Raw genomic sequence first — 72,089 nt, 5'->3', positions numbered from 1 at the left:
CTAACCAATATGACAGCTTAAACATGAGTTGACAAGCACAGTAACCATAGGCATGCTAAAGCGGATGGGAAGAGGGAAGACCACGAGCCCTCAATCCTGCATAAAGAACTAAAGGCAACTAAGGATGCTGAGAAGGGGGAAATAGTCTTCCCCAAGGAAGAGCACACCAATTGGTTATACCTGAAATGCTAAATGGTCAGCTCTGAAAACACACATATAAGTAACAACATGCAGACTGAGCAGGTTATATTTAGAAATATATATGTGTGTGTGTATATATATACATATATACATATATATATACACACACATCTATGTAGATATGTAACAATAATTAATGAAAAAAGAGGCCATGAATTTGAAAGAGCAAGGAAGGGTATACGGGAGCTTTTGGAGAGGGGAAAAGGGAAGGGAGAAATGATGTAATTATGACCTCAAAAATAATGGAAAAATATTTTAATTCAATAAATAATTTTTTAAATGAAGTCTTAAACCCCCTAAGAAAATATCAAACAGATTTAAAAGTTCTCAAATGACTGAAAAATTTTATAACTTCTGCTGCTTACGACTTGGACAGCCAGGTTCGCAAACTCTTCTTTCTTTTTTTCTTTAATGAAAACAAAAAACATTGACTTATTCGTTTGTATGTGAGTAGGGGAGGGGCAAGGCTTGAATGTGGGGGTCAGAAGACAACTGAGTCTGCTCTCTCCTTCCAACACGTGGGTCCGGAGGATTCAACTCAGATCATCAGACTTGGCAGCAAGCCCCTCCTGTGCCGCCTTGACAGGTTGTCTTAGCTCAACAACTAACCTCCTAGGTTTAAAGTAAAAAAACTCCTTATGGTAGCTAAGGGCTCCAAAAAGCTGGACCTTATCACTCCACTTAATAGTTACTCCAGGCTCCATAAGGAGCCCAACCTTTCCAAGTAGAGTGCAGCACACCTCTGTTGCCTGCTTCTTCAGCCTCTGGTACTCTCCATGCCCCCGTTTCCAGGCCTCTTGGGTCTTTCTGGTCTCTGTCATTCATAGCGGGACACAACTGGAAGCGTTTTGGTGCGTGGTAATTGATGTTTGTCCAAACATTGTGAAGTAATAAGCCACAGGAGACACGGAAGCTTTAACAAGGCGAAGCCAAGGGAACGAACAGCCTTCTGAGTGCATTCTTCCAAGCCCACACCCAGGCAAAGCTGACTTACAGCTTTTCTTCCTCACAATGATACTATAAATAAAGCGCAGACATTTCTGCCTTCCTGTAATCCTTTCCATTGTGTGGTTTCGTGTGCAGTCTCACGCGATTGGTGTGGTCTACACTGCAAGCTCCCTGTGAGGCGGGAACTGGCTACAGGGCCACCTGTTGGCCTCACATAAACCGAGGGACCTAGAGGACCTCACATGTCCACAGTAAGTGAATATCTGAAGTATAAGAAACTATAAATCTCGAGAAAGAAAAAAGTTTGGAAAGTTGAAGTTAAAGTGTGCCACGTGTACCCTGAAAGAAACAAATCTAAGCCATCGTTCAACAGAACACTTCTCCTTTTTTCTTTTGCTACCACTTCCCAGAAATAAAAAGACAGAGCTACCTATAAGATGGTGTCATGCGCCTCAAAGAATACAACCAGTGTTAGCTATCCGAAGATGAGTGAGAAAACACCCATCAGTAGTGCAAAGCATGCAGCTGGTGTGCTGTGTTTTCAGCTAGCGTGACAGGTGTGTTTGAACCAAGACAGGACATGACTGACTGCCTCCCATGGCAATTCCTCACCTATATAAACAACCCTAGACCCAGACAGCGCTACATATTCACTTAGTTTCTTGGAATTTACATAAATATACATGTGTTGTAAGAAAGACAGATTAAGCATCACCTCCGGGCCATGCTCCATTCAACCGCCCTTCCTCATTACCGTTCAGACCTTTATAAGTCAGCCTGAGTACACAGAGCTGTAGGGTGTGTGGGAGTGAGCTCCATGCGCAAGTCTACCTGGCAGGCAGCCACCTCGTCGTTCATCTGCTCATAACACAAGCTAATGATCATGCTTGACTTCAAACAGATAATGAGAAGTCAACATGCTCACGACACGGTAGGAGGCGATGGTGTGGGAAGTGTTTAATCTGTCCTTCTACCTCTGCCCTGGACTTTTCAAGGGTTAGAAACTGCTCACATCCTAAGGCTGGCACTGTGGCTCAGTGGGCAGAGGGCTTACCTCAAATGCACAATCCTGGCTTTTGTCCCCATCGCCACACAAGACCAGCTGTGGTAGAGGTGTGGCATACCTGTGATGCCAGTTTTTGAGCAGCAAAGGCAGGAGGATCTGGAGTTCAGGGTCATCCTTGTCTGCACAGGAGTTGGAAGTGGCCTGGGTTGCGTTGGACTTTGTAAATAAATAAATAAACCCTTAGAAACGGAAGAACTTGCTCTGTGCCCAAAGGACTATACTGGCAGCAATACACCCATCATTGTCTATGGACCCTAAAAATGAATAACTGCCTGCTTAATATAGGATAGATGCAGTAAGAGACTGTATGTGTGTGTTCATATATGTGTGTTCATGTGTGTGTATGTTCATGTGTTCATGTGTATGTATGTTCATGTGTGTGTATGTTCATGTGTGTATGTGTGTTCATGTGTGTGTTCATGTGTATATATGTGTGTGTTCATATGTGTGTTCACATATGTGTGTTCATGTGTGTATGTTCATGTGTGTATGTGTGTTCATGTGTATATATGTGTATGTGTTGTGTGTGTTCATATGTGTGTTCACATATGTGTGTTCATGTGTGTGTATGTTCATGTGTGTATGTTCATGTGTGTATGTGTGTTCATGTGTATATATGTGTGTGTGTTGTGTGTGTGTTCATGTGTGTGTATGTTCATGTGTTCATGTGTGTGTGTGTTCATGTGTATATATGTGTGTGTGTGTGCTGTGTGTGTGTGTGTGTGTGTGCTTCCCTCAGGTGAGCCCACAAAAGCTGAAGTGGAAAACGTTTGCAATGTAAAAAATGGATTAAACGGTCGATGTCTGTGTTGTTCTGTGGATTCTGTAGTCTTTGTCGCTCATAAAGGGAGATTTTGATTTGTCACCGACTGTCAAAGGATCTGGCTAGTCTTGGGTCAGTTGTTTACCCAGCAACTGAGATGCTCCTTTGCCAATTTTTTTTTCTTATCAAGAGGTTACAAAATAAGAAATTTGGAGAAAAATAAATGGCAGGAAGCTTTACTCAAGAATTTGAGAGTTTAAATAAATAAATAAATAAACAACATTTAGTCAGGTATGTTGATGCAGTTGTTGGTTTTGTCTTTTTTAAACTTTTACTGATTCTTTGCAAATTCCACATCATGAATCTTGATCTCACCGTTCCCCCCTTCCATCTACCCTCTGCCCTTGCAACCTCCCTCCAAAACACAATTAAAAGAAAAACCAAAAACCAAACAAAGCAAACAACCAAAACAACAAAACAAAACAGAAAGGAGAAGACTCTCCTGGTGGAAGCTGTGGTGTGACCCGGTGACTCACACAGTTCACCCTTTAGTCCACTCATCGTCACGAGTCATTGGTCTGGTTCGAGGCCTCTGGGTTCTCCTATGCCATCGGTAATGGGCTCTCACTGGGGTTCCTCTTGGATATCCTGTTGTTGTCCTGGGTCGTGGGGATCCTGCAGTTTGGGATCTTCAGGACATGCCCCTTCACGTGCTCCAGCAGATAGATCATAGATAAGGTGGATGTTGGGGTGGGCCAACGCATAGCTCTGGTTCTAGACCTGGTGAGTAGCTGGGCTGGTCAATCCGCCAGCTTTCCCACATCGTCATCACCCTGGCAAGCTCTCCAGAACTGCCTCAGCCAGCCCACTCAATGCAGCCTGCGACCAGGAGCAGAGGCCAGTTCTCCTGCACTCAGGTCCTCAGATCCAGGTCACCCACACTCCCACCACCAGGGCCACCTCCACTGTCTGGGCCAGGCAACATGCAATGCCCTCTCTCTCTTTCTATTGCTGTAGGGGCATACGAGGAGGGGGCAGGATCAGCTCTCCTGCTCTCATGCCCTGAGGGCTGCCTTACTTGTTCCCCAACCAACAGGGTCATCTCTAGTGTGCCACTTAGGTAAGGTGCACACGCATAGTGAAGGGTGGGGCCATCTTTCCTGATTGGGGGGCCAGTTCTCTCGATGCAGTATCCAGCCAGGGATAGAGCCAGCTATCCCAGTGAGGGGTAGGGCCAGCTCAGCATGGCCCTCAGTTTTCAACACACTTGGTTCCCATGACCCCCACCCCCACCCCATTGTAACATGGGCCATGGACATCAACACAGATCCCAGCCTCAGCAGGAACACAGACCCAGACATGGCCCTCAGCAACAACTGGGGCCCAGGCGTCACCACGGCCCTGGTAGCAGCAAAGCCCTCAGACACCAACATGGTCTTAGGTGGCTGACCAAGGTCAAAGAGATCTTCTTGTTTATGCTCTCTTTTATAAGCTTACGTTTTCATTTCATATAAAGTGTGATCCATTGTGGTTTGAATTTCTGATGTGGTAGACAGTAATGGTCAAGGTCGTTGTTATGTGGTGACGGAGCTGTCCCAGCTCACACTGTTCCCTGCAGTCGTGACTTTCACTTCTTCAGTCATCAATCGATCATTGATCACCCAGTCCTGGTCCTGTCCTTCTGTAATTTTTGGCCTGTATATTGGTTTTACATTAATTTCCTTGGGCAGTTTTGTGAAAGAAACTCCTACTATGTCTGTAGATGACTCTTCTTGTCTTGACACTTGCTCTAAGCTCAGTATAGACGAGTGTAAAAATCATTTTCCAAAGGTATATATTTTGTATTTTCTGAGCAACAGCTCCTACTACCCTAAAATGAAAAGCCCTTGGGTTATTTTAGTAAACAATTGCATTGTGTATTTTTTCTGCCTTTTCACACATTTACTCAGAAACTTCCTTTTGCTTCTAGAACAAACCTGAGATAAAATTAAACATCTGGAAATGAGGATATAAAGAAACAACTGTATGTCTCTGTGGATGCCCAGTTCTGCCTCATTCTGTATGGACAGGTGCCTTCAACAAGGGGAGCAACAAGAAGGAGGAAAACAAGTCCTGAGGAGGGCAAGAGGGGGAAAAGTTCACACTCTGTGTGGGAAGACAAAATGGACAGCAAAGAAAAACAGCCCCCCTCTCACCATGGGCATGGTCTCTCGCTGCGATTTTTATCTCGGCAAATTCCAGGTTAAGATCTTCTCTGGCCACAGGTGTATCAGACTAGAAATCAATAATGTGATAAAAACTGGAAAATTCAAAAAGTCAAGAGTTTTGAAGAACCAATGGACAAACGATCAAGTCAAATGGATGTTAGCGAACGTAATGAGAGAAACAGAGCACCAAGAATTATGGCAGGATGAGGAACAAGAGGGCAGTTTGCAAGAGCAAAGAGAAAATTCAGAAGGAACTGAAGGTTGGTGTGTGAAGTGAAGGAAGCCAAAACCAGAAATGCAAATGTTACATATTTTTTCTCATAAGGAAGCTAGATGTAAATGTGTATTTTTCTGTGTGTAGGGTATGAAAGTAGCCATGTATGAGAAGAAAGCGAACTAAAGGGATGGGAAGGGTTTATATATGAGTATATATGACATGAAATTGTTTCAGTAATATATACAAGAATATATATAATGTGAAACTGAAGAGTGACGATTGCGGGGCATGAGGAGGCGAGAAAGGGAGGCTGGGAAGGAAGTGGGGCATGAGCAAGAACAAGTGTAATGATGAGTATGTATGGGAAGATCAGGACAACGGCCATGACTCTGTATGGCTAAAAATTAACTTAGAAAGAGAATGGTTCATGTCAACAACTGAACTTTACGTTATAAGAGACTTCGAAAAGCAGAACAAGCTCAACCTAGTGTTAGCAGAAGGAAAGAAATACTAATAATTAGAACAGAAATAAACTAAAGGACAGGAAAAACAACAAAATTAAGAGTTAGCTTAAGTAAGATAAACAAAATTAACAAGACGTTAGCAAAAAGAAAGAAAGAAAGGAAGGAAGAAAGAAAGAAAAAGAAACAGAAAAAAACTAAGGCTAAAGGAGAGAGACACAAATGATTAAGACCAGAAATGAAAGAGGGGACATGACAACCAACACCACGGCCATTAAAAACAGATTACTGCAAACAACTGCATCCAAGAAACAGGACAACCTGGCAGCAGCAGCTAACACAGCCTGCTTACCGATATCTCAGAGTGTTGAAGTCTCAGCTGACCCAGATCAAATAAGAAGATTGAGTCAGAAATAAAAACCTCTTTTTAAAAAATGAAGAAAAGCTCAAAACAAAGGAAAACTCAGAACCAAATAGTATCCCTGGCAAAACCGACTTACTGAAGAATTAAAAACTGCCCTTGGACTTTTCAAAATTCAAGAATACTTTCAAATGAATTTTATACTGTGGTGCCCAAATCAGACAGAGACACCAAGAGAAAAGAAAACCATGGGCCAATTTCCCTCAGAAACGTAGATGCAAGAATCATAAAAAAATACAAAACAAATTTAACACTACTCAAAGGACCACACAGAATAACCAGTGGGATTTATTCCTGGAATTCAAGGATGGTTCAATGAACAAATAATAATAGTCATTAATTAGTGTGGTACTCTAATTAGCAGAATGATATGAAAAAAATCATGTGGTGTCTCACTGGCTGTATAAAAAGTATCTGATAAAAGTCAAGACACTTTCAAGATAAATAGCTCTCCAAAAAAACAGGAAAAGAGAAAAACTGAGCAAGGACTGTACCTGAAAAGCCCACAGAAAATCTCAACCCCAACAATGCAAAGCTAAAATCTTTTCCTCTGGAACCATGACCAAAGCAAGAATGAAACAAACCCTTGTCATTTTCCTTCACCAAAATGGAGAAATCCACGCCAAAGCAAAGAAGCAAGAAAAGAAACTCAAAACATCTGAGAAAGAGAAAGAGACTAGTTCTGTTTTCCAGTTACATGGCATTATAAATTGAAATTTTAAGGACTCCACTCAAACAAATCAAACACATTGTATACAAAAAGCAAGTTCATCACAGTTGAAAACAGAATCAATAAATCAGTAGCAGTCATCTGCATTTCTATACACTAGTACCAAACTCTCTAGAACGGATTTAGAAAACAAAAGCATGAAAACAATGAAGACTTGGGATTTAGTGGATCTATTGAGGTGAAAGACTTACAAATTGAAAACTAGAAAACATTGATGAAAAATAATTTAAAAGCCATAAGCAGAAAGATATACTATGTTCTGTTCTAGGCTAACTACAGAATTGGGCTAATCCTTATCAAAGTTCTTAATTTTACAGATAGGGAAAAATATCGTTTTAATTTGTGCATGTATGACTGTGTCATTGTGTATGTACAGGTTTATGAAGATGACCTCAAAAGCCAGAAGAACATATCAGATCCCATGGAGCTGAAATTACAAGTAGTTGTTATAGGCATGGGTTTTTATCCTGCCAGCCAGCTCCAAAAAAACCACACAGACACTTATTATTAATTATAAATGCTCAGCTGATAGCTTAGGCTTATTACTAACTAGCTCTTACATGTTAAATTAACCCATATTTCTTATCTACACTCTACCACATGGCAGTACCTTTTTTCAACATGGCATGTTCATCTCCTGCTTCATCTGCCTCTGGCCAGTGACTGTGCTCTTCTTCTTCCCAGCGTTCTTTTAGTCTGGTTCTCCCTCCTAACCTCTTCCTGTCTAGCTATTGGCCAGTTGGCTCTTCATTAAATCAATAAGAGTAATACATATTTGCAGTGTACAAAAGGATTGTTCCATAGCAAGTTGTGAGCCTCCCAATGTGGGTGCTGGAAATTAAACTTGGGTCCTCTGCAAGAACAACACTTGCTCTTAACCACTATGCCATCACTCCAGTCTCAGAAAAACAATTTTAAAGCTTAGATGGAGTCACAAAGAATCCTGTAAAGTCCTAAAATCTTAGAAAAGAAAAAATAAGGCAGATCAGCACTCTTGTATTTCTGCCTATCAAAATACATTGCTATCCTAGAGCCATTAAAGTATCCTAGAGTACAACAGGAGTAAACACACATATAAACAGTCAATTGAGGACAACAGGAATATCAAAAATATGTAATAAGTAAAGAAGATACAGAAAATAGCAATAGGAAAACCAGAAATTCACATGCAAAAGGACAGAGTTGCAACCACCTCACACTACACACAAAAATAAAACTAAGTGCTAAACTGTAAAACTCTGGCTTGTCCCAGCAGTGGTTTCACAGGTGACACCAAAAGCATCAGCAACAGCAGCAGAAGTAACAAGTGGGACCCCATCAGATCCAAAAGCTCCTTCCTAGCAAAGGAAGGAACAAACAGAGGCAGCCTGCAGTCCAGGAAACAGTCACAACTTATACATGATACATGATCACTCTCCCAATAGAAACAGTTCTCCTACCATTCAACACCAAATATCTCAGTAGCCCAATTTGCAGATGGTTCATGGATCTGAACAGATCTCTACAAAGAATCCAGTGGATCTATCTAAAGATGTTCAACATCAGAAAAAATATAGAACAAAGCCACAGTGACCTGCTACTGCTGACTTCCAAATTACTTGACTGATAGGGGACATGTCAAGGTGTAGAAATGTAAAAGTGATTGCCATTTAATGTTCTGATTAGAATTGTGATGTTTTCTTTCAATGAATAAAAAATGGAACAGAAAGTAAACCTTGGTAGAATCACATTCTCAGGCCCTTTCATAATCGTGTAATTGTGGGACACAGTGAGATGGCTTGGCAGTTAAGGCACCTGTGATGCAAGCCTGGCGACCTGAATTCAATCCCTGGGACTGAAGTGAAGGTAGAGAGAGAGAATTCTGCCACACTCTCCCCACTATGAAACTAAGAAAATAACCCTTTCTCCTCTACATTGTTTGTGTCAAGCATTTGGCCACAGAACGATCCAACTAAGTAACATGGCAGGTACTTATCACAGATAGGAGGCTCTCGGTAACGTATCTATAAGGCCCACCTGTGCTAAATATTCTGGCATTTGTTACTTATAATGGACATTTGTCTTCTAGAGAGTTTGAACATGGTGGAAAATACAATGTCAAGCTTGAAAGGCCTAAGCCAGATCAACTGGCATAGATTTAAAGACAAGACAGAAGAAAGTACAATGTTGTGAGCGAGATCAAGTCTAGAGGCTATGCAGAATGAAGAAAATGTGGACAAGAACCCGGGCCCCTGGGTGATAGGGCCTCAGTTGCTGACATTTTCCTATTAAGGGCTCTAAGCAGATGTCTCACTCTTGGCCGCTGGATTTTGAGAAAAAAAGAAAACAAAACTATTTTTACTTTTCTTTCCACCTCATAAGGACAAACACATGCTTGACCCATAGTAGACATATTGTATGAAATCTCAAGAGAAATTTGTGCCCGGAAATTAGAGTTTCTTCATGGGAAACTAAATAAGTTGGTAGACATACAGAGGTGCTGTATACATTATATGAATAAGCTCCATCAAGGGGCTATCTTGAGCATCGTTTTATAAACAAAGGTTCAAATGGAAGAAGAATGCAACACGTGTGCCTATCAGCACCAGGCACATAGTTTGTCAGTAATAAATGATACCTGTGACTGCTGGATCTTACTGGAGGTCATGGACTGGGTTCACCAAGCATGTAAACTAAGTTTTGTGATGATCTTGGTGTAATTGAACATTTTAGGTTCAAACAGTAAAGAGTTTCCCAGTTTCCCAAGTCTCATGGCAATAGATTTCCTGGTCTTTGATCCACAGGAGCCAGGCACTGTTAAAATCAGGATTAAGTATAACAAGTTCTAGTCGGATCGGTGAGATGGCTCTGTGGGTAAATGTGCCAGCACCAAGCGTGACAGCCTTAATTCAATTCTCAGGCCCCACATGGTAGAAGAAGAAAAGCCTACAGGCTGTCTTCTCACTTGTGCACACACACACACACAAAGGAGATTCACTTCTTGACAACAGACACTGTCATGATCAATCACAGTATCTAACCAGTCCACAATTTACTCTGAAACCAATGGCGATGTGATGACCTACTGAGACAGCTCCCAGGCGAAGCTGCAGTGAAAAGTCTCAACAAGGATGGTTCACACACTCATGGTTGAAGACAACAGGGCTGAGACTCAGCTGCAGCCACATCACCGTAGGGCATGGTCTTCTCTCACTGCAGCTCCACTCCATGACCAGCACACTGCAGATGGAAAGTTCCCAGTAGCCAGTGGCTAGGTGAGCCTGGTACCAAGCCTCTACTCCACTTGAAGATATTAAACACCTTCCATGATCAGTGGCATTCTCAGACAGCTCCCACACAGCTGTAGCCAGCTGTGCTCAGCGGCAACCAGCCACAGATTAAGGACCAGATGAACCTTGTCCACTGAAAATGTGCAGACAGCAGGGCCTGCCCTTCACTGCTGAGAAAGCCATGTACCAAAAGACTCAAGGGGGAGAGCATACCTCAGGCGCAGGCCCACACAGCCCTGCTCACATTCTGTGGAACAAGTAGTCCCCAGAAACAGTGACCTTCTTGTGCCTTTGTCTCTCAGGGTTTTTCTTCCAGGTGAGGGGAAGTTTAGGAGACAGGAAGTACCTTCCCCTTTCAGCCCAGGCATCTTGTTCTTTGTCCTTTGCCCTTTTCTCCTGTGTCACAGGCTGTGAAACAAGCAGGGTCTAGAGTTCTGACTCTGGAAAGTGATGTAGCAGCTGTAGCTGCTAAGGGCACAGAATGGAGCTTGCGTGGAAAGAGATGGGGACACTTTTCAAACCTCAGACGACTGTCCAGCATCTGAGGGCTAACACTGTCTCCCCTGATCGTCCACATAGAAGAAAAGCTGGTGACAATCTTAAGTCACACAACATGTCCTGAACCAAACAGAAAGCAACTGTGCGTCTTTGAGGTAAAGGCAGGAACAAATGTTCAGATCCTACCCACCTCACAACTGTGTTTCACGGCAGGGCTGTCCCGTGGCCTTCTGTGCGTCTCTGTCACTCTTTCTCCCTTCTGCCCTGTGTCTTCCCCCACTCTTTGAGAGGAACATGCAGATCATGTTTAAAGCATGTGGAGGAAGAAAATGAGTAAAGATAATTGAAGGCCAGGGAAGCTCCCTAACATAACGAATATTTAGATTGAAGAGTATCTGGGAAAAGCATCATCTCCATGGGCTACTGAAGACATGGCCTTCTCTCTAACCCACTAACAGGATCATAGGGAAAAATTACCTCAGCATGCTACTATGAAAGCTTGGGCATGCCTCTGTTTTGACTCATTTTTTCCCAGTGTGCCTAAGTCCACTGAAGTTTTCCAAAGAGCTACATGAGTGCTTGCCGCCGCCGGCACAGCCACCTGCTAAGCATTTCAAGAGACGGCTCCGTGCCCTGTTGGCGAGCCTAAGTTTTCGTTGCTGAGATCCAATGTTCAGAGCATGGCAAAACAGTTTAGTTCATGATACGTCTAAAGATTATTTTCCCATTGGCAAATTTGGCCTCTATCCAGGGGCAGGATCAGGAAGCTTCTGGAAGAAGCAATCTTCAGGTTTGCCAAGTCTCCCCTGCTGGGCTAAAGACACCTATTAAAACTCAGGAGGCCATGAAGCAGGGACTGTGGTCCCAACTGTTTCGAGGTTTGAAATGAATCTGGCCTCCACGCCACAAGTTCCAGTGCCAGAGGGCGTTGTTTTGTGACTGTGAATTTCTCACTGTGAGGCACATGGGCCCTGGTGAGATCACACAGCGTGACTGTGGCACTTCAGTGAAGCCAGCCAAGTTCAAATCCACTTGGCTCTCTTTTCCTCTTCTCCCAACATCCTTAGTTCGCACCCATAACCACGGTACTAAGAGGTGTTTGTGCAACTCGGAAGTGAAAGAATAGGTTCCATTGAAGACGTGCTGGTACTGGATTCAAAATTATAGACTTACAAGGTCTCAGGGAGACAGCAGTGAGAGTCATCTGTGGTTGAAACCCAATAGCCGTCCCTGCCTGTCCTGTGATTTTCTGCAGGAATGGCACCAGGCCATCTGAAATACTCTTCCTTCCTAGCGTTTCTGGAGCCAGCTGTAGCCAGCTGTCTAACCTCTGGATATGAACTACAGTGATATTTACAATCTAGGACACACGTCCTTAAGGGGACAATGGTCAGCTCAGCTCCTTCTTTCTCCCACTACCTGGAAACTGCTGTGCTAGAGCAGCCCAGCCTTCGTGGCCGCCAGGTGGTCCTATGAACAGTGTCTGTGTGTGACAGAGCACCAAGCCAGGGGATTCTAGGTCCTGGTGGCTTTGTGAAGCAGCCTTCATACCAGCATTTTATTTCTTCTCTCTAGACACACTGCAAAACAAAAATATCTCATCCTGAGCTTTACAGCTATTCTCACCCAGCTCTTGCCCAGATGCATCATCCAATCCGAGCTTCACTGAGCTTTTACTGAAACTGTTTCCAGATGCAATTTGGTTCTGTTTGTTTATTTGTTTTCTCAACTATCTCCATGGCTATTAACTGTAAAAATAGTCTGCATCTGTCATTGATTTGAAAATGTCCTGCATATTTATTTTCCAGGCAGAGGAGAACGAAGTGCTTTTTCCTCTTTCCTGCTTTGTTATTGACTTTCCTGCCATGTGTCTCTGTTCTCTCATCCAGAGTGGAGCCCTGGGAGACCTCACCCATCTGCAGGATTAATGTTCATGCAAACAGCCACAGCATGGTGTGTGTGCAAAACACAGCACTCCTGCGGCTGCAGTGATATTTGAAAGCTTTTTAAAAAAAAAAAAATATATATATATATCCATTTAAGTACAAAGCCTTTGATTAGTTAGGGGCACCAACATCTTCCAGAATCTGACTCAACCCTCTAGACTCACTGGAAACTTAGTGAGGACAAAAGTCAACAGTCTATGCAAGAGTGTTCATCGGCGTGAGGAGATAGCATCGTGGAAGATCATCCATGATCAAAGGATGTTTTCTATTTGCACATGTGCACACACACATGCTTGTGCACACACACACACTCATGTGTGCCTTACCATATAAGCTTTATAAGGTCAGAAATGGTGTCTGTTGTGTATATTTCTTAATAACTATTGGCAGAAGTCATCAGTGTGGTGATGACTTCCTGGGCTGCATTTATTCATCTGTTTATCTCTTCTGTCCTCCTTCTAAATCACAAGAGAGGGAAGTGAAAGGCCCTAGGAGCATATTAAGTTGAGAAAGATCCCTAACAGAACACAAAACCACCCATACTTCCCACCCAAGAGACTCCGTCACACGTGAACTTGGCTTCTGTCCCCTCTAGAACCGCATACTCAACCCAGCAATATGAGATCATCCCACCAAGAAAACAAAGGGCTTTTTCCTCTTCCTCACTTTGTTATTTACTCTACTGCTTTGTCTGTCTCAGTTCTGTCATCTAGTCTGGAAGCCCCAGAGATCTCGCCCCTCAGCAGGATCCTCCTTCTGACTGCCAAAGCACTCCATGCTTCCTTAAATGACGGAACAGTTAGAAAGAGTTTGGTTTCGAAGCTGAAGACTCTCAATTGAGGAAGTAAACCAACCCCTTTAATTCTTCTCTCTCTTTCTCTCTCTCTGGATTCACATGCTGTCTGAAACCTGGCAACCTTTCGTTCAGGCACAAGCAAGTGGAGGTGTCCTGACGAGAGCTGTCAAGTGGAGGCCACAAGGCAAGCTCTGGGTGTGGCCAGCTGAAGGCCAGCTCTCCAGAGCAGCCTTCAAATCTGAAAATGAAGCCTTTGGACTAGGTCATTTCTAGGATCTCTTAGCCAACTAACATTTTCTTCGTCTATTATGAGTCTTTGTCAAAATAATTGAAAAGACACATAATTCTTTTTCTTAATGGGAATTTAGGGAAGATGGCATGTTTGTGTTGATGCCTCTGACTTGTGACTCACTAGTTGAATGACTTGTGTCAAGTCTAAGTAAGTTAAAGTTCATGTGAGTAGTCAGCAGTATGCTGAGAAAGCCATTTAGCAAGTGGGACAGAACCATCTCTAAAGGATTGGGGTTGTTTCTCAGTTGCATGATTCTATGATTCTCCAAAAATAGATTAGTAAATGTAATACATAACCCAATTTTTGTTTGTGGGGAAAAACTGTTCTTGAGATAAGGTCTCCTGAATCCCAGACTGGCCTCCAACTTCTTATGGAGCGGAGGATAACTTTGAACTTCTGACCCTCCAGCTTCTACCTCCCAGATGCTGGAATCACAGGTGTGTGCTGTCACTTTCATTGTCTGCAATGCTGGGGATGGAACCCAGGCCATATACTGAGATCCTAGCAGTCTGTTCTGCTTATGCAAAGTGAAGGAGAGACAGATCTAAGGACTATAAAGGACCTGTGGTTATCAGAAGGGTCAACAGTGAGCAGGAGCCATCCCTTGAAACTGTGACAAGCAGAGTCTACGTGACTTTTCTGTCATCTAGACTAGGAACATTTCTGTGTTGCATGTGGTTCCTCGGCATAAAAAGCTTATTCCTTTGAAATATCAACCATCTAACTTGTCCCTATTGAGAATGGCTGAATCGGTACAGACTATTCTTTAGCAATCCATGTTACAAATCAACCCCGAAACCCTGGGTGCCTATTGTCCATGAAATACATGAAGGATGAGTGATCAGAGTGAGTGGGGGGGGGGGGCTGGAATCAGTCTGAAATTCTTGAACAAATAAGGAGAACCGCTTGGAGCAGGAACTAAATTGGATTGAAACTTATGTTTGGTTTCTTCAGCCAAAATCTTAATCATGCGTACCAAAACAAAATCCTGATACGGAGCAAGCCAGAAGAGCTTGTGCTGCAAGCCTGAAGCATACTTCAGTCCACAGCAGATCTTCTCCAGATCAGAAATAAATCTCCAGCAACATATGCGATGACTGGCCTTGGGTTGCCGCAGCGGTGCTGAAGGTAACCTTGCTATTTACAGAGAATCTTGGTTACATAAATTTAATTCTCTAGTCAAAAGATCCGTTCATTTAAATGCAGTTTGCCTAAGTGCACGTCTGCTGCATCTCAAAAGATGTGTGTGCTAGATTATTAGGAATCAACCAACAGGGCAATCTTTCCATGAACTCAATGTGAAGCCAGTCACTTAAAAAGACATAAAGGACCTACTTTCTGTTCTCCTAGGTGACAAAGAATTAATCGGGCAACTGATCGGAACCCCAAGTCAAAAGCTTAATAAGAAGCAATTTGATGTCCTTGGCTGTTAAATCTAATTCTGAAGTTACATTTAGCACATGGTTCTGGAATAATTTTATGTTCATCCTTGAAGACACTTTTTGTCCTTTCCTAGGGTTTTTTCTTCTAGAAAGTGATGCCCATTTCCAATTTAAAGCTGGCCCTGGACTTGTAGGCAGCCTTCCTCTCCTCTCACGCTAGCTCCTGCCTTCCCTCCTTAGCTCCTTCCCTCCCTTTCCTCCTCTTCATCCCTCCTCCACTAATGTGAGAGCCAGCCTCTCATGGCTAACCACACACGCCGGCCTTTCAGAGTTTAGAAGAAATGCAGCTACTAACTTGATAAAATGTCACACATGCTTTTCAAAACATATATGCATAAACCTGCTGTCAAATGATGAGAGTTTTGGAGGCTGGGAAGATGGTTCAGCAGGTAAGAGGGCATATTACTCGTACAGAGGACCAGAGCCCAGTTCCCAGCAACTGTGTTGAGCTGTTCACAATTGCTTGTAACTCCGGCTCCAAGAGTTCCAACACCCTCTTCTGGACTCATGGGCACTGCAGTCATATGCACATGCCCACAGACACACATCTAACACGCTACTTAAGAGTTAGAATTAAAATAATTCTTTTAAGAGGCCAGGGTTTTAAGAAAACTATTTTTTACATTCTGGTTAAGCAGAAAAATAGTGACATGTAGTTTCCTTTTCTTTTCTTAGAAACAACGTAAAGGAACTCTTAGGCTCTGAAAAACAATTACCTTTTAAATATATACATTTTGTTATTTGTCTCCAAGACAAAAGATGAAATACAAGCACCTCAATGTTGTGGCCTGACCAAACTCTCTAGACATGCTTTTATACTGATCCTAGATCCCCCGCACCATGATCCACTTGAAGAATTACTACCTGTGTTTCAAAGCCAAGCTCACATTTTGCTTCTTTCTTAGGACTGTCAACCCATTTCCCAGGGGAGGAAGCATCATGGCACCCACAATGCCACTGTGCACACAGCTCAGCCGTCTGGAACTCTCAACCACCACTGCCTTCCACACTTCATTCACATGGCCATGTTAAATGATGCCATATTTTGATGTGAGCCTTGCCTAGAACCACACCTTAGATTTGACCTTGGACCCCTAGGTTTGTCAGAGAACACTAGGAATTGTTTTTAACAGAAGTTTCTGTTGGTCTCCATCCTTTGTGAAAAATACAGACTTCACAGTAAAGAGTTTTCCATAGTGAGCCTCCACCACCACACATACAGACTGTGATGAGGGACATTGAAAAGGCTAACAGAGAGGGAAAGACAGGAACCTGAGCTCATGGTAAGTTCCTGCTGCCAAATGTCCCCAAGGCTTGTCTTCTCCTGTCTGTTTGTCCTGAAACTGAGTGGGTTCTGTAAGCAGTAAGTTCTTTTCTTTTAAACTCATTCAAGTTGGGTCTGACACATAAACCCCCGATGTGATCTAACTAATACAGTTGCCAAGGTTCTGCCTTTTCTTTTTTCTTTGTTCTTTTTTTCCTTTTTCATGAGCCTGGACCCCCATCACAAATTGTTCTCTTCTGGAATGCAGGGGATGTGTGGTACCACCTGTTACGGTTTACATGTGAGATGGCCTCCACAAGCTCTGGCTTTGGAATACTTGGTCCCAGCTGGTGATGCGATTGCCTAAGGTTGAGGTCATACAACCTGTAGGAGGCCAAGCTTGACTGGAGGAAGTGGGTCACTGAGGGTGGGCCTTGAAGCTTTACAGCCTGGTCCATTTCCTATTGGCTCTCCATTTCTTGGGTATGGGTGCAAAGCGATGAGCTGCCTCATGCCCCTGCCGCTCCCCTGCTGCATTTGGTTACTTTCCACATTGCTATAGCAACATACATGTCAAACGCAACTCACTGAAGGAGACCTTATTTTGGCTCAGAGTTTGAGGGCAGAGTCCATCATTTTGGAGAAGTCACAGCAGAAGGAACACAAGGTAGTCCATCACCTTGTGTCCACAATCAAGAATCAGTGAGTGATGAATGCTAGTGCTCAGCTCACTTTTTTGTTTTTTTCAGTCCAGGAATGGTGCTAGACACAGTGAATTTTCCCACCTCAATTAACCTAATCTAGAAACTCTCTTATAGATGAATCCAGGGACTTATCTCCTGTCTGACTGACAATACAAATCACCATATCTACCATAAAGGACTGTATCGCCTCAAACTGTGAGCCAAAATGAGCCTTCCTGGAGTTGCGTCTCCCTGGGTATGTGAGCACAGATAACAAGAGAAGTAGCTAATCTATCATCTCCATTTAACATGTCCTACTGCTGTGAAGTGATACCATGACCAAGGCAACTCTTATAAAAGAAGTCACTTAACTGGTAGCTTGCTTACAGTTTCAGAGGGTTAGTCCATGATCATTTTGACAAGAAGCAGATGGCCATGGCACTGGAGCAGTAGCTGAGTTTTATATCCTGATCCAAAGGCAGCAGGCAGAAAGAGAGGGAACAGTCTGTGATGGTGTAGGCTTTTGAAACCTCAAAGCCCACCCCCAGTGACACATCTCTCCCAACAAGACCATACCTCCTAATCCTTCCCAAACATTTCTACTAACTAGGGACCAAGCATTCCAACATATGAGCCTATGGGGGCCACTCTCATCCAAACCTCCAAAGCATGAATCTTGACATCAACTGTCCATTACATGAACAAGAAAATGAGTCAGTACCTGAGCTGAGTAAATATACCACAAAACAATGAACCCAAACATGAAGCCAATTATTCTACCAGTGGTGATCAGTATTTTTAACCTAACCAAACTTATACATACTATTGCCATTTATTTAGGTCATAACTAAATAACTGAAAAAGGGAGATGAAGTAGAAAACATACCCAGATACACATAATTAGCCATAGAAATAGTTATTTATCTTGCTTGTGACTGGTCCAATAACAATTTGTTATTATTATACTAAGTAAAATAAAAATCAACACCCTCCTAAGTTTGCCACAGTTTCAAATTTGGAAACCATCATGAAACAAAAATTACACTAACTAAAAGCTTTTATTTTATTTTATTTACTTTTACTTTTGGTTTATAAAATTAGGATGTGTGCCTGCTAATATCTGTTTCCTCAGTATGGTGGTTTCTCAGAAAACTGGGAATCAATCTACCTCAAGACTCAGCTATACCAATCCTGAGCATATACCCAAAGGATGCTCAATCATACCACAAGGACACTTGCTCAACTATGTTCATAGTGGCGTTATTCATAACCAGAACCTGGAAACAGCCTAGATGTCCCTCAACCAAAGAATGGATAAAGAAAATGTGGTTCGTTTACACAATGGAGTACTACTCAGCAGTAAAAAACGACATCATGAAATTTGCAGGCAAATGGATGGAAATAGAAAAAAATTATCCTGAGTGAGGTAACCCAGACCTAGAAAGACAAACATGGTATGTAGTTACTCATAAGTGGATATTAGATGTAAAGTAAAGGATAACCATGCTACAATCCACAGACCCAGAGAGGCTAGGTAACAAGGAGAACGCTAAGAGGGACTCATGGATTTCCCTGGGTAGGGGAAATAGATGAGATCTCCGGGGTAAACTGAGGGTGGGGAGGTGGGGTAGGGGGTGGGAACATGAGGGATAGGGTTGGTAGAGTTGGGGATGGCACCAAGTGGGAGAGTAATAAAAGAGATACTTATTGTTTGTTTGTTTGTTTGTTTGTTTGTTTTGGTTTTTCAAGACAGGGTTTCTCTGTGCTGCCCTGGCTGTCCTAGAACTCATTCTGTAAACCAGGCTGGCCTCAAACTCACAGAGATCCACCTGTCTCTGCCTCCCAAGTGCTGAGATTAAAGGCATGTGCCACCACCGCCTGGCTGAAAGAGATATCTTGATAGAGGGGGCCATTTGGGGGTTAAGAGAAAACCTGGTGCCAGGGAAAGTCCCAGGAATCCACAAGGATGACCCCAGCTAAGACTCCTAGCAATAGTGGAGAGAGTGTCTGAGCTGGCCTTCTGTAATTAGATTGGTGAATACCCTAACTGTCATCAGAGAGCCTTCATCCAGTAACTGATGGAAGCTGATGCAGAGATCCACAGTCAAGCACTGGATGAAACTTCAGGAGTCTAGTCAAAGAGAGGGAAGAGGGATTGTACGAGCAAGGGGTGTCAAGATCATGACAAGGCAACCCACAGAGATGCTGACTTGAGCTCGTGGGAGCTCATGGACTCTGGACCGGCAGCTCAGGAGCCTGCATGGGACCAACCTATGCCCTCTACATGTGGATGACAATTGTGTAGCTTGGTCTGTTAGTGGGACCCCTAGCAGTGGGATCAGGACCTGTTTCTGTCCCATGAGCTGGCTTTTTAGAACCTATTCCCCATGCTGGAATGCCTCGCCTAGGCTTGATGCAAGGGGAGGAGCTTGGTCTTGCCTCAATGTGATAGGACATGCTTTGTTGACTCTATGGGAGGCCTGCCCCTTTCTGAATGGAGGAGGAGTGGATGGGGGGATAGACAGAAGGTGGGAAGAGGGAATGGGAAGAGAGGAGGGAGGGGAAACTGTGGTTGGTATGTAAAATAAATGAAAAATTTTAAGAAAAAAAAAAGGCCATGTGAATTTGGACTTTGAAAAAAAATAAAATGTTTCCATCTATTCACATGAATATTCAAAGACACAATATTTCTAATATTACAAAATCTTTAAAATATGATGAAGGTGTCCTTGTATAGATATTTCATAAAACCACTGTGTGAAACGTTTCTTACACAGGATAGATTTTTTTAAAGAGATAGAAGTGTGCTTGAATCAGGATAGCATAGTTAATTTATAGTCTTTTCCCAATTAAAAAAAAAAACAGAAGCAAAAAAAACATCCTAGGTGCATACATGCTGCTGCTGGTCTAAGGGGCTGAATTTTGCACAGTGTATAGCTCATCTATCCAATTCCTTTTATTCCCCCCTCAACTCAGTTCAATTTGGAAGAAAAATGAGATCTTGGGCCTTACAACTTCCCAGGACATATAGTACTCAGAGTCCAAATCTGGTTTCTGCTTTTGTCAAAAGGATCATACATTCCAGATTTCTAAAATCAACCCATACCAGATGGATTTTTCCAGTTTTCTTGGGTTTAAACTTGAAGGCCAGAGGAAATACCGTGAGCAGCCCCAGGGCTGGGACGTGGGAAGGTTCTCTGGGGCTTTACAAACAACCACTTTGTGTCCAATCAGCTCGATTCATCTGGCAAGAGGCTTGCTATGCAGCTGCAGAGGTGCACAGCCAGCCCCTCGCTACCGTAGCTGTTGGCCAACTATCCCCCGCCCAGCCGCACTCATCACAATCAACAGTGTTTATGCCTCGAGGTATTCTTTCAATGTTGTTGATGCTTCAGTCCTGAGACCTCTGGAAAGAGATTGATGCCAACTTCAGGAACCTGGTGAACATTCAATCCAATGTCAGGAAGTCTTGATTTCTATATTAAGTTCCTCGTGTGCATCTCATGTCTTTTTCCACATTGTCTCTTGCAAGAATGAAAAAGTGCAGTCGCCCTATTCCTTGAGAAGCTGGACTCATTATACTTGGAGATAACTGTCCACTTAATGGCTTCAAGATCTTGTTTTATGATCATGGCTGCTTGTGTGATCCTTGGTAGGGTTACTCCCAGTGTTTGTCAACTGTTTTGTCCAAAGCTGGGTATAATAACAAGTGTGCGCACACACTTCAAGGAATCTCTATAACAGCGCGCTACCAGAGTTTAGCTGTGATGAGAGTCCTATAGTGCAGTGGTTCTCAAATTGTAGGTCATAACCCCTTTGGAGGTCAAAGGACCCTTTCACAGGGGTCGTCTAAGACTGTTGGAAAACACAGGTATTTACATTACAATTCATAACAGTAGTGAAATTATAGTTATGAAGTAATACCAAAATAATTTTATGGTTGGGGATCACCACAACACGAGGAACTGTATTAAAGGGTGGCAGCAGCCTTAGGAAGTTGAGGAGCACTACTATAGTGCTTTCGCTGGCACTAAGGCTACAGTCCTTTCAGAAAGGAGTGTGGGTGTGCCCTGCCCTCATTTGCTGCTGAATCTTCCTTTTTACCACACAGAAGTGTGAAAATACACCAGGCCAACACACTTCCATTTTCTTCTATTCAAATTTACAACCCTGAACCCAGGGTTATAAAGAAATAGTGTAGCTAGAAGTTTCCCTGTGTCCTGTCTGGTCCACCAGACATTCAGTCCCAAATAAACACACAGAGGCTTATATTAATTACAAACTGTATGGCCTATAGCTTAGGCTCATTACTTACTAGCTCTAACAACTTAACCCATTCCTATTAATCTATGTTTGCCACCTGGCTTCATGGTATTGCTTGTTCTCTCACATCTTGCTTCTCCTGGTGGCTGCTCGCAGGGTCTGCCCGACTTCACCCTTCTTCAGTTTGAATGTCCCACCTAACCTTATTCTGCCTTGCCATTGGCCAAACAGCTTTATTTATCAACCAATGAGAGCAACACATATTCACAGTATACAGAAAGACATCCCACAGCAAAACAGATGGGTTTGGGTTGTTATTGTTGTTGTTGCTATTATTATTGTTGTTTTGTTTTCTGGTTTTTCATTTTTGGGGTGTGTGTGTGTGTGTGTGTGTGTGTGTGTGTGTGTGAGATTGTTCTGTTTGGGTCACTGAAGTAACAACACTTTTAAGACATACACATTTAAAAGAAGAATTAAAATAATTTTTACATTGTTCTGTGACTTTTTAAACCATGAAACCTTGAGCAAGTAACTCCTAACTCCCTGAAACTTGGGGTTTTAGACTCATTAACACTTAATAACTATTTCTCTGTTTACAAAATCCTGAAATTATCATGTCTTGGCATACAAGTTGGCCAGCCATAAGATCTTAAATGAAACTTGTGTTTTAAATGATTGTTGTGTATTTGAGGTTATTCAAACCACTGTAATCAGGTACTCTTTACTATAGCAACCTTCTGACCTAGGCCTCCACATTAGGCAGCATGACATAAGTGTTTATCTTTAGAGACCCCATAGTACCCTAAAGCTTATGATTTTTTTCTTAAGAAATGAATTCTAAGTACTGAAGTGGTCAAAACACAGTGTTCTCAGTAGTATAATTACTCGATTTCCTCCCAAAAAATTAAAATCAAGAATCCCCTAATGTAGACTATAACTTAGAAGCTTCTAAGATTAGTTTCCTGGCTCCAGGAATGTTTGGGTTTTAATTTATCATCACCACAATGTGCTTTTTAAATAGATCGTGTTTCTGTATTGACTCTTGAGCAGATAACACAGGTTAATTGGTTTTATTTGTTAACTTAGAGGCAAATCATAACATCTCAGAAAGCTTGGAATGTAAAATGGTTAGTTTAGGGCTTTTTTTTTTTCTTTCATGTATACCAGCTTGGGGTGGAGACTCCTTCCTGTAACTGAACTTGACTTCTTTTAACTTTTGCCTTCTTCTGGAGTTCATGTCTCACACCCTTTCGTGCTGAACTTGCACTCTGCGCAGTGAACTAACATTCCACAATTATCCTGGGAGCCTGAGCTAGTTTCCAACTGGTGAATCATCCAGTCTAGAGGAGGCTCGGACTGTGAGAAATGGTTAGAGCTATCACTCAAGTAAACAGACTTGGGAAAGTTAAGAAATGAAGACAAAGAGGAAATAAGAAGTAAACAGACAGAAATACCTGAGGAGGGTGGAGGCAGGGGTGAGCACATACCTGGGGAGGGTGGAGGCAGGGGTGAGCACATACCTGAGGAGGGTGGAGGCAGGGGTGAGCACAAACCTGAGGAGGATTGAGGCAGGGGTGAGCACATACCTGGGGAGGGTGGAGGCAGGGGTGAGCACATACCTGGGGAGGGTGGAGGCAGAGGTGAGCTCATACCTGAGGAGGGTGGAGGCAGGGGTGAGCACATACCTGAGGAGGGTAGAGGCAGGGGTGAGCACATACCTGAGGAGGGTAGAGGCAGGGGTGAGCACATACCTGAGGAGGGTGGAGGCAGGGGTGAGCACATACCTGAGGAGGTTGGAGGCAGGGGTGAGCACACACAGTGGTTTTTACAAACTTCACAGACAAAAAAAAAATTAATATGCAAATTACACTGATTACGTCTTCTGCTTACAGTTTTCACTTTTTGTAAAAGATGTTTGAAATTCAGGATCAAATTCCAGCACAAGTGAGACTCTTCCCAGAGTTAAGACACATTTCCTGGGTGGGGACAGGCTCGGTGCTTGATCAAAGCTCTCACTGCTCTTGCAGAGGACCCACGTTCGGTTCCTAGCACCCATGTGGGGCTGCTCACAACACCTGTAACTCCAGCTCCAGGAGATCTGATTGCCTCTTCTGCCTCCACAGGTACCTGCACATGCAGAAACACACATAGATAGTAAAATAAATATCAGGACGATCCTATTTTAAAAGCAAATGTGATATTATTTTCTTAGTTTAACAGTATGATGTGAAGGAATAAAGTTGATTTGGGGCTTCATAATTTTTTTTACTGACATTTTAACATAAAAATAGTTTTGTCTTTTAAGAATGATCCATTTTCCCCTTTATTCTTTAAGCTGGGCAAACTTTTCATTAAGTGAGAAGCGAGTGTCTGAAATGTTAAAGTCCATGTAGAGAAAGTATACGCACTCACGAACACCTCTCACATCCCAGTGTGGGATGTGAGAGGTGAGACAGCTGGCTGGCAAAGCACCCGCCATGCAGGCTTGAGGACCAGATTTGAGGTCCCCAGAATCCAAGTTCATCTATGTGGATATCCACTTTGGCCGCCTTTCTACCCACTCTCTCGAGTTGTTTCTTTCTTACTGTCTGTGGGATTTCCTGATACCTCATGAATATGAGTCCTTCATCAGACAGTTGGCTCAAACTGCTTTCTCAATCCACAAGCACGTCTTTTGATAAGCAGAGGACTTGCTTTTGTTTTCTTGATTGTATGGCTGTTATCTTACAGGACTGATTCTTGTTTTTAACAAGTTTGCCTCCTGAAGTAGGAACAATGGCCAGCTGTAATTTTCCTACTCAGTTCCAGTGGGAAATTTGTCTGCTCTTATACTGATATCATATTCTCTCAGTTACTTGCAGTATCTTCATAAATCTTGATGTTAGAAATATAAACAGTTCATGTTTATTTTACATGGAGGCCACCCTTTCTATTCCTTGCCTTTCGTATTTTTATGTGAATCTTATAATCTTACCAATTTTAACCTCCTAAAAAAAAGATTAGAATTTCACTATAACATTGACTTCATAAATTAATCCAGCAGAAGTTGGAATATCAAGTATTGAATCTTCTAGCCCATAAACATGCTGTTTATTTTGGGTCTATTTCAACTGTTCTCAGAGATATTTAAAAGAAACCAGATAGCAACATTGTATTGCATGGCAACATCACTCTTCTGCATTTCTTGTGATAACAGTAAGTTGTAGTTGAGTGCTCAGGCCATCTTCATGCTTACTGATTCATTAGGTGGACTCAAGAAAAAAAAGCACATGGTCATTGTCATGGCCACAGTTTGATACTGAAGATGAATCCAAGAGAAACTGAAGCACCCGAAACCAAGTCCAGGAGCCAGAGAATCTCTATGAGAGGATTCTCCAGGACATGCCAAACACTCAGCAGTAAACTTGAGGACACACTCGAAGTGTGTGCAGCAGGGAAACTCACTAGAGAATCAGAAACCACTGTATATCAGTCTCAATACATAGTGTACACATGGATTAGAGTAGTGTATGCATGGATTGCAATAATGCATGCATGGATTACAATAGTGCATGCACAGATTAGAACAGTTCATGCATGGATTACAGTAGTGCATGCATGGATCACAATAGTGCACAGATTAGAATAGTTCATGCATGGATCACAAAGGTGCATACATAGATTATATTAGTACATGTATGGATTATAGTAGTGCATGCATGGATTGCAATAGTGTATGTGTATGCATTAGAATGGTTCACATATATATTAAAACAGTATATTCATTCAGTCTTGAACTTTCTGAGTACCTGATGGTTTTCTTTCAGTAGAAATTTTGATGTCTTTCCTTCAGATGGATAAAAATAGAGCACAATAATTTCATCCAACTGTCATTTCCTGTGGGCTTTGGATGTAGGGTATAGTATGAAAAGGGTCGAATATTTCTTTCCTCTTCTAAACTCACTGAAAAAGACGGAGAGCTATAGCACTCTACATGTCCTAATGGCCACACACAGCTGAGCATTCCTAAGCAGAGATGTGGGCACAGTCCTGAATTTGGTTTACAACTGCTGGTCAATTGTCTCATCCCAACACAGATTGAGAATGCCTGTTCCTGACAGAAAAAATAATCCTCTCTCTCTCTCTCTCTCTCTCTCTCTCTCTCTCTCTCTCTCTCTCTCTGTGTGTGTGTGTGTGTGTGTGTGTGTGTGTGTGTGTGTGTCCACATGCACTTACCAATTAGACTAGCTGTCCAATGAGCCACAGGGACATGTCTGTTCCCAGCTCCCAGTGCTGGTTCTATAAGGTTGTGACTCCATCTCCCCAGCCTGACTGGTATTTTTTTGCCTATGCTCTCTTATCAACTCTTTACTGTCATTTTATTCTTCCTTGGTAACTTTTTATTCAAAAAAAAAAGAGGCTAACTTTATTGGCATAAATTATTCAGATCTCTTGTACATTGTACAAGTGACATAAACCCACATAGTTAGAGTAAAAAGCAAGTCGTTGATACAGTAAAAAGAGGGTGCTTTCCATAGCTGACTTAGGAATGTCGGAAGCCATCACAATCCCTCCCTTACCTTTCTCCATAATTGTCTTTCTTCACTCTCATACCCAACGAAATGCTCTCTCAGGCTGTCTGGTGCACACAGTGAACATCTGACCACAAAATCTCCTGTGCTCCAGTATTTTAGAAACTAGCAGCCATTGGAGGGATATTCACCTCCTTAATCTCCCAAATAAGAAAAAAAAAATCCATCAGTAATCTGTATTATTGTCCAGTGAAAAGCTGGTCCCACAGAAGATGGCTATCAGATTAAAAGGTGGGGGTGGTGGGATGGGAAACCTCAGCTGGGGCTGGGGTCATCTGTGAATCTCACAGCCCAGGTTTTATATGGGGCACCCTGACCACAGCCAGCCCTCACTACTTCACACACACACACACACACACACACACACACACACACACACACACACATACACTAACCACCAATGGAAAAGAGGCTCTTCCTGTGATCTGTCCAGGCATGGTGGCACACTCCTGTAATGGAGGCACTCGGGAGGCCTAGACAAGGGACTCGCTAGCAGTTCCAGGTCGGCCTGGCTACAGAGTGACTCTGTCTCAAAACCGAGACCTGAAAATGGCTGGGGGGGACTTTCAAAGCGTAAAGAAACACGCCCTTTGAGGTATGAACTAAGACCAACGGAACTTCCAATGTTGCCTGGGCAGAGCACTCCTGCCAAATTCCACCTCGGGTTTCAGCTATCACTAGTTCCTATGCCGCAACTGGTGGTGTTAGTAAAAGAGAATCCTAGGCAGCCAGGTGCAGTCGCACTCGGGAGGCAGAGGCAGCCAGATCTCTGTGAGTTATAGGAAAGCCAGTGCTATGAAATGAGACCTTGTCTCAAAAAAGAAAAAAAGGAGCCCTACAGGAGAACCATCCTGTGATTCTGCCCCCCTGCCAAGTCTACCCCAGAATCTATCCAGTCTCAGAAACCTATTCTCTTCACATGTGTATTAGTTGTCAGAGTTTGGGTGCCGTGACCTGTCTGAGGCTGCTGCCCTCCCTCAGGTTTGCTGGAACCTGCTCACCTGGGTTAGGCTGCAGCCTTCAGCCTCCCTGTGAGAGCAGCCTTGGCTCCATGTACGGAAGAAACTCCTTAAAATGACTGCTCACACACTTGAAAGGTAGAGGCAGGAGGACCAGGAGTCCAAAGTCGTCATCCTCTGCCTTGTTCTGGGATAGCCTGGTCTATACGAGAAAAAAAAAGAAAACTAAAATCACACAGCACAGAAGGGAGGCTGCTCCTTCCTTCAAAGATGATGACTAGGGAGGGCAAAAAAGTTGCCCGCCCAGCAGACACAGAGCCTTGGAAGAGGCAGAGATCTGGCTGGCAGTAGCCTGTTCTATTTGGTTTTCTCCCACTCTCCCTGCCTGAGACCTGTGAAGTCCTTGCTTTGTGTCTACCTAGATGTAGCGTGAATCTTAAAGGGTCTTATTAATAAAATCAAACCCGAAGCCAGGTATTGGGGTGAATGATGGAAGATCAGAGAAGCAGAACAAACCACAGCCACCTCACCTCACCTCGACAGTTCCTCAGCTGATCCTGTTTCCTCAGACTGGAAGCCTCTGAGTCCTCATCCAAATGGATCTCAGCTGAACTGCTGCTAAAAGCCTGAAAGCTTAACCAGGCTCTAGTTCCTGGTTTTCACACCTTATATACCTTTCTGCTTCCTGCCATCACTTTCTGGGATTAAAGGCATGTGTCACCATGCCTGGCTGTTTCCAGTGTGGCCTTGAACTCACAGAAATCCAAACGATCTCTGCCTTCATAATGCTAGGATTAAAGGTGTGTGTGCCACCATTTTCTGGCCTCTATATCTAGTGGCTGTTCTGTTCTCTGAGCCCAGACAAGTTTATTAAGGTGCACAATATATTGGGGAACACAATATCACCACACCTAGAGGTTAATCCCATGTGAGAGAAGCTTGGGGGAAGCTTATGGCTCTGCTGGAGGTCTGGAAGGAAGCCCTTCCCCAGGGGGCCCTCTGGTTGGTTCTCCAGGTGAGATGTTTAAAGCCTGATGCTCATTGCCCAATTCCCTTCTCAACACACCCAAAGTCATTTTGATGAAAATTCCAGTGTCCAAGCCAAGGGGATAGGATGGCCCTTAATCCTTCGGCAGGACAGTCATTTGATCCCTGGAAGTGTTGGGGTGGCTATCAGATGTCAGTAGGCCAGAGGAGGAAGTGGAAAGCTAGCCGTTGTTTCTAAGTTGGCCCAAGACTCTGTGAACAACCTCTCCCTGTCAACTGCTGGCTGTCCAAGCTGCTCATTGGCATCAAGTCCCCTAATTCATTGTTGCTTCATTGCTACACATTTTATTGATAAAGCCGAAAGGTTCTGTGGTCCATGCCTTGCCTTTGCCCTGTTGGAGATCTTTGTGACTTAGGGAAGGCTCAGCTTTACCTTCTGTTCGCTCTCCTGCCTTTTGCTTGGCTTGTCAGTGAAATGTTGAGAAGCTGTGTTATGAGATGAAATGGAAAACGAATGAAACAACTTGGTGATTTTAGTTTTCTTAATTGTTTTTATTTTCTATCTGACTTCCAACTGTTGAAAGGGCTGCTCACCAAATGACTGCGTGTTCAGGGAATCTCTGTCCCCTAGGTCAGAAATGTTCACATTCCAAGCCACTCAAAGCCTAATCATTGGTCTTACTTATTCCCAGCTTGTAGCCAGGGTAACCCCAGCTTCCTGTCACACTGAATTCTGGAAGCCACTGGTGCCGGCCTGGTCAGTCTGCTGCCCAGAAGCCTGCTTTGGCTCTGACTCTGAGATTAGGGGTACATTCTCTTCATAACTGTCTGAATGGAGGTGGCTTCTCCATGCTCAGTATGTGACAGATTCCTCTCCTTTCAGGTGCTACAAGTGAGTGTACCCAGGGCAGTCAGCCTATAGCTTCAAACACTCATGTGCTACTTATCGTTGATATGTTAGATGGCCTGTCTGGATCTTTGATTCTTGTATGGCAGTTTGAAGTTCCTGTTCCATAAATCCAAACACCTTTTGGGGGATACTAATGTGGTTTGGATCATAAATGTCCACCAATGGCCTACATGCTAAAGGCCTGTGGAGCTTATAGAAGGCGGGTCCCAGTAGAGGGAAGCTAGGTCATTGTAGGTAGGTCACTGAGTGGGATTTTAGGATCCCAGTCCCAGCTTCCTTCCTCACCTCTGGTGCTCTCTCCTTCCTTGGCCACCACGAGATAAGCATTCCCCCCTCTCCCCATATTTCCACCATTGTTACCTTTCAACACAGTCCCAAAGAATCAGAGCCAAGTAACTATGGTTAAAACCACCCACCAAATGTATCTTTCCTTCTCTTTGTTGATTTACCTCAGGTATTTTGACAGAGCTACAGAAAGCTGACTACTGTGCCCCATCTTCAGGCTTCAGAAGTGTAATCTATGACTTATCACCTACTCTTTGTGAGAGGAAGAAATCACTCAAAGTCTCAAGATCTCTGAGACTCCACTGGATGGACAAACACACCCAACAGAAATCTGTTGCCTTCTCAAAGTCTAGGCAGACCCAAATGCCGAATGTCGAAAGCATGTTATTCTCTCTCATGCCCACAGAAGGGAAGACTTCCATGTCCAATGGCTGCCATTTCCAGTTCTTCAGTGAAGACGAAGGAAAACTCAGCTCACCTGTCTTCGGTCCTGCTCAAGTCTCCAGGGACACCACTGCTGAGAACACGGGATGTCTGCATGGCCATTTACTGAGGTCTGCGCTCCACCAGCAAGCCGGTGCTGTCGCCCTCCCTTGCTGCAGCCACACTCTGCTCGGAGGGCTGCCCTGTCTCTAGGGGTCCTCTGCTCCATCACAGGCAGGGCAGGGAGACAAGAGAGTCTCCGACAGAAAGGCTGTCACCTCCAGCCAGCTAAGGGAAGCCAGAAGTAGTTGTAATCCATCACTGATTTTCAAAAATTTGGGTCTTTTTGCTCTTGATGACAATAATGTTTGTTAATCTGATGGAGCAGAAAGAGCACCTGGCCTACATCCTGGCCCTAATTTTTCATTTTAAGTTTCACTTTTTTTTAGATAGAATTGTGTACCCAGCCTGGCCTCAAACTAGCTGTAGATGACCTTGAATTTCTGGATTCTCCACCCTCTACCATCCAACTGCTAGAATCACAGCACCAGTTGACGTGGTGACCAAGGAAGGAGAGAGCACCAGAGGTGAGGAAGGAAGCTGGGACTGGGATCCTAAAATCCCACTCAGTGACCTACCTACCTGGATTCTATGTGGTGCTGTGGGAGGACCAGGACTTCGTGCATGCTAGGCAGCATCCTACCAGCCGAGCTGTGGGAGGACCAGGACTTCGTGCATGGTAGGCAGCATCCTACCAGCCGAGCTGTGGGAGGACCAGGACTTCGTGCATGCTAGGCAGCATCCCACCAGCCGAGCTGTGGGAGGACCAGGACTTCGTGCATGCTAGGCAGCATCCCACCAGCCGAGCTGTGGGAGGACCAGGACTTCGTGCATGCTAGGCAGCATCCCACCAGCCGAGCCACCACATGTCAGAACAGCCCACTTTGCTTCTGGAGCACAGCTTCTTGTCTGAAAAGGAGTGGGCTAGGAAAGAGTGACTGTAATTGTTTTATGAAAAGATGCTTCCTCGTCTTACCCTCCATGAGACTGCTGTGGAGGAGAGAAGGATGAGATGCTGTCCCAGGCTACAGGCGACCACACAGTGGCTCAGAGCAGGACAAAGGAAGGAGAGCCTCTGGCTCAGGCAAGGACAGCCAGGTGCAGGATGCAGTGGGAAATGCCAGAGCCTGGTCCACATCCCAGCACCAGTTGACCTGCAGTGGTGCTGATGATGGCAAAATCATCTAAGCAGTTTCCCCGGCATCTCCACAAACACCTGCAGCCTCTGTCCCATCTATCCAGGGGTGGTGTGTATGATAACAAGATGCATATGTGTGAAGTCCTGCTAAATGGCATGTACTGATAGGAACTTTTATCCTCAGCTGACAATCTCTTGCCTGTTTATAGTCATCTGGTGTCAATGGTTCAGCCACTGTACTTCGCTACACGTTTCCACTCCTGCTTGTCAAGATTTGCCTATACACTTTAGTGCCAGCATTCGAAAACCTACATGCTGTAGAGAAGGCTACTGAGCCTCTGTGTGTCACCTGCAGCCTGGCATAGGTCACACTCCCTTTTCCTCCCAGGAGTCTTGTGTAGGGTGAAATAAAGAAGCATCTCCTCAGAAAGCAATTGCAATCCCTTCTTTCCTCAGTGACTCCTCTTCAGAGAAGAAGCTGAGACCCAGGGCAGAAGTACAGCCAGCCTTCAGGGGGATGGCTGCGGGCAGGCAGCTGCAGGGGAATGGATGTGGGCAGGTGGCTGCAGGGAGAATGCCGGCGGTGGCATCTGACCACAGCTGATGATTTTTTTTTTTCTGAAATACTGGGACTAGTAGCCTACAGATATGGGATCACATTTGAAATTCATGTTTTTATGAAAGCCACAAAAGGAGGTAGAAAATTTTTAGACCTGTCAAAGAAAATAAGCCCAGGCATGATGGTAGCCTTGTTATCCCAGCACTTCAGAGGTGGAAGCAGGAGGATCTGGAATGCAAGGTCATTTTGACCACATAGCAAGCTGAAGGCTATCTTTGGCTACATGGTAAGATCCACTCAAAAAAACAAGAGTAGAGCCGGGCGGTGGTGGTGCACACCTTTAATCCCAGCACTTGGGAGGCAGAGTCAGGCAGCTCTCTGTGAGTTCGAGGCCCGCCTGGACTACCAAGTGAGTTCCAGGAAAGGCACAAAGCTACACAGAGAAACCCTGTCTCGAAAAAACCAAACAACAACAACAAAAAACAAACAAACAAACAAACAAAAAAAACAAGAGTAGAGAAGTAACTGTTGTATTCCCTGGTGGATTAATGTGACTCTTGAATCCTTAAAGTTCCAAGGCCCAAACTATCTTTGAGGAAAATTACTTCCATTGGTTTCACGTTTTTTTTTTCCTTGCCCCTTTTGGGAACCTCAGAGTCTAGCGTTTGCCTGAGAAAGAAGAATCAGAATCAGGAGCTGTCCCTTCCTGTGAAAGAAGTATGTTCCCAGTAGAAAAGCTGAAGGCTCCAGTGAAGCCGCTGAGCCCTCCTCAGCCCAGGCAGCCACTGACATCATGAAGTTTGAGCACAGAGTGAACAAGGCTCCGGAAGGCCCGAGATTGGGATCGGCTGTAGGCCACTGAAGTAACACAACCCTGCTGTGCATTCCAGAAAACCCGAAAATTAAAGCCCTGATAAGATAACCAGGTAATTAACGAAGCAATTTCCCTTTCCGCTCACATGCCTGTGTTTACTTTTTAGTATAAATTATCCTCTTAAGCAAGTGTGCTCTCTTCCTGTAACCTTTGAGATTCAGCCCCACAGAGCAAGAGGGCCCACACCTCTGTGTGCATTTTCAGTTTTTAGCTTACGCATATAAGTACACAATATACATACATCTACATATGCATATACACACACAAACAGACATACACACATATACAAATACACATGCTTAGTATACAAACACACACATATATACACAAATGAATATGTATGTACACAAACACATGTACATAGTCATACATACTTGCTTACATTATACATACACACAGACATAAACATGCACATATACATATACAAATGCATCCACACACACCTAAACACACATATGCACACAGAAATGTATGGACACATACACATATGCACACACACAGAGTAAACACAGCCAATGTTCTCGATTTTTCTTTTCTCAAGTATCATTTCTAATGAGCACATGACATTCTATGCTGCTGACTTTTAGATTAAAAGCATTCTTGTTCATTTTATATCCTCATGAGGTAAATTATTCAGTATTCCAGATTGGGCAAAGTCATCAATGAGGCGCTGGCCAGGGTCAGGCATTAAAGAAATACGCTTCCCACCCATCTGCTCCATTCTGGCTCCTAAGCTGAAGGGTCCTTACAACTAGTGATTCTTTGTCAGGGAACACAGGCACACCGAGCTGTATGCAGTCCCTGAGAGAGCAATCACAGGAGACATGGGGAGGCAGGCAGCGTGACAGCAGGGGTTGTGGTCTGAGCGACACAATTGCCTTTGGAACTATGAGCCAGAAGTGCATCGCTTCTGAATGAGATCACAATCCAGTTTAGTGGCGGCAGTTTCACCCTAATAACAGCTGTAAGGGGCAGGGAAAACACCCCACCCCCGACCCTTAGCGTAAGGATCCGACTGTGAGCAGGTCCCACAGACAATCCGAATTCTAGGGCTGAACTCTATAACGTCCTTGGTGAACAACTGTCTACCTGGATAGCCTGAGACTCGGGAGATGGATGCCACTGTGTATTAGTAGAGTTGATGGAAATGAACAGTTGCCTTTTGTGCACAGAGTGCTACTGTCCCGCTTCGCAATATGACCAGAACGATGCCCATTTCTTGTGGTCAAAAAACCATACATGTGTGTCCCCATCCATGCAATTTTCCATGTGTGTCTGGTATGTCTCTGAGTGTCTATATCTCTGTGTATCTGTGTACGTCTGTGTGTGTTGTGGTCTATGTCTATGTGTATATGTTTGTGTGTGTGTGTGTCTGTGTCTGTATATGTCTCTGTGTGTAGATTCATGTTTTTGTACAAATGCTTTAAGCCTTATTTCTTTATTTCCTTTCCCTCCCTTTCACAAAACACAATCAGTTTACTTCAGCTCCTAACCAGGCCACAGGCTCTGCAAATTCATGCCTACATTAGACTATAAAAGTGACAGCATGATCACCCTGTGTCTGATTCTGAGTATAACAGATTAGCAATAAACCACTAGTCAGTCAAGAAGATGCGTGGACAATCAGAACTGTCAGGAAGCAGAAGGGTGAACAACTTAAAGCAGAGGCTGGGGAGATGGCTCAGCGCTTAAGAGCACTGGCAGCTCTTCCAGAGAACCCGGGTTCAATTCCCAGCACCCACATGGTGGCTCACAACCATCCCTTACTCCACTTGCAGGGGATCTGACACTGTCTTCTGGTTTTTAAGGCAACAGACACACACGTGGTGCATAGACACACTTGCAGGCAAAACACCCATACACATACAATAAAAAGAAAACACTCCCTTTAAAAAGAAATAAACAGAGAAAAATAGATAATAAAAATGATAGGGGGATGGGGAGAAGACACGTGGGAAGCAGCGAAGAGGTGAAAGCCTCCTTTTGAAGTAAGGCATGAGCAGGAGTCGGAGCCGTTATTGCCAAGTTGCCCTACTTTGCTCTGCTGTGGCGTGTGTCCACCTACTGTGTGAGTCCGTTTCCAGGAGAACGTGAGGAAAGGAGGTCTGGCCTCTGGCTGGGCAGTCTAGTGAAATGGGCATTCAGCACGGGCTAGCTATCACCTTCCACCCTATCTGAACACTTCTCAATACTCCTTCACCTGCTGTTTGGTATTTCAAACTCATTCATAACATTTTAAAAATTCCCTTTTCATAGACGGGGAATAGCCTAACCATCTGAAAAACCACCACCTATACATTTAAATTTCCATTTATATTTCAGCCAGTTTGGGGTTATCATAGTTTTTGAGGAAGGGCTCTGAGGACACAGCTATATTTTCATGAGTTTGAACCCAACATTGGCTACATAGCTAGATTCTGCCTCCTAAAAAATAATAGTAATAATTAAAATATAAGTTGCTAGAGGCAACTAGCGGAGGTTGGTGTATGTCTACAGACTTCCATATTTTAAATGACAATTTGTGAAATTGATCACCCTTTCCCCCATGACTGAAACATTCAGTGAGTTCAGACTGAGCAGTCTGCTGACAGTCTGCAAAGAAAACACACAGCCCGGACTGCACAGGGAGGCAGGAAGCCCTTTCCTCCAGGACCGGGGTTTAAGCAAACATGTACAGGGGCAGGATCTGTCTCTATCATCTTTCAGCACAAGTCAGTGACTTCCTGAAGAGAGGAAGAGCGACTTCCAGGCCCTCAGCCAACCCCACAACCTCCAGCTCGCCACTGCCGCCCTCCTACATGCTGCCTAGTCTGATTTCCAAAAGCAGGGGCTGAAAGTGCTTGTTTGTATCCCACCTCAGGGCTAGAGAACCCTGCCTTCTCCCCTTGCGGAGCCAAGCGGCTGCTGACAGACCACACAGTCCGGAGAAGCAAGTGGAGCCCCAGAGCTCCCCGACAGTTTCTTTCTCAGCGCTGGGAAGACAGCTAGCTGTCGGAACACACGGGGAAACTGTCAACTATGGAATCAGACATTTAAAATTTTCTATTAAGGTCTCGACATTTGGGGTTGACAGGTACATGATACCTCATTTGTCTCGAATTCATGTATCAAGAATAAACATTTGTAAGTCACCAATCTCATGCTTTAAATTACATCAGACTAAATTACCATGCCTGAAAGGATAAATACAACTTTAGGGATAAAACTTGTGAATTTTTTATTAAAATGGACAATTTTCTGCCAAAAAAGAAAGAAGGGAAAGGCTAAGGTGAATTGATGGTTCTCTGATGGACTTGAAAAACACCATTGGCAAAATCACATAGTCTGCACATGTGATTTCTACCAGACTAACAACAACATCTGCAATCTAAGTCTCTCCTGGCTCAAGAGGATTCTATGTGCTATTGCTTAATGCTGAGATGGAGAAGACGAAGCAGCCAGCCCATGCCAAACCTTCCAGATGTTCAGGAACCCATAATCCCCTCCCCAAGTAACAGGTTTTCATAACCCTCACTCTCTTATACTTGATATTCAGTACAATATTTAAATATTGTTATTTAAAAATACTCATTTTTTAAACTGAAGAAATGAAGTAAAAATGAAAAATAAAATACACTTTGTTTCCTGTCCATGTAAATAAAATATGCACTTGCTAAGGAGTGTAGAATGAGACAAGCCTTCCAGAAACAATCATCGAAGCCTTTACATGGATGGCAGTGCACCACATTTCCACAGGAAACAAATGGACTGTTGTTGCTTGTTTCCTATTTGGAACTTTTATTAAATGCCTACAGGTTTCTATGAGACATTTAACAGCCTGGCCCATTTTACTACAGGCCCCTCATAGCCATCTGTCCCATGTGTTCAGAGAGTCCATCATCTTAATGAATGTTCTGTAGGAAAAAAAAAAAATGACCAAACAGGAAATACATGTGGCCAGAAAGCAAGCTCTACTACAACTTCTTTTAAAAGCCCATAAATAATGTAAAGATATGAGCTACAAGTTAGAAAACAGTTACTTTTGGAATAACATTGTATGTTGCTAGAGAGAGGGCTCCATGGTTAAGAGTACTTACTTATCAAATCCAAGAGGACCTGGATTTGGCTCCTGGCATGCCCGTGGCAGATCACAACAACCTGTAATTCCATTCCAGGGAATCTGACACCTACTTCTGGCCTCCATAGACAGAAGACAAGCAGATGGTATGCACACTTTCATTCAGGCAAACACGCATACCATAAAATATAAATAAACAAACAGACAAATATATACTGCAAGTTTGACCATTTGGATGGCCAAGTTTTCTGAGAGGGATTCCAGTGCTGAGCCAACTACTTGGTAAGTCCCATTAAAGGAAACAAGGATTCCCTCCCCACTGCCATCAGACCCAGGATCGCAGTGAAGTTAGCGTGGGTGTTACACACCCTACCAAACAAGGTGCTACACACATGTGGCATTGACAAATGAAGACCATGTATCCTGCCATCACAGAGTTCAACCCACCAGGAACACAGACCCTCTAGCCTGGCATAGTAAGGAAAGCCATGGTCACAGATAACACAAAGGAAAGGACTGTTGATATAGGAGATAAGAGAGCAACCAGCAAGCAGGTGAGAGACTTGCCTCCAGAATGCGCCATCACCACTGCCACCCACTGGATGCTGTCCCCCTAAGACCCACTCCACCGCCCAACCCCATGCACCTGAACATCCTCCCGAGGCCATCCCTCCCCTGCAACCCCAGCAGACTACATAGGCACAGGAACAACCCACACCAGTTGGAAGAACAGATGAGTGAACACCAGTGTAAGAATACATTCAACAACAGAAAGGGCAATAATGGCACCACCAGAACCCAGTGATCCTTCAAAAGCAAGATCTGAACATCCCAATGCAGCAGAAGCACAAGAAGACAACCTTAAAAATAACTCTATGAAGATAATAGAGGTCCTTAAAGATGAAATGAAAAGTTCCCTTAAAGAAATGGAGGAAAAGACAAACAAAAAGTTGGAAGAAATTAGCAAATACCTTAAATAAATGCCAAGAAAAAACAATCAAACAGGTGAGGGAAACAGTTCAAGACTTGAAAATTGAAATAGAAACAAAAAAAGAAAACACAAACCCAGGGAATTCTGGAAATAGAAAATCTGAATAAGTAAACAGGAACTACAGATGCAAGCATCACCAACAGAATACAAGAGATGGAAGAGAGAGTCTCAGGCTTTGAAGATACAATAGAGAAAATAGATTCATTGGTCAAAGAAAATGTTAAATCCAATAAATCCCTAACACAAAATATCCTGGAAATGCGGGATAGCATGAAAAGACCAAACCTAAGAACAACAGAGATAGAAGAAGAATCCCAGCTCAGAGGCACAGCAAACATATTCAACAAAATCATAAAAGAAAACTTTCCCAACATAAAGAAGGACATGCCAACAAAGGTATAAGAAGCTTACAGAACACCAAATAAGCTGGACAAAAAAAAATCTTCTCACCACATAATAATCAAAACACTAAACATACAGAATAAAGAAAGAATATTAAGAGCTACAAAGGAAAAATGCCCAGTAACATATAAAGGCAGATGTATCAGAATTACACCTGACTTCTCAATGAAAACTAAAAGCCAGAAGGTCCTGGACAGATGTTTTACAGACACTAAGAGACCACAGATGCCAGCCCAGACTACTATACCCAGCAAAACCTTCAATCACCATAGCCAGAGAAAACAAGATATTTCATAACAAAACCAGATTTAAACAATACCTATTCACAAACCCAGCCCTACAGAAAGTACTAGAAGGAAAACTCCAACCCAAAGAAGTTAGCTACACCCACAAAAATATCAGCAATAGATAATTTCACACCAGCAAAACCTAAAGGGAAACACACGAACACTATCACCACCAACAACAAAACCAAAAAATAGCAGTAATTAACAATCACTGGTCATTAATATCTCTTAGTATCAATGTACTCAATTCACCAATAAAAAGACACAGGCTAACAGAATGGGGACAAAAACAGGATCTATCCTTCTGCTGTATACAAGAAACACACTTCAACTTCAAAGATAGACACTACTTCAGAGTAAAGGGTTGGGAAAAGATTTTCCAATCAAATGAACCTAAGAAGCAAGCCAGTGTAGCTATCCTAATATCTAACAAAATAGACTTCAAACTAAAATTAATCAAAAGAGAGAAGAACATTTCATATTCATCACAGGAAAAATCCATCAAGATGAAGTCTCAACTCTGAACATCTATGCCCCAAATACAAGGGCACCCACATTTGTAAAAGAAACATAACTAAAACTTAAATCACACTTCAAACCTGTACACTAATAGTGGACAACTTCAACACCCCATTCTCACCAATGGACAGATCTGCCAGACAGAAACTTAACAGAGAAACAAAAGAACTAACAGATGTTATGACTCAAATGGACTTAATAAACATCTACAGAACATTTCACCCAAACACAAAAGAATATACCTTCTTCTCAGTACCTCATGGAACCTTCTCTAAAGTTGACCGCATACTCAGTCACAAAGCAAATCTCAACAGATACAAAAAAAAACCCTGGAATAACCTCCTGTATTTTATCGGACCACCATGGCTTAAAGTTAGAATTCAACAACAACACAAATTGCAGAAAGCCTGTCAGTCCCTTGTCACCAGCACACAGGCCAAGGAACTAAGAGAGGGGAATTGGTCTAAGCTTTCTTACTCAACTACCCTGACTAAGATTAACTCAACTATGCAGCCTTATTAGTTTGAACATGGCATATTTGCCCACAAAAGCAAACAGTATTGAGTTTCACAAAGAACTTGCATTGGTAAAACGTAAATTGTAACTCATGGCAAAGGAGGAATTATTGACAGTCAGAGAAGAGCAAGTAGTCATGGGTCTGAGCAAAGGTCATACCTACGGGTGAGGGCAATCCAAGTACACAGATGTGGGTCACATCATCCATGTGTGCTCTCTTTGAAACATACCTACTTGTTTCACATTGTCTCCGTTTCTTTTCCTGTTTGTTCGGCCTGAGTTCAAGGATACAGCCCACTGTGTCAGGAAGTCAAAGAGCAGGAAGGAGCTCCTTGGCCACACGGCACTCACAATTGGAAAGCGGAGAGGGACAAAGGCCATGCTGCTGTTCAGCTCCCATTTTCTCCACTTACCTAGTCTAGGATCCTAGCCAAGGAACAGTGCTGCCCAGTTGGGCAGGTCTTCCCACCTTAATTAATGTAATCAAGATACTCCCCACCACAGGCATGCCCAGAGGCCTGTCTCTGGAGTGATACTAGATTTTGTCAAGGTGACAATTAGCACTAACCATAACGTCTTGTCTAAAGTGACATCAAGTGTTCCTTTCCCCACCCCCAAAGCTCTTGTGTTTGGAGGCTTTGTTCCCAGTTGGCAGCACAATTGAGATATGATTGGATTGTGAGGGTGCTGTCTTCACCAAGGGATTAATCAACCCATTAATGAACTCATAGCTGAACTGGAACTTTGGGAGGAAGTAGGTCCCTGGAGGCACTCACTCTTGCTCTTTCTAGCGCTCTCTATTTCGTAGCCACCATAAAGTACACAGCCTTCCTCTACTGTGTCCTTCCATCAAGATGCTTCTGCCTTGTCCTGGGCTGAAAGCAATACAACCAACCAGCTGTAGAAAGGGACCCTGGAACCATGAGCCAATATGAGTCTTTCCTCCTTCAAGTCAACCAACTCGGGCATTTTGTTAGCATGATAAAGGGCAACTAATTCAGAAGCTTAAATACACTGTTTCTGTGAGTATGGCAGCTGTGTTTGTCTTGAAATATGTTCCCAAATCTACACATGCAAACTAATCTCACTTCTTTGTTTCCTACACCCATGTACATAAAAATCAATTAGCCAGAAGACTGGAAAAGATATATAAGAATTTGTCTAAGAAGGGCATAAATGTCAGGGGTAGTGGGGCACACCTTTAATTCCAGCACTTGGGAGGCAGAAGAAGGCGCGTCTCTGAGTTCAAGGCCAGCCTGACCCACAGAGTGAGTCCCAGGACAGCAAAAATCCTGTCTCAAAAGGGAGAAGGAGGAAGAGGAGAGGAGGAGACAGGGAGGAGGAGAAGGAAGGGAATGGCATAAGAAGGAAGTGGAAGAGAAACACTCCCAGACCTAACACATCTGCACAATCTCACAGTACATGGTAGACTGTTACGGGTGGGGCCGGCACTGCGTCTCATCCAGTGTACATTGATCCTACTGATATTTTCTCTGGTTTTCAAATGAGGAGACTGAGGTGTGGGGACCAGCAGAGCTGCCGAATTGAGATCACACAGGTGATAAATGATGTGACTAGGGGCAGGTGAACCCAGACCCCTAAGAGGAAGCCACATAAAGTGCTAACGTGGGGTGCAACTGAGATCATGTGACAAGAGCAAAAGGCATCCCCACAGATGAATCTCACATGCAAAGGAAAAATTCACTGATTCTCCGAGTGTCAAAGAAAATCTGTCATCTACGCTGTCTACCACACGCTGAGAACAGAAGCATCATGAGGCAAGAGTGACCCACAGATACCACTGGAACATGCTGATTGGCCCATGAAAATCCATAGAGAAGAAGCAGCAGCATGAATTTATAAAGAGCAGATGCACAATGTAACAATGTTGATAGTCCCATCTAAATAGACACCGCCGTCCATGCAAGGGCAGAAAGGGGTTTCCGATGGAGGCCCCCAAAGGGACAAGTGAAAAAAGACACTTTGGGAGGGCTCCCGTGCGCCAAAGCAAAGTCATAATTACTTTCAGGAACTCTGACCAGGAGTCCATTTGTTCAATACTTTTTAGTCACAATGGACACCCTCCATGGCCTCCTGGTCCTGAACACATATTTGTATTTAGAAAGAGTTCATCTATCTGTTGGTCTGGTTGTTCTATGAAACATATTGTCGTGAGTATTATTATATGACATAATTTACCACTTACTCCAAAATATAATGCTGTCAGCTTCAAGAGGACAGTCCATGAAGTCATTGTTTTTACCCTTAATGTCCATATTAATCTTTTTAGGAATAATGTCTTTATTATCTTAATTAGTACCTGCTGATGTGTGATGTTTTTAAATGATTAATGTATATTTTTATTCCAAACATCTCAAAATTCAGCCAGCAAATCTTTATGAAATGCCTAACTGGTCAATGAACTGTAAAAAAATATTTAAGTGGTAAATACAATTTAAGCAGAAATATAGGACCTTAAAATTTAGTCAGCTCCTCCTCTGAAATTCTCATAGGCAAAGCATAGTTGTTTTTAATTTGTTGTAAGATTGATTTTTATGTGTATGCATGTTCTGCCTGCATGTATGTATATGCACCACAAACATGCAGTGCCCACTGGAATTCCAGGCAGTGTGGAGTGTCTTGTGGGTGCTGGGAACAGAACCTGGGTCCTCTGCAAGAATAGTCAGTGCTTGTAACTGCTGATTCTGTTCTCAGGCCCCTCAAAGTGACAAGTTTTAAAATAAACTAGCAAGCTGATTTTTCTATCTCTAAGGACTAATTGCTATTCTTTTTTTGTTTGTTTGTTTGATTTAACCATACTAAGAAATCTAGCCCATAAGAAGATTTCTATTTTGTGGTGGTATTTTACTTGTACTGAAATGTGATTTTAATTGTATGTTAATAAATAAAGTTGTCTGGGGGTCAGAGCTATTAGAGTCATAGCAAGTGCGTGGCGGCAGTGGCACACGCCTTTAAGGACCTGGAGGGTGGTACATTCAGGCAGTGACGAGGCAGTCACATGTTTGGGTTTACAACCAATGAGAAGGCAGAACAGGAAGACTTTAAAGACAGACACACAGGAAGTAGGTCCTTTTCGGAGAGCTCTCTTGGCTGGAGAGGATCCCTGAATCAGGAAGGGTGAGGCTCTTAGCTCTGACCTCTTGGCTTTCTTCTCTGAATTGGCTCTGTGTTTCTTATTTTATAAGACCGTTGGTTACATCTACACTATTTCTATAACAATGGTAAAAATTTTGCCTGGATACTTTTGCTTTTTTCTTTCTAAATGCAGCAATGATCTAAATTTCTGAGGCAAAAAAAAAAAAAAAAAAAAAAAAAAAACGAAAACCAATCACAGAAGACTTGGGTTCTTTTGTTTTGTTTTGCATTTTTTAGTGAAACTGTTACATTGTCAGGTCCTAATCTCCACAGTGAAGAGTCCACTGGCTGGCATGTTCACCCTGACTAACGACAAAAGACTTTCAACCCACTGACTACAAAATGGAAATGTCTGTTTCTTCTTTCAGGAAAGAAACCACCACCCCGTGATTAAAACTCCCCACAGTTGTTCTTAAGAAGCTTTAACTGTTTTCAAAAAAAAAAAAAAAACTTTTTTTCTATTTTTACCAGAAATTGCCCTCTCCACACAAACACAGTGGCTAGCTCTATAAGCGGTTGGTAACTGAGTGACTTAGAGCGTTCAGCCCACCCTCTCCCCCTCCCCTCTTCCTCTCTGTCCACTGGACAGGGGTGGGGCTCTTTAGGATTTCTAGTCCTTCTGATGTTCCATCCTCCTTCTCAGCTGTGACTCCCTCAAAGGAACAGACTGCCCCAAGCATTCTTTCAGCCATGCAGTATTAGACATAGAATACTGAATTTTTAGCCACTTGGGCAACAGTAGGGGAATCATGAGTTCAAAGACAACCTGAACTAGAGAGTAAGGCCCTGAGAGGAGGGGGTTGGGAGGCAGACAAAGGAATGAGGGAAAGAAATAGAAAGGCCTAAGAATTCCAAAATGGCTGCAAATCTAAACTCCGAAGGCTGAAGATTCCCACGTCTGATATCTACAGGAAGCACGGGGACATTTCCTGTCTCAGGAGTGTACTCTGTGTTCTTGATGGGGGTGGCCTAGTGACGCCTGTCCCAGTTTGCTTCACTGTGGCTGTTAATCCCACAGATTCAAGGAGAAAGACCACTGGTCCAAATCATCATGGCCAAGTTAATTGAAACAAGCAATTAATTAAAGCAAGCCTTTTTATTTGTGTACACAGGCTGGCTCTCCCTAAGGGAGGGCTCAAGGGATCATCATGGAAGACAAGGTTTTTATCACCTGGAGGTAGGGGGTTTCCAAATGGGAGATTTGGCGGGCAAAATAGCCAGGGTTACAGGAGCAGAACATAAGCATAACAAGTTAGTCATATGGACCTCCTGAAACAAAAGCATGATTGCAAGGTGGTCATAACAAGGTGGTCATAACAACATTTTAAAACAAAGGTAGGCTTTCAAGATGGTTATAATAACTTTTGAAACAAAGACTTGGTTGCCATTCCTGGAACAAGCAGTACAGAATCATTTGAAGTTGAGGTTACAGGTAGGCCATAGCCCAATCCTTGAGAGACAGACTTAATTACAAACAGGAATCAGCCTAGTTGTCTTTACTATAAGATGACTTTCAAGCCTAAGATGGAGGCAGGCTGGTTCATCAGTTGCTATGATAAAACACTGACCAAAAGCAACTTGTGGGAGAAAAGGGTTTATTCTGCTTACAGGTTATGGTCCATCATCCAGGGAAGCCAAGGCCGGAACTGAAGCAGCGACCATGAGAAAAAGCTGCTTACTGATTTGCTTCCCCTCTGGCTTGCTTGGCTTCCTTTCTTATATAGTTCAGGCCCACTCACCTGTCTAGGAAACGGTACTGCCCATAGTGGGCTGGGCCCTCCTGCCTGGAATCAAGGAACTGTCCCTACAGACATGCCTACAGGCCAAACCAATGGAGACAATTCCAAATCCCACTTTAGCGCCTCTCTTTCTAGGTATGTCAAGTTGACAACCAAGGTTAGCTAACATGTGCCGTTCATGCTACAGTAAGTCTTTTCCACTCATTGGCCCATACTGTGGAAACACTCACAGACAACTCCAGCTCTCTAGACATCTCTCCACCCAGGCAAGGTAACACCCTAAACTAACTGTCTGAAAGACATTAGTTATCATATGAGTCCAACCATGTGACATTCTGAAAAGGAGAAAACACATGGCAGCAGTGAATGGTGTCTGAACTTGAGAGGGCTGGAAAGATGAATAAATGGAGCAGATGTTTAAGAAAGGAGCTGATTACTGTGACACTATGTGTACACCTGTCAGTGTATGCTTGTCAAAGCCATGAGCATAGACCACCCAGAGTAAACCACTATGGGCACCAGTTATAAGAAGTATCCCACTTTGGTGTGAGGAGGGTGATGTTGAAACAGGCTATATGTGGGTACGGGGGTGATGGGAATCTCCATACCTTTATTTTAGTTCTGCTGTAGACTATGAACCTGCTGGGTTTTTTTAGTCTATTTTTTTTTAAGTAAAATGGGAACATTCAAAGGTTGCCTTGAGTTCTGCTAGCTAAGGGTTGATCTACAGGCACCATTCCCTGTCCTTAATAAAACATTCCAGATATTCCATTTGCATGGAAAGGAAGTTGTACTAATAAAGATACAATTGGGAGATAGCTGTTTTTCTGAAGTGTTTGCAAGGCAAGCACCACGACCTGAATTCAATCCCCAGAACTCACACACGCACACACACACATACACACACACACACACACACACACACACAAAACACACACACACACACACACACACACACACACGATGAGCATGGGGGCTGGAGAAACTCTCAGTGGTTAAGAGCTCTGGCTCCTCTTCCAGAGGACCTGGGTTCAGTTTCCAACACCCACATGGTGGCTCACAACTGTCTGTAACTCCAGTTCAGGGGTATCCAACACCCTCATATAGATATACATACAGGCAAAACAACAATGCACACAAAATAAAAATTAAATTATTTTTTTAAAAAAAGAAAAGCATGACAGAGTACCCTTGTGATCCTGACCCTGGGGAGACAGAAGTAGGAGAATCCTTGGCACTCCCTGGCCAGCCAGCCTGGCCCACTTGGCTAGATCTAAGCCAATGAGATACCTTGTGTCAAAAAAACCCAAAACAATCATGGATGGTACCTGGGGAATGACTCCCTACACACCCACACACACCTGGACGAGAGACTCCTGTCCCCTTCCCCATTGAACCCTCATCCTCTGTGTTAGTTAATGTTCTTGACACTGTGACAGAAGCAAGGTAAGGGAGGAAAAGTATATTTTAGCTTCAAGTTTTAGATTATATCCATCATGGCAAGGAAGACATGTAGACTGGGGGGGGGGGGGGGGGAGATGGTGGTGGTGGGAGCTTGTGGGGCAATTTGTCCACTTCTTGGTAGATTTGGAAACAAGAGAGCTAAGGGGGAAGGGATGCTGGACAATGACATTCAAAGGCCACAACATCCGAAAAGAACACCAACCTCAGGAGACCAGGAGTTCACACATATGAGCCTGAGGAGACAACTCACCTTCAAAGCATGACACACCATAAAGCTTGGTCTGAAGAATTCTCATCAAGGTCCATTTGAGGCAAGTGAGCTACAGTCTAAACACCAAAAGGCCTAAGAGTCTTCTGGCCTGTGTCTGGCTTAGTACTAAGGTACAACAAGCCTTTTTCAGTTTTAAGACTCCTGTTGGGAATCTCTGTGCATGAAAAACTAACCTGGGCTGGGAGATGACTCAGTTGATAAAGGACTTACCATACAAGCTTGATGTTGATCCCTGGAACCTGCATGACAGGTTCCTGCATGTTTCTACTGCTGTGAAGAGACCCTATGACCACAGCAACTCTTATAAAGGAAAAGATTTAACTGGGGCTGGCTTACAGTTCAGAGATTTAGTCCATTATTTTCATGGTGGAACATGGCAGCATGGATGCATAATGCTGGAGAAGGAGCTGAGAGTTCTACATCTGGATCCTCAAGCAGCCAGAAGAGACTGCCACACTGGGCATGCAGGGCTTGAGCATCTGAGACCCTGAAGCCCACCTCCTAGTGACACACTTCCTCCAAAAAGGCCACACCTACTCCAACAAGACCATACCTCCTAATAGTGTCACTCCCTGTGGGCCTATGGGGGGTGCATTTTTATTCAAACCACCACACTGCTTAAAACAATAGGTCAGCTGTAATTCTAGCACTGAGACAGGATGATCTCTGGGGCTACCCAGCCAGCAGCCTACCCTAGTAAGTGAGCTCCAGGCCAATGAAAACCCAATCTTAAGAAATTAGGTAGGGAGCTAGAGAGACAGATCAGTGATTCAGAGCTCTTGCCGCTCTTCCAGACGACCCAGATTTAATTAGCAGTACCCACAACTCTAACTCCAGTCCCAGAGTACCCAACATCTTCTTCTGGCCTCTTGAGAGCAGCAAGCACAAATGTGGTATCCAGACATATGCAGGAAAAATACCTTGCCTTAGTAAGGGTGACTATTGCTATGATGAAACACCATGACCAAAAGCAACTTGGGAGGAAAGGGTTTATTTTGCTCACACTTCCACATCACAGAACATCATCAAAAGAAGTCAGGGCAGAAACTCAAACAGGGTAGAACCTGAAGGCAGGAGCAATGCAGTGGCCATCGGAGAGTGCTGCTGACTGCTTACTCCTCATGGCTTGCTCAGCCTGCTTTCTTATAGCACCCAGAACCACCAGCTAAGGGGCAGCCCTACCCACCATGGGCTGAATCCACCCCCATCAACCACTAAGACAATGCTCTGAAGGCTGGCCTACAACTCAGTATTATGGGGGCATTTTCTCAGTTGAAGTTCCCTTCTCTCAGATGACTCTAGCTTGTGTCAAGTGATATAAAAACTAGCTTCCACGTACCCATACACATAAAAATAAATGATAAATAAATAAATAAAATTGAAAGGAAAAAAAACTAAGGTGGACAGCATCTGAGGGACAACACCTAAGGTTGACCTCTGACCTCCACATCCACATGCACACATGTGCACCCACACGAACATGCACACACACACACACACACACACACACACACACACACACACACACACACATGTCTACGTACTAAACATTCTAATCTGCTGTGCATAAATCACCACACTGCAGACTGGGGCGCAGAAAGATAAGAGGTAGTTTTGACCTTACAGTGTTGGACGAGGCAGAACACAGGGAAGTAAGTCAGAGAGGGGGGAAGTTGAGAACAGCAACCAGTTCATCTCACAGGGTGTGACTTACGCTTCTATTTGTCTCTTTGGAGATAGTGTGAAAAGGGTCACCTAAGCAGGTTTGCAGTTAATTATTTAGAGGCCACCTATATGAAGCTTTACTCACCAAATCAAACACAGCAAGGCCCAGTCTTATAGCCACCCTCTGCTGGGACTTCTTCCCTAAGTGACAAGGAGTCAATGTGTTAGTCTAGAGTCTATAACCAAGGGCTAGAACACAAAGCTAAGACCAAGGCAGGAAATATGCTTATCTTACCATTAGAGGCACACTTCAAAGTGTGTTTCCCAGCCTGTCTGAAGCCTCAGTCTAGTGGCCAGTAATAACACCCCATTAGCACCTCATTAGCCAGAGACTTGCTGGAGAGTCCTAGACCAAAGATTGAAGCTGTGGGTTCCTCGCTTCTCCTACCTGCTTCAGTGGTCGGTGAGCTCTAAAAATAATATGCATCTGAGATCTGAGTTGGTGTTTCCTAGACAGGAACAGGAGGACAGAAATACACTTTAACACCCAGCTGACACAGCATGGCCCAGCAGCACCTGGGCAGCTCATGTCCCAGAAGTCTAACCCTGACCTCTGCAGTCTCTTGGCCTTGTCTGCTTCCTGTATGCTGGCATTCTTATTGTCTGTGCATCCCCTGATCCAAGGATTCATGACACTGCTCTGACTGTGAGATGCACTGAGATGTCCATGCCACAGTTCAAAATACTCCCTCGTGGTCATTGAGATGTCTCAATGCGTGAAGGCACTTGCCACGCAAGCCTGGCAACCTGAGTTCAGTCCTTAGAACCCACATACTGGAAAGAGAGAACTGACTCCACAAAAGTGTCCTCTGAGATACACATGTGCACACACACATGCACCTGCACTCCCACAAACATCAGATAACAAACATGTGCACACACACACATACATTTTCTTCACACAGTGGCATGGCAGCACCTCCTCTAAGACAACCCTTGCTTGACCTGCACATGCCTTCTGATCACATGACATTCTATGTAAGAACTGAACCCTCTGCAGATGTCTCCATAGACTCATCAGGCAAGCACTCAAACACTAACTTGGAAAGTTAACATAAGCTGTGCACAGCCAGGAGTCTCAGAAATTTCATAAGTGTTATTTGAATGTCAAAGTCAAGAACTATAACATACAAAAGTAGGAAAGACGGGGGGGGGCTTCTTTTTTCTTTTTCTTTTATTTTATTTGTGTGTGTGTGTGTGTATGTGTGTGTTCATATTAGTGCACATGTACATGAAAATCAGAGGACAACCTTAGATGTCACCTTCCATCCTTTGTTTGAGACAGAGTCTCACTGACCTGAAACTTTATCAAGGAGGCCAACTAGTCACAGAGCTTACAAGGATCCCTCTGCCTCTGTCTCCAATATCAGCATCACTGGACAAGCATGTGCCACAGTGGCTGGCTCATTATATTCACATGTTTGCATAGGGCATCTGAGTACGTGTAGAGACTTAGCACAGCTGATGGACTGCAAGGACAGCTTTCTCTTGGATACACTGAGTAGTCTGTGTGCTGGGCTTTCAAGTTTCACTTCTGACCTATCCCATGAGATCCACTATAGAATTTCTGCATGTGTGTAGTAGGACAGGCCCATAGGGTTGAGGAAATTGGCTCAGACCAGTTACCAAGGCATGCACATAATGTACTCCTTATGAGCCAACCTGGAGTCTTCATGGGGGCCTAGCAACAGTCGCTATCAGAGTTCCTGATCATACCCAGCCAATGAGGGATGACCACACAGACTGGGTGCTGGGAGGAGGGTATATAAGGGCTTCCCTGTTATTGAATAAAGGAGTTCGCTACTTGCCTTCAACGGACTCCTAGTGTCTGTACCATTGGCGCTGCGCCTTCTGTTGACACTGTGCCTTCTCACTCCCTCCCCTGAGGGAGTCATTAGAATCCAAGCAACACATGTGTATCACCTCTGAAAGCCAAGTTTCAGATTTGGGAGTTTAGATTTCAGATCAAGCATGCTCAACTTGACCTTCAGTAGTGTTAGTAAAGATGAAAGAGAAGCCATGAAGACAGAGGGCATACATCTCAGAATCCATTCCCTTATCTGTGAGCTGAGCAGTTTCCTTGTGCACCAGTCAGAGTTTCAAATACTAGAACAATCTTCCCCTAATTTTTGGTTCCTCAGATGGGATGGTCTGTAGTGCTTAATTTCTTCTGCACCATTAGCATTGTCTCCATCACACTGAGTAACCAAACAATAAATGCCTTGGGTTGGTGAGATGGTACATCAGGCAAAGATGCTTGCCACCAACACTGACAACCTGTGTTCAAACCCTGGGACCCACATGAGAGGGACCCAATGAAAGTTGTCTGAACTCTACATATGCATTGTGACATGAATGCTCTCCTGTACACATACACACACACATATACATGTGCACATATTCACATATAGATGCATAGATAGATAGATAGATAGATAGATAGATAGATAGATAGATAGATAGATAGATAGATAGATAGTAAAAATAAATCTGGTGCTGATTGGTAACATTCTTATCAGCCTGATATATCAGGTTGACAAAAAAAAAAGACTACCTTTTATTTTTGAGACAAAGTCTCCTTTAGCAAGGTGTTCTCAAATTCCTTATGTAGTCAAGAATGACCTTGAACTTCTGGTCCTCCTGCCTCTACCTCCTTAGTACTGGGATTACAAGCATGCAGCTCCATGCCCAGTTTTTGTGGTGCTGGAATTGAACTAAGGACTTTGGTATACTAGGCAAACACTCTACCCACTAAGCTCCAATCTGAGTGCCCATAAACACAATTGAAATTGACATTTCATAAGATAGAGCATAAATAATGATGTCAGCTCTAAGCTGAATAGTGATGAGCTTCCAGAACTTACTGCCTTTGCTAGTCTGTGAGTTGTGGGGGGGAGGAAACTGAGACTGGGTCTCAATATATAGCTCAGGTTAGTCTAGAACTCACTATGTAGCTCAGGCTAGCCTCAAACTCACAGTGATCTTGTGTCTAGGAATGGTTTAAGCCACCATTCCTAGGTACTGCCTTTGGGGATAATGCAATATATTATATATGTCAGGCAATGTGTTAATAATGGTTGCATTAATGATCAACCTATAATCTTGCCAAATGTGTAGATGAGCTCCAGAGAGTAGGTATGAGCCAGCTCAAGAAAATGAATTTTCATCTGCCCATGGTTCCCTAGCAAATTCAGTTGCCTACTGTGTTCTCTATCCCCAACGGCCAGCATGAGGTAACACATTACATACACATCAGCAATTCCCTGTTTGCACCGTAATCTCTCTCAACATGTCAGTCAGAATCCATGTCAATGACCAAGGGCATCCATTAGAGCCAGCACACAAGGATCTGAGTATCTTCCTGGTCCCCCATTGAGGGTACCCACACTGTGTTGCCATGGTTTCATTTGTGGCTGCTGCACAGTTTGACTGCACATGATCCTTCTTACTTGTCTTTTACCACTGTTGGGTATTTATTATTATTATTATTATTATTATTATTATTATTATTATTATTTCAAAGATATAACAGAATCGTATTTTTAGCCAAACATTGGTTCTTGGTCTTGAATTGGAACAGTTTTCATTTGAGAGGCCAGCTGTCTGTTGCATGCAATGCCTTTGACACACAGTTTAAAAGACAGCTAGTAAGAAATGGAAGCATGGCGGAGGCGAAATGAATGTCCTTCACAAACCAAAGTGCTGAGTCTGAGTAGAACGACTGAGCAGGGAGAAAGCATCCCTGTGTTAGGAGCTTGCTGATTGCATGCCAGTATTCACAGAACAAGATCCTTTTCTATCCTTGACTGAATGCATTACACACACTGCTTAACAATAAGAAAGGAGGGGCTGCCTGGACGTGTTTCCCGTGTAAATGGAAGATATTTCAAAGTCATGTTTATTCCCCATTTCTGGACCAACTGTGAGAAAGAGAAGGGAAATAAAAAAGTCCCCACCAAGGTTCTGGGGGTGGGAGAGAGCAGACAGGTGACACACAGACTGTGGTTTCTCATCTTTACATAGATTTGCTACTAAAACCTGAAGATACATTTTAATATGTAACAATGACATATTTGAACAAATGTCCACTTTCCATAGCATTCTTCAAAATGTGTTTCTATGGATGATGAAGCAAGACAGTAAGAGAGAAAATTTTGTTTCTGGGAGCAAGAGTAGAGACTGACTCAAACTCACCCATTGTCACAACTCCTGGGCCTGGGATACAGCTCAGGGGTAGGTATGCTGGAATACACCTGTAATCCCAGCGTTCTGAGGGTAGAGAGTAGAGGGAGGATCTCAAGTTCAAGGTCATTCTTGGCTACACAGTGAGTTCAAGGCCAGCCTGGGACCCATGAGACCTTTATCTCATCAAGGCCCACAGTCCATGACCCAGGAAGAAGTATGAGGGAAGCCGCAGCAAGTCTTATCCCCTGAGGGGAAGTAGATGGTTCTAGAATAGCAAAGACTCCCTCCAGTTTTTACTGAAGAGTTCCTAGATAATAGTGCCTTTTTACAAATAATCTGCTCTGGCAACACAGTCACGTCTGAGAAGCAGGACAGATGGCCACAGGCTGTGGAAGGTTCTGGTAAAGAATGCCAGTCTTTGTGACTGAGAAATGAGGCCACTTTGAAAAGTAAATGTCCTGAAACGGGCTATTAAGCAACGAGGTACATTTTTTGGAGCCCCTGGGAGGAGGGGAGGGGCATAAATGTATTCTCTAGATTAATCTTTGCATCTGCTTCCAGAGGACTCATTGAAAAGTCGACACTTTTGTGCAAAGACTACCCCAGTGCTGACCATGACAAGCAGGCTGCATTTGTCAGCAACTTAGCAGCAGGCTCTCAACCTGTGGGAAAGAGTCTGCGGCTGAGTCCAGCATCTTTGCTAAGCCCGGCCACCTCTCCTTGTCCCCCCAAATTTGGAAGCTTAGAGCGAAGAGAAAAAAAGAAAGGCAATTGTAAAGTGTGAGAAGGTAGCACAACATGTAAAATAAAAGACAAAAGCAGACTGGATATACCAGCCAGCCATCTGCACAGCGGAAGGCTTCCTTGGGGGGCGGGGGGAGGGGGCGGGGGCGGGGGAGGGGCGGGGCTCCACTGTTCGGAATCAATTGCTTCCTATTCACAGGCGCACTGTACAGGGCTAAATTCAAAATGGCTCTCGGGAATTGCTTGCCAATCCTGTGGTCTCTCTGTGTAGGCTCTATTTTTCCTTTTCTTTTTAAGCCTGGAGGATGTATGTATCCACGCTGTAAACCTGCCAGCGCTCACTGGAATGAGGCAAAGGGACCTGGCATTAAATCACAGAGATTTGAGCTGCTAATAAATGTGGCAGGCCCCATCCATTGTTGATTAATTCTGACTGAAATCTAAACAGCAAACAGCAAACACCCCTCTGAAGGGCTCTGGTACCCATTAGCTTGATGTGTTTATTAGACAAGGCTGTGCTCCTTCGAGCTTATTAACAACAGATTAAAAAACTGCAAACAAATCCAGGTTTCTTTCTATGCTTTAAGTGTGGGTACCATGTACTAATGTCCTTAGAGTTTGACAGTAAGGACAAACAAAGTTAAAACTTACCATCAAGTCAAATTAAGATCTTGGTACAAAGGTTGAAAAGTTATTGTCAATGCCCAGCTTCTACCACTCGGGCAAATAATCATGATTTCTATTTAAATTTTATATATTTTAGAACTGCTACCTTTTTAGATTTATTCTATTTTGTGTGTTACGAGTGTGTCTGCTTGCATGTATGTACGTACACCATGTGCATGCTTGGTACCCTTGGAGGTAAGTAGAAGGAATCAGATACCCTGAAACTGGAGTTACAGATGAGCTGGTTGTAAGCTGTCATGTGGATCCTGGGAACCAAACCTGGGTACTCTGCAAGAGCAGCCAGTGCTCTTAACCACTAAGCCATCTCTCTAGTCCCTGGAATTACCACTTAAGAAAAACAAGAACAAAAAACAATAACAATAAAAATGCCCTCCATCCTTGGACAGGAATTTAAGCAGCATAATAAGATTAAAAGTAAGCTCTTCACAAATATTACAATCTACTGTCTATGTTTAAAGATTATATGGGGCTAACAAAATGTTTCCATGGCACCTTATTATAGTCACCACAAATCAAATGGAATATTCTCAGATGTGCCAGCAGGACCTGCTGTGTACTGCCTGTTGGTGATTTTTATATAGGCTTAGCTGAAAATATAGTGTATAGCAAAAACCTGAGTTGCTCCAGTAGTGAGGAATTGTCTTAATTAGGGTTCTATTGCTGTGAAGAGACACCATAACCATGCCAACTCTCATGAGGAAACATTTAACTGGATCTGGCTTACAGTTCAGATTTAGTCCATTGTCATCCTGGAGGGAAGCACGGTGACACGCAGGCAGACTCGGTGCTGCTCAGAGTTCTACATCTGAATCAGCAGGCAGCAGGAAGAGAGAGACACTGGGCCTGGCTTGAGCATCTGAAAACCTCAAAGTCCACTCCCAGTGACATATTTCCTCCAACAAAGCCACACCTACTTCAACAAGGCTACACCTCACCTCCTAATAGTGCCACTCCCTAGGGGCCTGTGGGGACCATTATCATTCAAACCACTACAGGGATCAAACACAAATACCAGTATTCAAACCTTTCCATGAATCCACTGGAACCAGTCAATCCTGGTGAATCCTTGAAGGATGGCAGAAGCTGTGATTGTTCTATGGGGTCTCATGAGGGTCAATCCTGGTGAACTCTTGAGGGCTAGCAGAAGCTATGTGTGTCCTGATGGGTCTCATGGGGGTCATATCCTGCCATTTTGAATGGCACAGAGGAATAAAGATGAAAAAGTCGTGTGGGTAGCCCCAGGAAATTTATCATAAAAGTTACTGGCCTTAACTTGAGCTACCTAAAGACTATAACTTGATTTTTTTTATTTAAAGATTATTATACCCAGTAAATACATGCTACAGCTATGTGCATTTCATATGTCATGTGATTTAAAACACTTTTTAAAGAATGTATAAAGAGAAAAGATTTTCATATTTTGGCCAGCCAGAAAACTTCTCATCAAACCTGGAGGCTTGGGAGAGCCATGGGTTCAGTGAGGTGATGTCTTGATGTGGAAAGCCTTCACTGAACCTTGAGGTCTAGAGCTGTGATTTCAACATGGAAGTGTTCCCAGAGCTCCCCATGCCACCACAGCCCAGCTCGGTGATTCCAAAGTTCAGTGTTTTCCTACTCTCATCTTAGGCATGGCCCTTTTCGCAGCATGTAGACTACTCGGCTTTTGTCCCGATTTCTGCCCCCAGGAAAGCATACTAATGCGGAAGTGAGGGCGAGGAGGCAAGGACAATGAGTTAAACATTAGATGACCCATTCCACATGAAGGTTTCTGTGGTGACAGGAATGTTCGTGGTCATAAATATGAATCAGGAGCCGAGAGGCGTACCTGTTTTTACGATGTGTGTCAGCTTTCCCTCACTGTGACAAAACACTGGGAGCATCAAGTGGAGAGGAGGAGAGATTTGGTTCTGCACTTGGTTTCAGAGCCTCTGGCCCATGGTCAGCTGGCTCTTGGGTCTGTGTTGAAACAGAGCACCGTGGTGGCAGAGCGGGGAGGGGTAGGGACCAAAGTATAGCACTTCAGGACATCCCATAATGACCTGCTTCTTCCCATGAGGCCCCACTCATTAAAACTATTGATGAAGTTATAATTCCTATAATCCAGTCACCTCCAGCCAGGGACCAACTCTTTTGTAACGTGTGCCTTTGGAGGGACATTTAATACCCAAAATACAGCACAATTCTGTAAATAAGTCCTTTTTATCAAAAGACCATTATATATTTTTAAAAAACAGATGGTATAATATCTAGTATTATACCTTATATGGCAAAGATGCCCACTTCACTTTAAAAGTTCATTTCAAAAATATAGACAATCATTAGAAGTTACTCTAGATCCATCTATTTGCCTGCAAACCTCATGATATCATTGTTTTTCTCTGCTGAGTAGTACTCCATTGTGTATATGTACCATATTTTATTTATTCATTCTTCAGTTGAAGGGCATCTAGGTTGTTTCCTGGTTCTGGCTATTACAAATAATGCTGCTGTGAACATAGCTGAACATGTGCCCTTGTGGTATGATTGAGAATTCCTTGGGAATATGCCCAAGAGTGGTATAGCTGAGTCTTGGGGGAGATTGATTCCCAATTTTCTAAGAAAGCGCCATATTGATTTCCAAAGTGGCTATACAACCCAGACTCAGAAAGACAAACATGGTATGTACTCACTCATAGGTGGATGCTAGATGTAAAACAAAGGATGACTAGACTGTTACAACTCCAGGGAGGCTGCCTAGTAAAGAGGACCCTAAGAAAGACATACCAATGACACCCAATGACAGAGAAATGGATGAGATCTACATGAGCAAACTGGACGTGAGAGGAGGGTAATGGAGGGCAAGGGTCGAGGGAAAGAGAGCTTAGGGGAGCGGAGATCCCAGCTGGATCAAGAACAGAGAGGGAAAACAAGGAATAGGAGACCATGGTAAATGAAGATCCCGTGGGAATAGGAAGAAGCAAAGTGCTAGAGAGGTCCCCAGAAATCCACAAAGGTACCTCCACAATAGACTACTGGCAATGGTCGAGAGAAAGGATGGCCAAACACCCTAACTGTCATGCTAGAACTCTCATCCAATGACTGATGGAAGCGGATGCAGAGATCCACGGCCAGGTGCCAGGTGGAGCTCCGGGAGTCTAATCGGCGAGAAAGAGGAGGGTTTGTATGAGCGAGAATTGTTGAGACCACGATTGGAAAAAGCACAGGGACAAATAGCCAAACTAGTGGAAACACTTGAACTATGAACCAATAGCTGAGGAGCCCCCAACTGGATCAGGCCCTCTGGATAAGTGAGACAGTCGATTAGCTTGAACTGTTTGGGAGGCCCCCAGGCAGTGGGACCGGGACCTGTCCTTAGTGCATGAGCTGGCTGTTTGGAGTCTGGGCCCTATGCAGGGACACTTTGCTCAGCCTGGGTGAAGGGAGGAGGAAACTGGACCTTCCTTGACTGAATCTACAGGCTGAGCTGAATCCCCAGGGGAGTCTTTGCCCTGGAGGAGATGGGATTAGGGGGTGGGTTGGGGGGAGGGGGGCGCAGGAGGAGAGAGGACAGGGGAATTCATGGCTGATATGTAAAATTAAATTAAATTATAAAATAAAAAAAAGAAGTTACTCTAAAAAGCTAGATAACCCAGTAAAATTGAAGTATTTCTAGATTCATGCCATCTACCAAAATTAAGCCCTGCTGATGTAAAAAACTTAAACAGACCTATCACAAGCAGTGAGATAGAAGCTGTTGTTAAAAGTTTCACCTCGAAGAAAAGTCCAGGACCAGATGGGTTCACTGCTAATTCTACCAAAGTGTCAAGGAAGACCTCAGCCCAGTTCTTCCTAATTTGTTCCATAAAATAGAAAGGGAAGAAACACTACCAAATTCATTCTATGAGCCAGTCGGTATTCTTCTAATGTCAGAACATAAATGCAAAATATTGTCAACAAAATACCTGCAAACCAAATTCAGGAACACATTAAGGAGAATATACATTAATACCAAGTGGATTTTATTCCAGAAAGGCATTATACATATACACTATATAGTATATAGTCAACTACATATATAATCAACAAATACAACACACCTTCTAAATAAACTTAAGGACAGAAATCACATAATTATTTTAATCAGTGCTGAAAGGGTCCTGGAAAAGCTCATTATGCCTTCATGATGAAAGTTTTGGAAACTTTAGGAAGAGATGGAATATATATCAATGTATCAAAATAATAAAGGCTACATACAACAAACCTATAGCCAACATTTTATTAAATGAAGACAAACTGAGAGCATTTCCTCTAAAGTCAAGAATGAGACAAGGCTATCCAGCCTTTTCTCTCTTGTTTGATATAATGCTGGAGGTCTTAGCTGCAGCAGTTAGACAAGAGAGACATGAGAGGGATCCCAGTAGGCAGGGAAGAATTTAACTATTTCCATCACAGATGACATGATTCTTCGGTTAAAAGACCCAACTGAGTCTACTAGAAAACTCTTAGACTTAATAAACACAATAAAGTTGCAGGGTACAAAATCAATATTCAAAAAGTAGCTTTCATTTATACCAACAGTGTACTCCCAGAGAAAGAAATTAGAAAAAAAGATATTCCATTCAAAATAGCTCAAAAAATTAAGTATTTAAGAATATATCTAATTGAAGAAGCAAAAGATGTCTCCAAGACAACTCCAAGAGATTGAAAAGGGAAATCACAGAAGGTAACAGACAATGGAAAGATGCTCCTAAATTGGCATACATCTAGATTGCAGAATTAATATTGTGAAAATGATTATGCTACCATAATTAAATTACACATTTAATACAATGCCTATCAAAAATCCAATGTCATGTTTCATAGGCTTGGAAAAAAATCCTAGAATTCATGTAGAACCACAAAGGCCCATGAGTAGCCAAAGCAGTCCTAAGGAGTGAGAACACAGTTGGAGTTGTTACAATGGCCAACTCCAATTATACTACAGACCCGTGGGGATAGACAGCCTAGTACTGGCAGGAACTACACAGGAAAACAAGTGGAATAGAATAGAGGACCTGGGGAAAACAAATGACAAGACTATGCCCACTTTATTTTTGAAGAAATAAAAACATACACTGTATATGGTGGGGGGCGAGGGGATAGTCTATTCAACAAAGGATGCTCACAAGACTGGATTTCTACCTGAGAAGAATAAATTTAGATTCTAAATGAAGGCGAAGAATTCCTTAATTTGAAGCCTAAAGCACTGAAACTTCTAGAAGAAAGCACAGAGAATACTTATAAAGATATCTGGGGTAGCACAGGAACTAGCCCCAAGTATCAACAGATGGGATTTCATGAAAATAAAAGGTTTCTGCCAGGCGGTGGTGGCGCACGCCTTTAATCCCAGCACTCGGGAGGCAGAGCCAGGCGGATCTCTGTGAGTTCGAGGCCAGCCTGGGCTACGAAGTTAGTTCCAGGACAGGCGCAAAGCTACACAGAGAAACCCTGTCTCGAAAAACCAAAAAAAAAAAAAAAAAAAAAAAAGAAAATAAAAGGTTTCTGTAGACACTAATATCCAGAATTTACAAGTTGTGGAAATTAAATACCAAGTAAATAAAAGTGTCAATCAATAAAATAGGAAGTGAGCAGAATAGACACTATTCAAAGAAAGAAACACAGATGGCCAATAACTACTTTTCAAAGTATTTAATGTCTCTAGCGTTAGGAAATTGAAAATTAAAACGACTTTGAGATTCTATCAGTCAGAATGAGTATGATCAAAAATCTGACAACAAATGTTGGAGAGGTTGCAGAGAAAAATGAACTTGTATTCAATGTTGGTGGGGGTAAAAATTAATGCAGCCATTATGGAAATCAGTTTGGATATTTCTCCAAAAAAATAAGAAGCAAAAAAAGTAAGATTCTCTTACTAGATTCCGTCTTTTAAATGTTTCCATCAACTGAGGTCAAGTGATAACACCATCAGAGGCTTACAGGCAAGAGGACCTGAGTTCAGTCCCCAGAATCTACATTAAAATCATTTTCATTAAAAATAGATAAATAAGCAAGTATAATGGAGCACACATGTCAGCCCAACACTAGGGACTGGCAGGTCTCTGGGGCCCGTTGGCCAACCTGACTAGACTGATCAATTCCAGGCCGATGAGAGACCTCGTTGCAGAAAACAAGGTAGAGGACACCTGATGAGTGACAGCTGAGTGCAGGTGTACATACACAAGCTCAGACACAGGCACCAGTTTCCATCAGTTCCCAAAAGCACAAGACTACAGACCAATCCTCCAGTGTTTGGGCCTTTGGAGAAGACTAAAGGTCCAGCCCAGAGTACTGCTTCAGGCGTAATACTACCCCAGTAGTGACTGTAAACTGGAACAGTGAATGACCCAGAGAGCTTACTTACAGTCAGCAACACAGCACAGTTGTAGACCATGTTCCTGGGACTGTGGGCCATGGAAGCAGAAGCTTCCTCGCTTTTTCTCCCTCACAGCTAGTGTCCCTGGGGAAGAGCGCATGCTCAGTTAGAAAAGCATCTGGCAGCCATATTCCCCATGAGAACAGAAAAAGCACAGATGCTACCATGGAAACAGGAGCAGAAGAGGAGAGTCAACTAGTTAATAAAGCTGTGAGAAAAGCTTAAGCTCTTTAATAAAGATAAATTTGGTTCTAATAAAATCAAGAGGCCTCTGGAAGCTATTTTGTTTGACAAAACCCTTTAAAATGCTAGTGCATGGATTGGTAGACTGACATTCCCATGCTCCTTTGGACCAAAATGAAAATTAGCACAAGCTTACTGGTAAAGAAATGGACAGTGAGTACCTGATCCTTGAAAGTATTCATGGCCACTAGGGGAAAACCTACAATTATTCTGCTAAATAACAATAGCCATAAAACAACCTCTAATGGCATATCGCTACACCCAGAGATGAGAATCTCACTCAACACTCAGAGAAGCTGCTTCCTGCAGTCAGAGGGAATTAACACAGAGACCCACAACTGGACAGTGTGCCGAGAGTGAGAGACTTTGGAGCACTCAGTCCTAAATGGGATGTCATCATCAAACCCCTCCCCTCAAGACTCAGATCTAGAAAGAAGAGGAAGCAGGAAGATTGTATGAGCCAAAGGTGGTAGATGAATCCAAAGAGACAGTGTGTTCTAGATGCATCAGGACTGGTACACACATGGACTCTAGAAATGGCGAGAGCATGCACAGGACCTGCACAAATTCAAGCCAGACAAAAATTCCAGTAGGGAAGGAACGTAGGTAAAAATTCCCACCTAGCCAAGAATATATTTGTAATTATAGCTGCCTGGGGAGAAAAAGTCAGTTTTCACTTCAGTGGGAATATCAAGCCCACTCCATGGAATGCCCCATGCTCAGGAGTAGTTGGCCAATACAATCAAACTCCATGTTTTCTTGTGCTTTTGTGCTGTTGTTCTGTTTTGTTTTTGTTTTCTTTTTTTCTTTTTTCTTTTTCCAGAGCTGAGGACCGAACCCAGGGCCTTGCACTTGCCAGGCAAGCAAGCACTCTACCACTGAGCTAAACCCCCAACCCCTTGTTTTTGTTTTCTTAAGGGAGAAAGAACAGGAGTTTAGGAGGTGGAGGAGTATCAGGGAGAAGTCGGAGGAGGTGAAAGAGTATGATACAAATATATTGTATGAAATTCTCAAAGAATACATAAAAACCACGGCCATGGAGACACACAAAGTGTTTGTCTTACAAGCTGAGGACCTGAGTTCAAGCCCCCACGCCTGTTTAAAAAAAGCCAGGCATGCATGGTGACACACTTTTCATCGAAGTGATGGGGACCTGTGGAGACAGAAGCCCTGGGATCTCCTGGGCAGCCAGTCAAGCCGACCTGAGCAACAAGGCAACAAGAGACCCTGTCTCAAAAAAAAAAAAATTCCTCTAGGTGTTGAGATTGCAGGTGTCCCTGTTAGTTGCTGTGATAAAATGTGTGGAAGAGAGTTTATCCTGGCTTACAGCTCCACGGGGGTAGTCTATAATTGTGGGGCTGGCATAGCAACAAGCAGCCAGAGCAGGAAACAGAGATCACATGTCAGCTCCCCAAAGGAAGCAGAGAAAACAAACAAGAAGTAGAGCAAAGCTACACACTCTCCAAGCCTGCCAACAGCGACACTTCCTGCAGCATGGCTCCCACCTTCTAAAAGACCCATACCCTCCCAAAACTCTGCCACCAATGGAGACCAAATGATCCAACACATGAGTCCCTACAGGATACTTCTCTTTTCAGATTGCCACAGTCCTGTAGCTGATTTTCATGGTGTGAGGTAATACAACAGTCTCCTTTTTCAGTCTTAATTACAAGTCATCTTACTATGGCTATGAAAGATAAATCCTTTCACAATTAACCAGCTCATTGCTATCAAAAATCAAATATCCATGCATGTTACACATCTGTCTGTCTGAGTTTCTTTTCCTCTTGCTGTGATGAAATACTCTGATGAAAGCAACTTAGTGGGGAAAGGTTTCATTTTGACTGACATTTCTAGGGTCTAGTCCATCCCTGGAGGGAAGTGCAGGAGGAATCTTAAAAGTTCTTATTAATAAAATCAAACCTGAGGCCAATTATTGGGGTGAAAGCTGGAAGACCAGAGAAGCAGAACAAGCCACAGCTACCTCACCTTGCCAGTTCCTCAGCTGATTCTGTTTCCTCAGACTGGAAGCCTCTGTAGCTCAAAAGCCTAAAAACTTAACCAGCCAAGTGCTTAACCAGCCAAATGCTTCTAGTTTCTGGTCTCCACCCCTTATATATCTTTCTGTTTTTGCCATCACTCCCTGGGATTAAAGGCTCACTTCTTGGAATTAAAGGCTTGTGTCACCATACCTGGCTATTTCCAATGTGGCCTTGAACTCACATTGGAAATTTCTGCCTCTGGAATGCTGGGATTAAAGGTGTGTGCTACCACTGCCTATCCTCTATGTTTAATATTCTGGCTGTCCTGTTCTCTGACCCCAGATAAGTTTATGAAGGTACATAATATTTTGGAGAACACAATACCACCACAGAGAAGAGGCTCAAGGACAGACAGACACATTGCATCTGCAGTCAAGACACAGAGAACAATGTAGCAGGAATCTTGAAAGGTCTTATTTACATATACAAACCCAGAGCCAGGTGAACGCTGAAAGATCAGAGAGACAGAACCAGCCACAGCCAACCTCACCTCACCAATTCCTCAGCTGATCCTGTTTCCTCAGACTGGAAGCCTCTGATCCTCATTCAAATGGATCTGAGCTTAACCAGCTTAGTTCCTGGTCCTCACTCCTTATATACCTTTCTCTGCCCTGCCGTCACTTTCTGGGATTAAAGGCGTGTGTCTTTCCCAAGCAAAGACATGAGATCTGAAGTGTTGGGATTAAAGGTGTCTGCCACCACTGCCTGGCCTCTATGTCTATCTAGTGGCTGTTCTGTTCTCTGATCCCAGATAAGTTTATTAGGGTGTACAATATATTGAGGGACACAATATCACCACATTTCCTGTTTTTTCTCTAAAATTTAAAAAAGCTTAAAACTAATACAAGAAAAACTATATCCAGTAAGTATATACAATATATACAGTCAAGAATTACATTAACAATGTCTAGTCCATTAACATTTGACAGGTTCAGACAAAAAAAAACTCCAATATATACATTAAGAATGTCCAGTCCATTATATTTGACAAAATCAGATAAAAATTTTCATTATTTATCCTATTTAAAACAAGTAGTTCCTTTTTAAAAGTAGATTCAATAATCTTCCTTTTTGTCTTATCATATCTATATCCTGTCTTGTTTTTTTCTTTTCAGAGTAGATTCAATAATCTACCCTCTTTTTTATAAATTCAATATATCTTCTTTTTTAAAGTCTACCTTTTATCTTATCATTTCTATATCTTCCCTTTTTAAAAAAAACTACCTTTTAGCTTATTATTTCTATATCTTCCCTTTTTCTTTTCAGAGTAGATTCAATCATCTACACTTTTATCCAATTATTTCAATCTTTTTTTTCAGAGTAGATTCAATGATCTACCTCTTATCTATGTCTTCTTTTTTCTTTTTCTTTTTCGTTTTTTTTTTAACTAGAACCCTGTATCTAGTCTCCTTTGTTTAGCTTTTTTCTAACCATTAATAACAACTTGTAACCAACCATCTTAAACAATAACAATTATATATAAGCCATTGAAAGACCAAAAAACACCCACCCCACCTCTTGGGAATGTGGGTGTCATTTTCTTAAAATTACTTCCTGCTTTCTGGGTGCAAAGACATCTTTAGGGAATCCTGAAAAGAAAATTTGGGGGTTAATTGTCAATCCCTGAAAGAGTTAGTTGTATCATTTGTCCAGGATCTGCATAATGGGAAAGTGCAGGGCTTGTTTCCAAGTCCTTGTTTGAGTAGTATATGAATCTGGATCATCTTAGCTAGCCATCTCAAAGTTGTTCTGAGCAGTTTGTAGTCCAAAGCCGATCTTTCCATGGGGTTAATCAGCTTAATGGGTTTACCATAGTCCATGTGGAATCATCTTTGTGGGATCCTGTCAACCTTTTGAAGATTTCAAAGAGTCTCTTAAGCATGGTCGTGGTTCCCTGCAGACATTTGTGTGTGTGTGTGTGTGTGTGTGTGTGTGTGTGTGTGTGTGTGTGTGTCTCCTCTATGGTTTGGAACAATCACAGTCTGATAAATGTCTGTCTCTCAGAACCATGAACGCTCTTCCCTAGAAGAGAAAATCTTCACAGCAATTTCTCCCCACCATTTGTCTTGCCAAACTTTTCCAAACTGACTGTTGCCAATGCTTTCTTGTAACACGATGGTCCTGGCAATTGTTCTCTGAACAAGCAGCAGTCCCCAGGTAGCAAAATCACCCCAGTCACCAGGAGGATGAGAAGGAACCAGTAACTCAGAGCAGCAGGGGCTGCCTCCATGGTCCCACTGCCACCTTTTGTGGCTCTGCCCTGGCCGCAGCTTCTCCTTAGCAAGCCTCCTAGGCTGGCCTCAAACTCGGGATCCTCCTGCCTCTGCCTCCTTCAGTAAATCCAACCAGTATGCCACCACAACCAGCAACCTGTAGCCTGGGTCTGAGCTGGGGCCCCGCAAGGCCACAGGCAAGTAGTTTTTTCGAGAATTTGTACCTGACAAGTAGGGCACCAGATGTAGCACAAATTGTACAAGGTCTTATTAATAAAAACAACCCCATTATTGGATGAATGCTGGAAGATCAGAGAAGCAGAACAAGCAACAGCCACCTCACCTTGCCAATTCCTCAGCTGATCCTGTTTCCTCAGACTGGAAGCCTCTGAGTCCTCATCCAAATGGATCTTAGCTGAACTGCTACTAAAAGTCTAAAAGTTTAACCAGCTTAGTTCCTGGTTCTCATGCCTTATATACCTTTCTGCTTCCTGCCATCACTTCCTGGGATTAAAGGCATGTGTCACCATGCCTGGTTATTTCCAGTGTGGCTTTGAACTCACAGAGATCCAGATGGATCTCTGCCTTTGGAATGCTAGGATTGAAGGTGTGTGTGTTACCATTTTCTGGCCTCTGTATCTAGTGGCTGTTCTGTACTCTGACCCCAGATAAGTTTATTAGGGTACACAATATATTGGGCAACACAATATCACCACATTTCACCACAATATCACCCCTTTTTCTCTAAAAATTTAAAAAGCTTAAAATTAAAACAAGAAACACTATATCCAATAAGTATATACAATATATATAGTCAAGAATTACATTAAAAATGTCTAGTCCATTATCATCTGACAAATTCAGATAAATATTTTCATTACTTATCCTCTTTAAATAGTTCCTTTTTAAAGTAGATTCAATAATCCCCCTTTTTATCTTATCGTATCCATATATATCCATATTTTCTTCTTTTGAATAACCATCTTTTTTAATAAAAGGAATTATAAAAAAAAAGACAAAAACAAAATAATCAACATAATAGTAAGGGTCCTCATCTACTTCATACTAAGGTCAATGTGACAGGAAGCCTAAAAGGAAAACTAAAAGAATACTTATTGTTCTGGTAAAATTTGTATTTTAATTTAGAAAAATTTTATTACCTAATCATACAAATTAATAATGCTTAGCATCCAATCCACAAATAATGCTGAAATCAATATAATTTTATTTTGTATGTCAAAGTCACAAGGATGACGTCCATGTAATAACTATAAAGTCCACTCTTTCCTGGGTTTTCAATTCAAACAGACTGGGACAGGTCACTTTATTGCTGGCAGCATTCACAGCAGGGCTGGGCCCTTCATAAGGACAAGTCTGACTGGGATCCGGGTAGTACTCTACTCACACATCAATCTTTTTCTCCTTTTAAAGTAGCAAAGGAACACTAAAGACCAGCTGACTGGTGATGAAGCCCCCATTAGTGTGCATAGCTCATCAGGATCCAAGCTGTCACCTGTGAATGAATATCTTCACCAGAGCACACGGCAAGCATGTATCATCTGTATTACAGATTCCAACCTGGACTGTTTGAAAACATGGTATACTCAAATGATAGCCTGCAAATGACAGCATGCTTTCCTTCATTGCTTCCTCTTGAGTGCCCATGTGTAAATCTAAACTGAAGAGGGGCTTGTTCAGTCTGAAGGCAGGAAATCCTTGCAGCAGTATCCCAGAATTCACAAATTGAGCAGCAGCTAATGGTACTTCTGCTTCTTGGCCTTTTGCCATCTCACTTCTTCTAAGTCCTCTTGCATACCTAGTCTTAAGCTCTTGGCTTCCTCCTTCTGCTGCTCCTCCCAGCTGCTCTCCATGTAACGCAAGGCGTAGTCACTTTCATCTTTATACTTTGTCCGGTCATAGCCAAAGATTTCCCGAATGTGCTTGGATATTTCCTCCTGAGATTCTCCTCCATCTTCGATGAAATCATCCATTTCTAAGTCATATTCATCATCATCATCTTCTTCATACTCTCGAGGCCTTTTGTAGCCAGGAGGGAAGGGGAGCCTTCGAGGACCTTGGGCAGGTCTGCAGCCAGACAGGAGAGGCTTCATTCCATTTATCTGTCCATTGCTTGACCGACTAACAATGTTCTCCGAAGAAATTCTTTCTGAGACAACCGTGCACTTGGGTTTTATGGGGAGGCCTGGGCTACTAACTGTTCGTCCAGGTCCTAAGCTGCTCACTGGTCTTCCAGGACCTGAACTGACAGTTCGTCCAGTTGGAATGGAACCACTTATGGACCTCCCAGGGCCTATGACTGACAGCCCAGAGGAGCCTGAGCTGCTCATCGGTCGTCGAATGCCATGGGGACTGTTGGCAGGCCTCCCAGGACCTCCAGAACTGCTCACAGGTCTCCCAGAAACACTAGGGCCACTGAGGGGTCGCCCAGGGCCAGTTGAGCTGCTAGCAGGTCGTCCAGGCCCATTTGTGCTATTGACTGTTCGTCCGGAGGGATGTGCATTGCTGGCCAGCTTTCTGATCCCACTGACTGACTGCTCAAGTCCTGAGCTGGAGCTGCCATTCTGGCGCCTGGGCATAGCGCCAGAAGTAACTGTCGGCCGAGCTGTCCCTGGGCTAGGTCGCCCAGGAGCTGAGCCGGAGTTGCTGCCTGGCTGTCCGATACTTGGACTCTCAGCTTTGTTGTGTGAGAGAACTGTGGGCCCAGGCTTGGAATGGCTGGGACGAGAGGGAAGAGGATTTTTGGCTTCGTGCTCAGAAGCAGATTTCTGAGACCCACTAGCAGAAGGCTTTGGGACACTTGGTGACCAGGTGCTGGGGTGGAGCTTTCCAGCCCCATTGAAGACAGGTCTGTTGTGACCTTCCTGAAGCGAGGGTTGGGAACGACTGCGGGATCCTGCCTTGGTCCTCTCTCCAGGCGGCGTGGATCTGGATGAAGACAAAGCTACTTGTCTTTCATTGGCTGTGCTGGGTCTGGATTTCTTCTCGGCATGAGGAAAGGGCAATCCTTCGGAAGAAAGCTGCCTGTCCGCAGAACCCTTGCTGGGTTTTGTGCCCGTGCTGTCTTTATGAGACCGTGCCCTTTTGGCCACAGGCGGAGGTAGTTTGGCATCTGTTTCGGGTTTCTGTTTCCTGCGCTTCCGTTCCAGAAACTCTCGCTCCCTAAGTTCCTCAGCAGTCAGGGGCCGCTGCTCTGCTTTCTTCCCGACCTTGATCTCTGCGCATTCAGACTGCTTCTTCTCAGCTAACCTCATTAAGTCAGTGAAGCTCATGGGTCGAGGGGCACTTTTAACGGGGGCCTTCGGTTTCCTTTCAGCTTCGGGGGGCTCCAGCTTAGCTTGACTGTAGTCTAGGAACTCCTCCATCTCATACTCTTGGTCAGTTCCCTGGTTCAGGCGGCTTTCCACTGCCTGCCTCCTCTTTGACTTTTCCTCAATAGGAATCCCATCGTAACCGTGAAAATTGTCCTTTGTCCTCTTGGCCATAGCTCTGGCTCTCTTGACATGTTTGAGCTCAATTCGCTTTTTCACTAGCTCTTCTGTCCTCCTTTTCTCCTCTAAGGCTTTCCGTCTAAGCTCCTCTTCTTTCCTCCTAAGGAAAGCCTGCACAGCTGCCGGCTGGACACCTTTAACTTTGGGGTCTTTCTTGGGAGGCCCCACTGCCAAGCTATACCTTTTCGGTACATGGTTGACACCTTGTCCTTTGGAAGCGATCAAGAGGATCTCCCTGAAGTCCATGTCTGGCCGAAGAGAAAAGCCCGGCTGTGTCCAGGACTCGGGACTGGACGTGGCGGACATGAGTCTTACCTCTGCGTCTAGCTCAGCTGACTGGCTTGCTTTAGTGGCTCCTCTCCCGCCGCCCCTCGACACCGCCAGATGTAGCACAAATCTTAAAAAGTCTTATTTATAAAATCAAATCCAGAGCCAGGTATTGGGGTGAACTGTGAAAGATCAGAGAGACAGAACCATCCAGAGCCACCTCACCTCGCCAATTCCTCAGCTGACTCTGTTTCCTTGGACTGAAAGCCTCTGAGTTCTCATCCAACCTCTGAGTTCTCAGATGAACTGCTTAGTTCCTGAACCTCACGCCTTATATACCTTTCTCTGCCCTGCGGTCACTCCCTGGGATTAAAGGCGTGTGTCTTTCCCAAGCAAAGATCTCAAGTGCTGGGATTAAAGGTGTGTGCCACCACTGCCTGGATCTGTTTCACTCTTAGACTGAGTCAATCTTATGGTGATATTATTTGTGCTGAAATGTGATTTTATTTGTGCTGAAATGTGATTTTATTTGTATGTTAATAAAGTTGCCTGGGGATCAGAGCTAAGATCAAGCCATTTAGCAGAAGTCGGGCAGTGGTAGCACACGCCCTAAATCTGATCACATGACAGGCAGAATCTCTGTGTGGTCAAGGACACAGCCAGCATGGTGACACACGCCTTTAATCTCAGTACCAACCATAGAGACCTGGAGGTCTGTATAGACAGGCAGTGAGTGACAAGGAAGTCATGTGGTTAGGTTTACAGCCAATGAGAAGGCAGAACAGAAAGGCAAAAAAAAAGACAGGACACAGGAAAAAGGTCTCTCTCTCAGGGGAAAGACAGCAGCCAATGGTGTAAGATAAGATGATCTTAGCTCTTGGCTACTGCTCAATCTCTGGGCTTCTAACTCTTTATTTGGCTCTGTGTTTCTTATTTAATAAGACCGTTTAGAATTCCATCTACACAATCTCATGTAATCCAGGGTGGATTTGAACTCACAGAGATCCAGATGTATCTCTGCCTCTCAAGTGCTAGGATTAAAGGTGTGTGCCACTACTGCTTGGCAAATTTTTAAAATAAAAGCAAACTACTGCAAAGTTATCTCTTTCAATCCTTGAATATTAATGTCTCTTTTTATTGTGATATTTTAAATCTTTTTATGTACCATAATTCTATAAATTTTCTATACAGATCTTGAAGTTTGTTAAGATGTTTCCAGGTGTCTGGTATTTTCACAATGTCACTAAGGACATTTTAACTCCGTTTGATAAATGCCTGCTTTTGGTTCATAGGGAATCATTTTGTTGCCTATTTTATTTTGTGCGTGTATATGTATGTGTACATGTGGAGACCAGGTGTTGACATCAAATTCTTCCTCAGTCTTTCTCCACCTTATTTTTAATTAATTAATTAATTTATTTTTGAGAGAGTCTCTCAGTGAACCTAATACTTCCTGATTAAGCTAGAGTAATTGACCAGCAATTCCCAACTGTCTCTACCTGTCTGGTTCTGTGGTTCTATGAACATACACCACACTCAACTTTTTAGGAGGGTGTTGGAGATGTCAACTCAGGTTCTCAAGCTTATATACCAAGTTCTTTGCCAACTGAGCTATCTCCCAGGCCCCAAAAACCATGGTGATAATATGTTCCCCAATATATTGTGCATCCTAATAAACTTATCTGGAGTTAGAGAACAGAACAGCCACTAGATACAGAGGCCAAAAAATGGTCACATACACACACACACACACACACACACACACACACACACACACACATACCCCTTTAATCCTAGCATTCCAAAGGCAGAGATCCATCTGGATCTCTGTGAGTTCAAAGCCACACTGGAAACAGCCAGGCATGGTGACACATGCCTTTAATCCCAGGAAGTGATGGCAGGAAGCAGAAAGGTATATAAGGCATGAGAACCAGGAACTAGAGTCTGGTTAAGCTTTTAGGCTTTGAGCAGCAGTTCAGCTGAGATCCATTTGGATGAGGATTCAGAGGCTTCCAGTCTGAGGAAACAGGATCAGCTGAGGAATTGGCAAGGTGAGGTGGCTGTGGCTGGTTCTTTTTCTCTGATCTTTCAGCGTTCACTCCACCTGGCTCTGGGTTTGTTTTTATTAATAAAATCCTTTAAGATTTGCGTTACATACACCACACTCAACTTTTTAGGAGGGTCTTTGAGATGGCAACTCAGGTTCTCAACTTATAAATCAAGTTCTTTGCCAACTGAGCCATCTCCCAGGCCCCAAAAACAATTTATTTCTTACATGATTTTATATCCAGCTCTTTTTATATGGTATTTTATTAATACTTTGAGATTTCATACATACATACATGCAATGTGTTTTGATCATGTTCACCCCCACTCTTCCCCATAACTTCCCAGATCAACCTCCCACAGCCCACCACCTCCCAATTTTGTGTCCTTTATTTTTTAACCCACAGACTCTGATTTGTGTCACCTATACATTGCCCATAGACACATGATGTATAGCCATCATTGGAGGACCACCAACAGGTATTACATCCTTAAAAAAAAAAAAACTGACTCACCCAGTATGGTGGTACACACCTTTTATCCCAGCACTTGGGAGGTAGAGGCATGTAGATCTTGTCAGTTCCAGACAAGTTTGGTGTACATAGAGAGTTCCAGGACAGCCAGGGCTACATAGTGAGACCATGTCTGAGAGAGAGAGAGAGAGAGAGAGAGAGAGAGAGAGAGAGAGAGAGAGAGAGAGAGAGAGAGAGAGAGGAGACTAGAAGTGATGTGAAGAGACAAGAACTGAAGAGAAAAGAAGAGACAAAATGAGAAGAGAAGAGAAGCAAGAGAAGAGAAAAAAGAAAACCAACTCTCCCTTTCCCAGAAGTCATCAGCTGTCTATAGCTCCTTAGCTGGAGGCTCCTGGGCAGGCATGTGTGCATCTCCACTCCATGCAGTATCCAGCAATCTTGAAATGACTATCAGTGGAGTCCTAGATTTTTCCTAATGCATGCACCCAAATCACTTTCCAACCACAGTACTTTTCTTACCTCCCTTCATCCTCTACACATTGTAGTTCTTGGGTTAGGGATATCTCTTAGCATGCACAAGGCCCTGGGTTTGATCTATTGTACTAAGAGTATAGAACAATGTTAAAATACTCATTTTTTTATTCTAAGTAGCTTTGTGGTTGTTTTCAATATCTCACAATTTGGTGTTACATTTAGTACATTTTCCCCTCAAATACCCTTTATCAACAGCATGCCTTTAATTTACAAGTCCCCAATGCCTTGATTGCATTCTAAAGTTCATCAAAGGCCTTTCTTTTTGAATTGATGGCTCTTCCCTTTGACCTGCAATCAGGGAAAATTCTGACCACATCACGATATTTTAAAAATATGTTGTTGAATTTGGTTTAATGATTTTGTCTAAGGATGTGGCTGGCATCTGAATCTATGAGTGAGAGTGGCCTGTCAGTTCACTCCCTGTACTCTTTGTCAGTTTTGGAGGGTTGTTTTTGTTGTTGTTCACTTTGTGGGTTGTTTTTTTTTAGTTTTTTTTTGTTTTGTTTCGTTTTTGGTTTTTTAGTCAGATTATTCCAGACACACAAAGTAAGTAACTGATTCCCTTTGTATATTTTGGAGTAAAATGTGCCCAGTCTGGATTATAACTTCAGTGTGTGAAAGATTCTTTAGTTAAAATAATCTATTCCTCAAGTTTTCCTTGTAGGAAAATGTCTTAGCTACTGGCTCAGTGTCTTTAGTTTAAAAATGCAACTTAAGAAGATTTGACCACCTCTCCCTCTGGGTCTATAATATGAGACATATGAACACTAAAGGATTTAAATTCTTTTATTCTCCCCTCTTGTGACACATTTAATAGCCATCTAAGGCAACCCCATGCCAGGACACCTGTGTCACAAGGGGCTCTGGTTACACTGAGAATGGGAGGCAGGTGAGGGCCAAGTGTTCCCTTGGCTAGAACAGCTGCTCCCCATCACTGCCATGTGGCTTCTCGTCTTTCTGTGTCTTCACACCTGATGCCACAGTGTTTATGAGAAATATAGGCGGCTTTCCCTTCACAGTGACACCAGGATATCCCCTGTGCAAGGCACACCTCAGTCACTCCGAAGACACAGCTTCATGGGAAATGTCCACGCACAGATCTTCTCCGAGAGCTATCTATCACTGTTCCTCTGCACATCCAGCATGGTACTGAAGACTGCTTTCACTTCACACAAATGATCCCGTGTGTTGCACATTTCAGGAGGTTGGGACCCGATCAGCTCATCCGGTCTTCTATCCCTCTGCTGTGTTCTGCAGCCAGAGCCCATAATTACCATAAAACAGGTTGATTTTAGGCCGGGCTCTGCTGGGAAATGACATCGTGAATTCTTATTGGCACTTTGAAGAGAACATATTCTTCTCTGATTATTGTGTTCTTGCACTAAAATATTGAGA

At 43.3% G+C, this 72,089-nt stretch overlaps 1 protein-coding gene and 1 long non-coding RNA gene across 2 annotated transcripts; both read right to left on the bottom strand.

The window, feature by feature from the left end:
* Nucleotides 1–21,683: 21,683 nt before the first annotated feature.
* On the bottom strand, nt 21,684–59,476 carry LOC128105647 (uncharacterized). The gene is made up of 2 exons (XR_008216434.1): nt 59,356–59,476; nt 21,684–23,594 (listed from the first exon to the last, which is right to left on the bottom strand). It is a non-coding gene; the product is annotated as an uncharacterized LOC128105647 (long non-coding RNA).
* Nucleotides 59,477–65,062: 5,586 nt separating this feature from the next.
* LOC128105792 (protein SPT2 homolog) lies at nt 65,063–68,146 on the bottom strand. The gene has a single exon (XM_052731106.1). The coding sequence runs from the start codon at nt 67,678–67,680 to the stop codon at nt 65,620–65,622; it is 2,061 nt and encodes a 686-aa protein (XP_052587066.1). The 5' UTR covers nt 67,681–68,146; the 3' UTR covers nt 65,063–65,619.
* Between the last annotated feature and the right edge of the window lie 3,943 nt (nt 68,147–72,089).

This window comes from Peromyscus californicus, unplaced genomic scaffold (genome assembly GCF_007827085.1).
Source record: "Peromyscus californicus insignis strain IS unplaced genomic scaffold, ASM782708v3 Scaffold_9__1_contigs__length_137607984, whole genome shotgun sequence".
Classification (NCBI taxonomy): Eukaryota; Metazoa; Chordata; class Mammalia; order Rodentia; family Cricetidae; genus Peromyscus; species Peromyscus californicus.
This window is presented reverse-complemented; position numbering and strand designations above follow the sequence as displayed.

Excerpts from the sequence above, each read along its gene's own strand:
- LOC128105792 (XM_052731106.1), bottom strand. The coding sequence starts at position 67,680 with ATGTCCGCCACGTCCAGTCCCGAGTCCTGGACACAGCCGGGCTTTTCT.